This window comes from Centroberyx affinis, unplaced genomic scaffold (assembly GCF_046629955.1).
Source record: "Centroberyx affinis isolate AG114_WGS23_722 - 3 ecotype Tasmania unplaced genomic scaffold, CSIRO-AGI_Caff_v1 ptg003742l_1, whole genome shotgun sequence".
NCBI classification, from domain to species: domain Eukaryota; kingdom Metazoa; phylum Chordata; class Actinopteri; order Beryciformes; family Berycidae; genus Centroberyx; species Centroberyx affinis.
Window position 1 is genome coordinate 60,839 of NW_027281620.1, and position 71,152 is coordinate 131,990.

The 71,152-nt window shown below is 41.3% G+C and overlaps 7 protein-coding genes across 7 annotated transcripts; all 7 read right to left on the minus strand.

Moving 5' to 3' along the window:
- Nucleotides 1–834: 834 nt before the first annotated feature.
- On the minus strand, nt 835–4,240 carry LOC139662240 (odorant receptor 131-2-like). The gene is made up of 4 exons (XM_071540881.1): nt 4,095–4,240; nt 3,101–3,241; nt 1,615–1,879; nt 835–1,242 (listed from the first exon to the last, which is right to left on the minus strand). The coding sequence occupies exons 1-4, from the start codon at nt 4,238–4,240 to the stop codon at nt 835–837; spliced, it is 960 nt and encodes a 319-aa protein (XP_071396982.1).
- Nucleotides 4,241–9,947: 5,707 nt separating this feature from the next.
- On the minus strand, nt 9,948–14,231 carry LOC139662241 (odorant receptor 131-2-like). Its single transcript, XM_071540882.1, has 4 exons — nt 14,131–14,231; nt 13,092–13,230; nt 11,511–11,936; nt 9,948–10,205 (listed from the first exon to the last, which is right to left on the minus strand). The coding sequence occupies exons 1-4, from the start codon at nt 14,193–14,195 to the stop codon at nt 9,948–9,950; spliced, it is 888 nt and encodes a 295-aa protein (XP_071396983.1). The 5' UTR covers nt 14,196–14,231.
- Nucleotides 14,232–18,543: 4,312 nt separating this feature from the next.
- Nucleotides 18,544–20,365, minus strand: LOC139662242 (odorant receptor 131-2-like). The gene is made up of 2 exons (XM_071540883.1): nt 20,249–20,365; nt 18,544–19,386 (listed from the first exon to the last, which is right to left on the minus strand). Exons 1-2 carry the CDS (start codon nt 20,363–20,365, stop codon nt 18,544–18,546), a joined length of 960 nt encoding a protein of 319 aa, XP_071396984.1.
- A 6,777-nt stretch (nt 20,366–27,142) lies between these two features.
- On the minus strand, nt 27,143–28,723 carry LOC139662243 (odorant receptor 131-2-like). Its single transcript, XM_071540884.1, has 2 exons — nt 28,568–28,723; nt 27,143–27,964 (listed from the first exon to the last, which is right to left on the minus strand). Exons 1-2 carry the CDS (start codon nt 28,721–28,723, stop codon nt 27,143–27,145), a joined length of 978 nt encoding a protein of 325 aa, XP_071396985.1.
- A 15,448-nt stretch (nt 28,724–44,171) lies between these two features.
- Nucleotides 44,172–46,025, minus strand: LOC139662244 (odorant receptor 131-2-like). The gene is made up of 2 exons (XM_071540885.1): nt 45,870–46,025; nt 44,172–44,993 (listed from the first exon to the last, which is right to left on the minus strand). The coding sequence occupies exons 1-2, from the start codon at nt 46,023–46,025 to the stop codon at nt 44,172–44,174; spliced, it is 978 nt and encodes a 325-aa protein (XP_071396986.1).
- An 8,705-nt stretch (nt 46,026–54,730) lies between these two features.
- LOC139662246 (odorant receptor 131-2-like) lies at nt 54,731–56,569 on the minus strand. The gene is made up of 2 exons (XM_071540886.1): nt 56,414–56,569; nt 54,731–55,537 (listed from the first exon to the last, which is right to left on the minus strand). Exons 1-2 carry the CDS (start codon nt 56,567–56,569, stop codon nt 54,731–54,733), a joined length of 963 nt encoding a protein of 320 aa, XP_071396987.1.
- An 8,698-nt stretch (nt 56,570–65,267) lies between these two features.
- On the minus strand, nt 65,268–66,988 carry LOC139662247 (odorant receptor 131-2-like). The gene is made up of 2 exons (XM_071540887.1): nt 66,833–66,988; nt 65,268–66,074 (listed from the first exon to the last, which is right to left on the minus strand). Exons 1-2 carry the CDS (start codon nt 66,986–66,988, stop codon nt 65,268–65,270), a joined length of 963 nt encoding a protein of 320 aa, XP_071396988.1.
- Nucleotides 66,989–71,152: the final 4,164 nt, after the last annotated feature.

Genomic DNA, 71,152 nt, shown 5'->3' on the forward strand with positions numbered 1-71,152 from the left:
GATACACAGGATGCTCGCTCGCGCCTACGGAGTGCGGGCACACGCACGAGCACGAGCAACAGGATGCTGACTGTAGTTACCTTAACGGCCACAGGTGTCACTAATAACAAGCATTTTCTGAATCTTACAAACAGTACCTTTAAAGACTTGACCTGTAGTTGGCACTACAGGCATCAGAGCAGCAGGTCTTTAAAGGATACGTTCAGCAACTTTGGACCTATATATAATTTGTCTCTTACACTCTTACACACTAGTAGGCTACTTGGACCCACAGAGAATATTGACTCTTGCTGCTAACAATGAGTCCAAACAGTGTTTGTCAAATATTTCCAAAAAAGCCATGTGTAGGCTCCACAGGGGAGTTTAGAGCAAACGGAAAAGTACATGAGTTAAAATTGGCTCTGATTTCATGTCACAATTCTGCATACACACATTTTCACTAATCTGGAAATCACAGAACTATTTTTCTCTGCCGCAGTACAGACTGCTGTGGGGTGAAAGGTCATTACTGGCGGAGTGATCTAGTTTTGGACGGTCCGGTCAGATTGTTGTGTGGTAGAAAATGATCCACTGAGTGGAAATGGTGCGGTGCTGCTGCTTTCCAGGCTGCGGGTAAAAATACATCTGTTGGTCTCTGTATCGTTTTCACAGACTGGCTTTTTTGGAGATATTTTGACAAACCCTGTTTTGACTCATTGTTGGCAGCAAGAGGCAACAGAGCTCGCTGTTTCAACTGACAGCTGACTCTGGAGCCAATATTCTCTGTGGGTCCAAGTCCTACAGGGATGGAAGAGACAAATATAGACTAGGTCCTAACTTATCCTTTAAGGCCGTTCACACTAAAGCCTTCTGCTTGGACCTCTTCTGAGCCCCTGACATCGGTTCCACCTTCTTAGCTACAGAGCCACAGCATCTGCAGGAGAAGTAGAGCCTCATGTGGCTGCTAAACGCCTTGTCTCTGACACCGTAGATGAGCGGACTGAGGAGGCGTGGAAACACATTGGTGAACAGGAAGGTGGAGAAGATGATCTTGGTGCGCTCAGAAGGTAAAGCGGTGATTAAAATGAGGTTGATGAGAGGGGTGAGGAAGGACAGCATGCAGATGAGGAGCTGGACTCCGTGGAGCAGGATGGTGTTGCGGGCCTTTCTGGCCTGGTTGGCAGAGGAAGCCACCCTGGCAGCGAAGAAGACCTTCAGGTAGGTGACGATCACAGTCAGGAACACAAAGGACAGGAGAAGGGCCTGGAGGAGTTGTCACCGAGAGAGTAGACAAAATATGGCTCACTTTTTGAAGAAATATTGTATATGCAGTGTGTGGATGGTTAGCGAGCTAGCTGCGCTTGCTAGATCATTTGCGGAGCTACAGAAGTAGGCTACAGCTAGCTAGTTAGACGATGATCCTAGATAATTATCACATTTTCATTATGAGTAATGAAATATACAATGCCATCAAATCAGTGAATGAAAGAAGGTAATGTAATAAAACATACAATGAAATAAAAAAATATATAAAAAAAACAAAATGGTCAATGACACTGAATGAAAACAATTGAAATCAGCAAAAAACAAAAACAAGAAAAAAAGAAAAATCTGTAATAATGTTGAGTATTCCACCTGGACCACCACGCTCTGGGCCCTGTGGTGCGGTGTGGTGTACACGTAGCTGGTGTAACAGATGACACTCCTAGCGGAGACGGTCAGAGGCTGGGCGATGAGGGTGATGAAGATGTCTACGAGGGCGGGGATGACGGAGACGCCCCAGATCAGTCCAATCAGAGCGTAGGCTCGCTGCACGGTGCAGATCTGGGCGTGGTGAAGAGGCCAGCACACAGCGATGTACCGCTCCACCGCCATGCCAGCCAGGTTCAGAGGGCTGTTCCTGGATAAAGAGGGACATACGGTGACAACGACAACAATAATAATTTGTGTAGAACTTTTTAATCCAGAGTTACTGTGCTTCACAGACAATAAAACAATAATACAGGCCTCTTATAGAAATAAAAATGACAAACATGAATCATGAATATGTTTCCAGAAGACTGAGAAGAGACAAACGGGTAAAAACAAATTATATGAAAGCCTTTATAAAAATGTAATATCAATAAGTCATTACCACATTCATTTTGATAGTATAATTACTGAAAACGAGACCATCATCGAGTAGATTGATCAGCTTCGGCCTCTACACTGCATTTTTTACATTGTTTCTCCACCTGGTCGGTGGAGAAACCGCTGGTGCGGTAAACCTGCTGGATTGCTTTATGGCACAAAACAAGAAGAGGGCGCTGTTCTGTTCTTCCAGAGCAAACAGAGCTAAAGCTTTCAGAGTTTCTGGCAACGGCAGATTTTGTCAAAGTCTGACAAAAGACAGCTAAAGCTGACTCAGCTCCATCTAAATCTGACAATCCATGAATGACAGAGGCAGCTGAGGATGTCCTAAAATGGCCACCGTACATACGTGCATTGCCAGACATTTGAGGGCATTCCATTGACGTACATAACCTTTGACCTCCGTGCTCGCCCCTACATCAGACTGTGAGTGTTGACTGTTGACAGCAGTACTGCTCCTCCAACATGCAGGATAGACCAGGGATTTTTTAACAGTACCTTTGGCTGCCTGCACACTTAAATACGAAGAAATATAGCCAAGAAATGCATCTTGAGAAGAGTGCATCTTAGTTCTATAATAATACTATTTCAGTCTGAACACTCTCGTCATGAGATGAATCATTTATTGCAACAAATGGGAATACAGTTGAATTTGGCGGTGTACTATAAAATACAGTAGCCTACTTTAAAAATAGTTTCCACCATTTTTTCCTCTTTGAGAGTTCATTTTACTGCATTGCATTTTGACAACCTCCCATCTTTAATCTACCAGATGGAGATTTAGATTAGAGACACACACACATACTGTACACACATGCATGAACAAATGCATGCATTGCACACACATGTACTGTACCCATATAGTGTAGAGTCAAAAAAACAAGTGTAAACGTGACAGGACCACACATGCAGAATTAATGTGCTAACACTTTCTCGCACCCACCTACCCAGCCACCCACCCACACACACACACACACACACACACACCTACTTGTTGGTGGTGACTGAGATGAGCAGCATGAGGCAACAGGGAGCAAAGCCCAGGGGGACGGTGTAGGTCATGATTTGCAGCACTGTAGAAACTGTGAGCATGATCATATCGTTGATCACCAGATGGATGTACAGCACATACCTGGAGGAGAGGAGAGGAGAGGAGAGGAGAGGAGAGGAGAGAGGAGGAGAAGAGGAGAGGAGACAATAAGAAATTATATAGGATAAGAGAGGAGGAGAGGAGGGGGAAGGAGAGGAGAGGAGGGGAGGAGAGGAGAGGAGATGAGAGGAGAATAAAGAAGTTGAGGGGAGAGGAGTCAAGGAGAGAAGAAAGGACATGAGGAGAGAAAGAGCAAGATGAGGATAGGATATTTTTATTTATTTATTTTACCTTTATTTTACCAGGAAGTCCCATTGAGATCAAAAATCTCTTTCACAAGAGAGACCTGGCCGAGGTAGCAGCCGTACAGAATCACAACATATTAAAATGCAGCATATACAAGATGATATACAAAAATCCACAATAAAATAGAAGAACAGCTATTCAAACACAGTGGCCTTTCCAGAAAAACAACTACATGTCTCCATCACCACATTCTTTATGATGCCCTATAGATAAAGAGGGGAGGAGGAGAGAAGAGAGAATACTTCATTATCATATTTACTTGAAATTACTCTCATGCACTCTATACTCATTTTTTAGTCATTTTTAAGTCAGCTCCATTTTAAGTCAAGAGGGAATCACAATGTGCAACAAGACAGTTACAAAATGTATGAACTTTGCAGATGTTCATCATATGTTCTTTAAAGTTGTACTTTCCCAGCTGCCCATTCAGCGGGTAGAAGAGAAGAGGAAAAGAATGAAGAATGGAAAGAGTAATAAAAAAATCATCTGAACATCCCATGCTTCTCATGCGTCCCAGACTTGTTTGATACGAAACGCGTGGAGAGTCGAGGAAATGTACACAATCACACCCAGTCTTACCCTTTCTTACCGGGGGTCTCGCTGGAAGACCTGGCTCTTAAAGAAGGTGTAGACGAAGGATCCGTTGATGGAGTTGATGATGACGCTGAGGGCAAAGGTGATGAAGTTCTTGGTGAAAGCGTCATTGAAGCGGTCCAGACGTCTGGTCGAGTTCATATCGTACCTCAGCCTGCTTACTGCTGGGAAAACAAACTCAGTTCAGTCAGTTCTGGAGCCGAAATCCATAGATCAAATGAAAACAAAAAGGCCTTGATAGTCAAAGGAATTCAACTTGAATGTTCTTCAGTCTATTTAAAAGATTTGAAAAGTGGGATTCGAATCAACAAAGAACCTGAAAAGCCTCCTATCACCCTTTTTTTCTGCGCTAAAAATGGGCTCAGTTTACAAAAAGTGTCTTCACTAAGATTATATTTGATTATATATAAATAGGATCTGATGGCGAAGATGTTTTTAGGAACCAGATAAGGTAAAGTAATAAACTGGAGGTTTATTTATAAAACATTCAAACAACATTTTTGCTTATGACCAAATCATCAAAGCCTAAGTTATTTATGAATAATTTATGAAAAAAGACAGATTTATGATACCCAAATCACTGGCTCGAAGGTCCAAACACCGCCCAGGCAGCAAAGTTGGTGTAAAAACTAACCAAACCAGTTGTTTAAGCCACCAAATTTTGACTGCTCTGTAATCCGGCCCAGGTCATTTTCCATATTAAACCTATATTAGTGTTGGTAAGAAAAAAGACAATCATAAAAGAATAATTTGCAAATGTTTCAAATTTATTTAAAATCGTTTCACATATTAAAGAAATAATCTGTTGAAGTATAGTGAATAGTTAGGAGCAGAGAAGTTAGGAGCAGCAAAGGCATATGGCTAGAGATACTACAGATATTTAAACAGATAGCGAGCAGATAACTTAAATGACGAGCACACGGTCTAGCCTACCTTGAAGTGCAGGTCTGGCCGACCAGCTGACTGTCGCTCTAACTAGTGAGAGGAACAGGAAGAGATGCTGGATTATATAGAATTTAGTAGTGAGATGAGATTATCTGGAGGTGGGAACAGAGAGGTGGGGTGGAGGAAACAGGATCTCTAAAGACACAATCTGGAATTTATTTCAATGTTTACATTTTTGGTTTGTTCTCATTATGTGTTTAGAGAAATAAGCTTTCTTTCCCGTCATGGCTCAAAATACTAAAAAAATATATACTGTTTTACTCTAGTTTTCACTCACAAAATACATGTAAAATTCGCTAGCAATCACACTGAGAATCAATCAAAATCCAAGGAAACAGGTGTTCCTCGGTACTTTAAAAAGAAATGATAACACTTGAGCTGTCTCTTCTATCAGTCCGCTGGTCATCTTGCTGCTATTTGGGAACCCCATGCAGAAGTCTGTAGGAATCTCTGTAGATTGCTGTACAATCAAGTAAAATCTCCTGACTCCCTGGTTCCTGTTTGAAAAATGTCAACTTTTTTCACCCAGTGTTTCACTCTGTTCGCAAAAGTACAGGTAATTCTACATTGTATCCCATCAATTGTCCTTCACAAAGCACCACTCCATGTGAGATCAGCCCTGATCGTGTGATATCGAAAAATTCCGGTCATGATTAGAGATAGAGGTAACAGGGTGTATCCAACTCAGTTTGCACAATTATCAAACCTAATTGGTATTCCTCGCCAACAGACAATAATCTCTGAACCTGACCCTGACACAATACATTTGGCTTTGCTGAATGTAAGATCCCTGGCAGGCAAATCCTTTTTGATTAATGATTTCATTACAGATCATAAACTTGACGTTATGTTTTTAACCGAAACATGGTTGGATGAAAACAACAGGGCAGCAGCTCTTATTGAGTCAGCGCCCCCCAACTTTAACTTTCTGGATGTAGTTAGAGCAGGAAGAAGAGGTGGTGGTGTAGCTGTTACATTCAAGGATGTGTTCTTTTGCAAACAATTATCATTTGGTACATACAACTCCTTTGAATATCTCGCAGTTATACTAAATAGGAGTGCTAAAACTATCCTGTTAAATATCTATAGGCCACCAAAATATTCAGCTACATTTTTCGATGAGTTTGCAGAACTGATGTCCATTATTGTAACTGACTTTGACCGTGTAATTATTACTGGTGATTTTAATATTCATGCTGACAATCCAAATGATAGGAATGCCCAAGAACTTTCCTTTATCCTTGAAAACTTTGAACTCTCTCAGCATGTAAAAGAGCCTACTCACAACAAAGGCCATATACTGGACCTGGTTATCTCCAAAGGTCTTGATATCTCCAATGTCATGGTCCTTGACGCTGCCTTATCGGATCATTTCTGTGTTTTGTTTGATATGACTGTCATAGTGGACACTCGCACTAGGTCTAAAACAGTCAAAAAAACGTTATATCAGTGAATACAGTAGCATAGCATTTTCTCAGGCAATCTCCACGATACCCCCCTCTCTGTCAACGTCAGTCGAGGATCTTCTGGACAATTTTAATTCAAAAATCTTAAACGTCATTGATGAAATTGCGCCAGTTAGAGTCAAAGTCTCTTCTGGTAAGCAAAAGGCACCATGGAGGAACGCCCCTCAGGCCAAAATCCAAAAAAGAATATGTCGAAAAACTGAGCGTAAATGGCGGAAAACTAAACTCCAAATTCATTATGATCTCTACAAAGAGAGTCTCCACAAATACTATTTAGCACTGAAAAATGCAAGACAATCATTCCTGTCTCAGATCATTAACTCAGAGACTAATAATGCACGCACACTGTTTGCCACTGTGGATAAACTCACCAACCCATGAGTACCAATGCCTCCTGAATTCAACTCTACAAAGTCATGTAATGACTTTGCTTATTTTTTCACAGAAAAAATTAAAAAGATTAGGCAAACTATCAGTGCTTCCTCACTTACGCTATATAACACGCCTCAGCAATCTACTAGAACTAATCTGGTAAAGATGACTCATTTTGATGTCATAAACCTCACGTCTCTTGAAGAAATTGTTTTACATCTCAAACCCTCCACGTGCTGCCTTGATCCGCTGCCTTCAGTGTTTTTTAAAAAAGTTTTTAGATGCCTGGCAACAGATGTATTACAGATAGTTAACAGTTCACTGCTTTCAGGGGTCTTCCCCAAAGCCCTGAAAACTGCAGTAATCAAGCCACATTTAAAAAAAGCTAATCTGGATGCATCTGTACTTAACTACTACAGGCCCATATCAAACCTGCCATTTATCAGTAAAATCATTGAGAAAGTTGTCTTTAGACAACTCAGCAACTTTCTGGCAGTAAATAACTACCTTGACATTTTCCAGTCTGGCTTTAGGCCCCACCACAGTACCGAGACTGCTCTTATCAAGGTTCTGAATGACATTAATATCAACATAGATTCTGGTAAAGTCTCTGTCCTCGTGTTACTGGACCTTACTGCTGCATTTGATACGGTTGATCACAATATATTAATAGACAGACTTGAACACTGGTTTGGTCTATCTAACATGGTCCTAAATTGGTTCAAGTCCTACCTTCAGGACCGAGACTATTTTGTATCAATCGGTAGCTGTACGTCAGAGAGTCTCCCAACAATGTGTGGAGTTCCACAAGGGTCAATTCTCGGACCTCTGTTATTCAATCTTTACATACTCCCATTAGCTGATATTATTCAAAATTGTATGGTTTCATATCACATGTATGCAGATGATACGCAAATATATATAGCCGTGTCACCTAACAAGTACAGTTCAATAGACTCCCTGGGACAATGCATTAAACAAATTAGTAGCTGGATGTTCCAAAAGTTTCTCCAGTTAAATGAAGACAAAACTGAAGTCATTGTTTTTGGGGCCAAAGAAGAAAGACTTAGAGTCTCTGCTCACCTAAATAGTCTGTCCTTGAAGAGCAAAAATCAAGCTAGAAACCTCGGTGTTATCCTGGATTCAGACTTAAATTTCAGTAGTCACATTAAATCAATAACTAAATCAGCCTTTTATCACCTTAAAAACATTGTAAGGATCAGAGACTTGATGTCAAAACCTGACCTAGAGAAACTTGTGCATGCTTTTATCTCTGGCAGGCTGAACTACTGCAACGGACTGTTTACAGGTCTGTCTAAGACAGCAGTCAGACAGCTTCAGCTCATCCAAAATGCGGCTGCCAGGGTTGTATCAAGGACCAAAAAAGACCAGCATATAACTCAGAGTTCTCAGAGCACTACATTGGCTACCTGTTTCTCACAGAATCAATTTCAAAATTCTATTACTTGTCCATAAATCATTGAACGGTTTAGGTCCAAGATACTTATCAGATCTCCTGACCCAATACGAACCTTGCAGACCTCTTAGGTCGGCTGGTTCTGGATTACTGACTGTTCCCAGAATAAAAACAAAACATGGTAAAGCTGCCTTTAGCTTCCATGCTGCTCAAATGTGGAACAAATTGCCAGTGGAGCTGAGACTTGAGCCAATGCTGCCTACTTTTAAATCTAAGCTAAAGACCTACCTGTTTACCATTGCTTTTAAGTAATTTTCTTTTATACTAACTTTTTTTTTTTTTTTTTAATCTGTGTGCATTTGCCTGTTTGCTTTTATTGTCTTTATTCTATGTCCTTTGCTTGCTCGCTTTTAATGTTTTTTTTATCATTTTTGCCTGTGTACTCTGTAAAGCACCTTGGGTTGCCTTTGGGTATGAAATGTGCTATATAAATAAATTTGCCTTGCCTTGCCTTGCCTTGCCTAGAAAAACTTAGAATAAATGTTCACGATTACATTTTTTGACAGTATTTCATTAGTTTATTATTTGAAGTGGGCCTTTATACATTTTATTAGTCTGTCTTGGTCATTCAAAGTAGTAATCCACAACATTTTTATATAAATGAATGTCCATTTTGCTATTTCTGTGGCAGATTGATAATAGTGATTCAACTTATATCCAGTTAATGAAACCTTTTAAATTGTCTGTTCTAAACAGCTGGTGTCTGGTAGCTCTTTCCTGGAAAAATCCTCTGACGCCCAGGAAGTGATGCGTTTTACATTTCCTGGTTTGTTTGGAATAAACAGAAGAAGAAGAAGAACTGGGTAGTTAGCATGAGCAGCGATAGCCACCATGTCTGAACAGACAAAGAAAAGAGAAACTCAAACTGCATCAACAGAGAATCCAAGCCCCGCCCACACTGTGTGATTGACAGGTGATCTGTGGGCAGCGCAGTGCATATACACTGTCACCAAAATAAAAAAATGGGGAACTCGCAGCACTACTTTAAACTTCAGTTTGATGATCATGCTCAGCAGATTGTTCTTAATTGTTTTGTTCCCAGGTGCTGAATGAGAAAGTCAGTCTCTTAGCTGCATGATTAAAACATCATGGTTCTTCTTTAAAGACAGCAGGATCTACGCTGTATTCAGTCCAAACAGCATGTGCTCTGTAAAGCTTTGTGTTATTAACTTGCTTTATTAAAAGTGTCCAAAAAATAACCCTAACCCTAACACTGGACTTAAAATAGAAGAGTTGAAGACGTTTCACTGCTCATCTGAGAGGCTTCATCAGTTCTGAACAGTTTGTTAAAAGTGCTTCATAAACAAATTTGACCCGACTTGACTTGACCAAACAGTATTTGAATTAGGAGAGGGAAATTTAGCATCAAGTCCATCATGAGCCAAAAAATCATAATTTTCACTTGTATTTCGACGCTCCATCTATGTGTCTCTCTTTTGACGTTGAGGAGTTTCCCTAAATATCAGAATAAAAGTAAACATTGTCAAAAGCTTCATTTCAACAGCTGGTGGTCTTTTATTCTGAAAAACTGTTCTTGAACTGGATTGCCTTGAACTGAACCAGTCAGGTGAGCTGTGACCTGATGAGGTCATTTCCCTCTGAGGTTCACTTTCAGCAGCACCGGCCTCACCCTGCCGGTCCTGTCGGTCCGACAGGCCAGGTGCCGAGCCCAGTACTTCCTGAACCTCTCGTCCCGAAACCCGTAGATCATGGGGCTGAGGAAGCGAGGGATGATGTAGACGAGCAGGAAGAAGATGTAGCGGATCTCCAGGCTGAGGCGGGGGAACAGGGAGATGAGAGCCGCCTGGAGGGAGGGAACCACGAAGGCAAGCATGCAGAGCAGCAGCTGCAGCACAAGACAGGGGGGAACAGGAACAGAGTTTTACTGGTTTTGATGAAACCATATGCACAGAGCAGCCACTGAACTCCGAGGTAAAGGGATTGTAAGTTACTAGGTACTAGGGTTCAACCGATATTGCTGATATTCAGTGTCTTTAAATTTGACAATTTTGATGTCAAAATATTGTTCAATGTTTCCCCCAGAATTGTATTCTTGTCATGGTGGAAAAGCCTCTGAAAAAGCATCTAGACCACTGTGGGACACAAAACTCTCCACTGAAACACAGACTAATGAATGTTTTTCTCAGTGTGTTATCAGCTCATTGAGGCAGAGTGAGGCAGGTTTTACAGACTGACACTCCTGATGCTGTTGAGTAAAATCAGATCTTCACCTCCATCATATCGGTAGTGAACAACTATGACTTGTCAATATCCGATTTCTATTAAAAGGCCAATATCGGCAAACTGATATTGGTCTAACACTAGCAGGTATAATAATGTTTTTTGTTGAAATGATTTTAAACATTTTAATGAAGTTTACAGATATTATGGGCCTCATTTTCAAATACATATGTATCAGGAATGTAAAAAAAAACCTGTTGAATCTATCAAGAAACTTGGCCAAAATCTACTCAATAGATATGATGTATTGAATATGTATATACCGTATTTCCTCTAATAGTGGCCGGTAGTCAATTAAAAGCCGGGTCTCCGATAATGGCCGGGGCTGTGGTCGACACAAACAAATAAAGGCCGGCTCCAAATACAGGCCGGGGAAAAAAACAAAGGAAACAAGCGTGCATTCGCCATAGCTGTGACCATGTACTGTTCGGCTATAGGCCGCCAAAGGGTGGGGAAATTTTTGTGGACCAACCAACCAACCAACCGACCGACCGACAGAGCGAGCTCTAGAGCTGCTGGTCGCAGCTAAAAACAATGGTGGATACCGGTAAACTCCTGGCAGAAGTCTCTGGAGCATGCCGCCGTCGATTACCGTAATTATCATAATGCATTGCAGTAACAAAAAAACGGCTACCTAACGAACCCAAACAGAAGCAGATCAGAAAACAAGGAGGCTTCATACTAAAATATGAGCAAATATACTTATCAAACAGAGGGAATTAGAAATAAAGGCCTGTCTCTAATATAAGCCTGCTTCCAATAAAGGTCTGGTCCCCTTTGCAGTTGAGGTAAATAAAGGCCCGGGCCAATATTAGAGGAAATACGGTATGTATTTTACTTTTTCTTTCGTGACCTTTTGGAGGGAGAAGCTTTATGCTGCGTATTTGATTCCATCTCAGTAAATACCCACCTGCACTCCATGCAGCAGCACGGTGTTCCTCGCCTTCTTCACCGAGGCCAGGCCCATGGAGGCGGCGCGCGCCGTCAGCATGATCTTGCAGTAGGTGTACAGCAGCGTCAGCGCCACGAAGGAGAAGTAGGTCCCGTCGAACACGCAGTTCTTGTAGTAGATGGAGCGGTCGCGGAACAGGAGCGAGTGGTCGCAGAAGATGGAGGAGTGGAAGAAGCGCGGAGGCTCCTTGACCACGGTGATGAGGAGATCGGTGGCGGGCGGGGCGGCGGTGAGCAGGAGGATGACCCCGATCAGCAGCAGGGTGCGAGGGACGGTGCACATCTGGCCGTAGTGCAGCGGGAAGCAGATGGAGATGTAGCGCTCCACCGCCATGCCGGCCAGGATGAGAGGGGTGGAGCGGGTGGTCAGCACCGCCGTCATGATCTGAGGGAGAGGAGAGGAGTGGAGGCTTAGGCCTGCGCTGATATGAAGATTTTATAGTAGGCTACGATTATCTTGGCCAAAATTATCTCAATACATGATATTACTGTAACAGGATAATTATTAATATGGTGAAAACCTTATTCATCTCCATTTCATGCACAACAAAATTGCTAAATTGAACTATAAAGCCAGTGATTGAATGACTGTTGATTACTGTTCTTTTAGCTGACTGCCTGATTATTGTTTTTATCTGAATATTTGATTGGCTGTTTTTACTCTTGTGTCCCTCCACCATGGTACATGATATGGGGAACATTATGTTGTTATGGTGGCATCTGTCTGTCTGCCTGCCTGCCTGCCTGCCTGTCTGTCTGTCTGTCTGTCTGTCTGTCTGCCTGTCTGCCTGCCTGCCTGCCTGCCTGTTTGTCTGTCTGTCTGTCTGTCTGCCTGTCTGCCTGCCTGCCTGCCTGCCTGCCTGTCTGTCTGTCTGTCTGCCTGTTTGTCTGTCTGTCTGCCTGTCTGCCTGCCTGCCTGCCTGTCTGTCTGCCTGCCTGCCTGCCTGCCTGCCTGTCTGCCTGCCTGCCTGCCTGCCTGTCTGCCTGTTTGTCTGTCTGTCTGCCTGTCTGCCTGCCTGCCTGCCTGTCTGTCTGCCTGCCTGCCTGCCTGCCTGTCTGCCTGTCTGTCTGTCTGTCTGCCTGTTTGTCTGTCTGTCTGCCTGTCTGCCTGCCTGCCTGCCTGTCTGTCTGCCTGCCTGCCTGCCTGCCTGCCTGCCTGTCTGTCTGTCTGTCTGTCTGTCTGCCTGTCTGCCTGCCTGCCTGCCTGCCTGTTTGTCTGTCTGTCTGCCTGTCTGCCTGCCTGCCTGCCTGTCTGTCTGCCTGCCTGCCTGCCTGCCTGTTTGTCTGTCTGTCTGCCTGTCTGTAGACACATTTCTTGTGAACACACAGAAACATGACACAATTTTAGGACAACATAACTGCAAAAACTGAAAGCAAGGGAATAAAAATAAGTTAATAAGAGGTTTTTTTTTTAAAAATGATCAGCGAATCAGACAACCTGATATCAAGAGGAAGACTGTTCCATAGTTTCGGGGCAAAGACAGCGCATGCACAGTCCGCCTTCTGTATATGCCCAGAACATAAAATATAAATGACTCACCAGCAGGCAGCAGACCGAGGCGTGGATCTGCCTGAAGATGTAGCTGACCACATAGAGAGTGGTGACCAGGCTGAGCTGCAGAGCGTCATTAATCACCATGCAGATGAACATGATGTAGCGGGGATCCTCATAGAAGAAACTAGGGTTAGAGAGGCGTTAGTGCTGAGTGTGTGTTTATACACTACTACTATCAAGAGTTTGGATACACCTGATTGAATGTTCTATGTTTTTCATTATCTTAAAGCCATTTTTATCTAAAGGTTTTTGCTTAAATGCTTGAAATGTGTTTCTTAGACAGATATAAATAGTGAAGTTGATGCCCATGTATGAATTTCTTTCCAAAGCCTTTACCTTTTCTTTGTCTCTGGAGAAATATAGCATATCTCAATACTGTGTTAATTTAGGATCAATGATATCTGAATACTTTCTCCTAAATCCCCCCTTAGGAGCAATAAAGAGATGCACATGAGAATATAAATCTGCATGAATTGTAAGAAGTGCTCAAGACAAATAAGAAAAGTGTGATATCTCATTTGCAGATGGCTACTACACTCGCAGGTAGCTGATAGATTTCGGTGATGTTTTTCCATGCTGATCCATTAGAGACAGATTTATGAGGGCATAAGATGTGAGAAACAAAATGAAAGAGCTAAGTGAGAAGCATGATGTGCCAAAATGAGACAATCCAAGGCTTGTTTCTCAGGAGCAGAGTTTCCGAAGGATAAGAAAATGGTCAAACTGTCACACTTCTTAGTCAAACTCATTTTTGTCTATGAGAAAATGATGAGAGGAAGAGGAGTTCTTATTTAGGATATTGCTTTGATCTGGGCAGGACTAGGTTCAGGTTAGGATACGGGTTAGAGTTAAAGTTAGTTTAGTGTTAAGAGTTGGTTTTAGGATTAATGTTAGGCATGTAGTGGTGAGGGTTAGAGATTAGGGTTAGAGATTAGGGAATGCATGTAGTCAACTGAAGGTCCTCACAAGTACAGCAATTACAAATGCATGTGTGTGTGTTTGTTTTCCCTCTGTGTCTGTCTACCTGTGTCGTAGGAAGGTGTGGACCATGCTGCTGTTGATGATGCTGAGGGCCAGCCACACCAGCATGGCCACTATGTTCTTGGTGAGAGCGTTGGAGAAGCTGTCTTTGGGCATCGCCACAGCGCCCCCTGTCAGCGGAGAGCTGCTGTTACCCATCAGCAGCTCCATCGGGCCGGAGGAGGTGGAGTTCAGCATCATCGACATCTCCTCCTCACAGTCTGAGGGAACACCCAAACCAAATCTGATGGTAAACAATATATTCATGTGTTTTGTTTTCACTGGTGAAGCATTTTACAACTAGTATGTTTTTTTTTAACTCATACAAGGATATGATGAAAGGTGGTTGATAGAATATAAAGAATATATAACAGTATATAGCTGAATTGCAAAACAAATCTTCTGATATGTGTGTATGTACAAATGTATGAATGATAAGGTATATTTTTACTAAGAGACACTCATTGTTGTGTTTACACAGACAAAGGAAAAATGACAATAAAAAGGCAATACTATATAGACAAATTTTAAATATACAGACACCGATGGCACGGATCGGACTTGTTTATCACAGATTAAGAACTGAATACAGAAATTAAATCTGATTTTAGGTATGTTATATATTTAACATGTACACGTTTTGTTATTTTCATCAGTTGAAGCATTTTACAAGCAAAGTGCACATAATAATTTGACATAAGGCACCTAATATACTTTTTCAAGTCATACAAGGACAAGGTGAAAGGTGGTAAGCAGAATATAAAGAATATAGAACCATATAAAGTTGCATTTAAAGACACATCTGCTGATAGGTGTGTGTATGTATGTATTATAAGGTGCAGTATATTTTAACCAAGAGGCACTAATTGTTGTGATTATACACAATGGAGAAATTATAATAGAAAGGCAATACTATACAGACACATTTTGTAATTCTAAGCATACAGGCAAACCTACAACCACAGAAAATCCATCCTCACTTTGTCATTGTCCAAACAACCTCAGAGTTTGTCCCTAAAAATTAAGCTGTGAAAGGTGCAGTCAGACCAGAGGGGGTTCACTAAATGTCAAGTGGCACGAAAAGCTTGTGGTTAGTTTGGAGGTCGCTTTCTGAAAATATGATTCAGATACGATAATAACATTAATGTCATTTTTATCAAACAGAGAAAAAATACACCAAAAAATTCTGCATCTTCTTCACTCCGTTTTGCCAGCACCTGAAGGAGTTACAGCTAAGAAAGAACATACTCTCATTCAGACATATGCACAGGACATGGTAACAGCAACACAGTATGTGTGTGGAAGACATTATAAGTGTAAGAAACTACAAACATATTTTAATGTCTTGTGATACTATAAGAAATTATAGTGATTTCTACGTAATTACAAAACTGATTTATAATGTTTATAAGTATTTGCTTAGAATAATACAGTATGTTCATAATGTTGTACAGCACTCCCTTTTAGAAAACTTATATCTGTGTCTTATAACACACCTAGAATTGATATGGTGTTATGATTCCATGATGGCAGTGTATTATAGAGGCTTAGGGTTAGCAAATATTTATAAACATTGTAAATGAGCTTTATAACCACTTGTAAATCACTATAGGTGTTTCATAAGTCATTGTACACATGTTTTTAGTTAATTATAATGTCCTATTAAAGCATACTTCATATAAAGTGTTACACAACTCACAGAAACATGGTTGGATTACAGTACTCATATGCAAATACTTACTTAGTTCAGCATGAAATGAATGACGCCCAGGCTTATAGATCAAATAGTTTTTCTTTCTGCTGGTATTAGTCAGATTTATCAACAGCCTGTCATTGTAAACACACACTGGAGAAATACATCAGACAAGAGAAAAATGAATATTCTGATATTACATGACTAATGGAAATAATCATCTATATACTAAAAACGAACCCTTTCTAAGCTTTTTTTCTGTTTTGACAATAAAAACACTGTCAGCTCTATGCAAAAGTTTTGGAAAACAATCTAATCTGAAAGTGTATTCACAGAAAATAAAACAAGGACGCACCATGGAGCCTTAACTCACCTGTTCAGTCACTGACTCCGCGTCAGTGACCGCCTGTAGCAGGCTGTTGTCTCATATATAAGGATTTGTGGATGCGTGTGTATGTGTATGTGTGTGTGTGTGTGTGTGTGTGTGTGTGTGTATTGATCAGGATGCCATGACGATGTCACCGCTTATGTTGTAGGTCCCTGTAATGAGTATCAGGGCTCTTCTGGCCCCTAAGCCAATAAGGAAGCAGAAAAGGAGAATATTAGAATAATAGATGGGGGTACAACTATTATTACAACTAAAATCTAAATTATTATTATTATTACAACTTAAATCTAGCATTGATGTTCTACCACCATTTCTACTAGAAAATGTCAAATTTGGAATGTTTTTAGAAGATAGAAATATAGAATGTTTAATGAATCATTTAATTATTTTGTCAAAATATTTTATACACAAATCTAAATATTGCAAAACACAACCGTGTTTAACAGCCTTTAAAAACAAATTAGTAACATTTTCCAAATCTCTAAAATGTATGAAAAGCATAAATGCCCAAACATTACACTTTGTATTTGAGCAGTATAAAGTCATTTAACCCCTGGAATGTATATATTGTTCTTTGTTTGTTTTTTCCTTTAATTTACTATTTATTTTCTCTTTGTTTTGTTTTTGTTTTCTCTATATCCTTTTGATTATTGTCTTTGACACATATGTACTGTACTCAGCTTACTCTAGACAGTAGACAGAACTGTCATTGCCAATTTGTTGTATATTTGAAGACTCTAAAAAAAAAAACTATGATTACAACTATTATTTCCTTTACTTCCTGATGTATATGCTGGTTTGTACAGAAAGTGAGTTTGGAAAAAAGTCATAAAAGGACATTTTGAAAGCTAAAGGTATTTCAGTTTTAATATTCAAAACAACCATCAGCTTGGCCTTGCCAGTGTTAACCAATGGGAAAGCTAAGTGGCCTGTGTATTTAGCCAATGGTAAACGAGAATGAGTGTGTGGTCAAGCAGAAGATCTCAGACTGTTTCACTCTAACACCAACAGTGACCTTCTGTCAATATTGTACTAACACTAATACTTCTGCTATTACTTTACTAATACTAGTACATGACATAATAGTGAATGTAAACTATTCATCCTTTTCCTAGGGACCCTACTTTGAAAACCACTGCAGTAAAGCAGAATGCAGTTTGTATATTTAGCAAATGTAAAACAGAATGGAGAGCAGCATATAGTTTTCTATTATGAAAGTAGAATGGCCTGCTGTAGGGTGAGGGCGACATTAGCATTAGCTTTGGCTAAACTTTGTTGATGTTTGCTTGATGATTACCAGAGAGTCAAACCCTGCATTCCAATTTTACCTGTTGTTTTTATGTACTTCCAAGTCAAAGAGCTATCTGAATATCACATTACATTTTCATACACACACGTTTGAAAGAAATTCTCAAAAAAATCAATCAAATGTTTGGGTTTTTTTAAGCTTTTACTTTTATTTATTTTTTTACAATTGGTAAAAATGTATTACCTTTGTCAAGATATACTGCTTATATACAATGCACTATCACAAAAGAGATTTGTTAAAACATATTGATATTGCTATCAGAGTTCAGTGCACAGTTTCCAATACAAATAGGCAACTACACACATTGGCCCTCCAAATGGTAGTGAGAACTAACTGTTTGAAAAATTTGAACTTCAATACCCAAAAATTATACCCAAAAAATACCCAGTGAGGTCAGTAAACGTCACACAGCTCGCTCATGTTTACCAACCGGCCGGTCTGTGATGCTTTATACCAAAGATACCAAAGAGACGAGAGAGGAGAAGATCTAACGTTGGTGAGTCCAGCTTTCTCCGCTGCTGTTTAGGAGACAGTTTGGATTTCACTCTCAAGTTTCGATTCCTCACCTCCATCCCTGGCCAAGAATATTTTCTTCCGGTGACCATACTGTACCCGTCTCCAGTATTTAATTTGGGCAAATCTACAGTGTCTCAATTAATCGGGATGGACGCTCTTCTCTGTTGCAGCACCACTTTGTGACTTTACAGGTGAATTCAAACATAAAAATCTTAGCTAGTGCAGCTTTAACTGAATAAAGCAAACCAAAAAAGGTTGTTATTTACTTACTATCAGAAATTTACACAAACTGAAGCTTATAGACAGGCTTATTCTTTATAGCTCATAAAAACTCCACAAATCTTCTCTTTTTTATATGTCTTTTCTCCTTGCCTCTTTCCACTTGACAGGCCGTCACTGTAAAGACCTTTGTTGTGACTATAGTTAAATAATTCTAATTTCTTTCTAATAACAAAAATCAAAGGGTCTGGTTAATATTAAAATAATTAATTAAAATAAAGGCTGAATACATTTAATTAGAATCTCTTTCTATAATGTCTCTCACGTCGCCTTTGACCTGGTTGGCCACTTTCTGCGATCTGACCCGGCACCTGCTGCTCACAAAATACCTCCTGAGGTACTGCCTGAATTTTCTATCCCGGACACCGTAGATGATCGGGCTGAGGAACCGCGGCAGGATGTAGACGATCAGGTAGTTAGCGAATCGGATTTCCAGGATTCGGCCGGGGAAGATCAGACGGAGGACGATCTCGACGCTAGGGGAGACGTAGGAGAGCATGCACATGGCCAGCTGGGCGCCGTGCAGCAGGATGGTGTTCCTGGCTCTCTGGGCCGACACCTTCTCTGTGGAGAGCGCTCTGGCCGCAAACAGGATCCTCAGGTAGGTGTAGACCAGAGTCAGAAACACGCAGGAGAAGTAGATGGCATCGAAGGCTTGTCTTTTGTGTTTCAGGATGGGGTCTTTGAACACGTTCTGGCGCAAGCAGAACACCGACTCGTGGAAGAAGCTCAGGGACTCGGTCGCCAGCGTCACAAATAGATCCGTAATGTCTGGCGCCACGGATATAAACCAAATCAACCCGATGAGCATGTACGTCCTCCTCACTGTGCAGATTTGGGCGTGGCGTAAGGGGTTGCAGATGGCGATGTAGCGCTCGATGGCCATGCTGGCTAAGTTGACGGGGGTGTTTCTGGTGGTGAAGACCGCCACCAGGATGAAGAAGCAGCAGAAGGAGACGTTGAGCTTGTAGAAGATGTAGCTGAGGATGAAGAGCGTGATGGTGACGGTCAGCTGGATGGCGTCGTTGATCACCATGTGGATGAAGAGGATATAGCGAGGGTCTTCGTAAAAGGCCTGGAAAAAGGAAAGGGGTGAAAATGTGAGCTAGCTGAATGGTAGTGTCTGTCATTTTAATCCTAGAGAAAGGAAACCATGGAAGAAAAAGCTGTTTACCCGGGTACAGGACAGGGTTTTCCTTCAGTGACCAAGGCACGCTTGAGTGGAGGTGTTGGGTTAAGATGGGTCAGAAATAAGGCATTAAGTCAGGTCAAGTCAGGTCAATAAAGTCCACCTGCACCAACACCTCCACTCAAGAGTGCCTTGGTCCCCAAAGTAAATCCCTGTCCCACACCCAGGTAAACAGAACTGTGTCCTCCACAGTTCTTAGCTAATTCTCTTACCTGGCCATGCAAAAAAACAACTTGTTTACTTTTTTTTCCACTATTTTATATGCACATAGTGGTACGTTTTTTCTTTCTTTTTTCTATGGAGAAAATATTTGGATGCCATCATTGACTGTGAAGGAAGATGTGATACTTTATAGATCCTCGAAGGGAAATTCTCTTTTCACTTGCTTCTGGTAGAGTTGAGATTGAATGCAAGTGTAGCCACTGAGATGAATGAGCACTTTTTGTGATTAGGAAGACTGTCCTTCAACTGAAAAACCCTGGTTAAAGCCCCCATGACAGCAAATATCAAAATTATGAATTTCTCCCTCGGGTATCAACAGAGTATCTTGCATGTGTGTTTCCTACTTTATAAGCCCTTTGGGTTTTTTAATCTCACCTGCACAAATTTGACTTTTTTCTCTGCTGTTTTTACTGCATCTGTGTGTCGGACCACCTGCCTGTGTTTAAATGTATGGCCGTGAGTGTGTGTGTGTGTGTGTGTGTGTGTGTGTGTGTGTGTGTGCGTGTGTGTGTGCGTGTGTGCGTACCTGGTGTCTAAAGAAGGTGGCCACCACAGTCCCATTGATGTAGCTGAGGATGAGCCAGACCAGAACCACAATCAGGTTCTTAACAAATGCCATGGTGAAAGTATCTCTGACCAGCATGAACTGATGGAGACAGAGAGGAAGAAATAAAAATGGCAAAAATACCATGAAGCCACATTTATCGTATTTCTTTCTATTTCCATGTCAGAACACAAAATCAGTTCTCTTGCCTTTTAAGTTCAACAAAAAAGTCAAAGAGACAAGTCTAGTGGTTTAAACTGATCTACATTACAGTACTAAACAAGGCAGAATGATTGTTTCCAGCTGAGATGTGAGTGAAAATGTGGATGAAAGAAAGTACAATGACAAAATATTGTTCAAAATACATATTTACCTCACCTAAAATGTTTTCTCTTTAAACTTTTGAGAAATATAGAGCGTTTATAATCATACGGAAGTTTTGAAAACCTAGCAGCACAATTAAGTTTGTACTGATTTAATGATCTAGAAACATTGGGCTTTTATGAATCAATAGTTGCATTTTCACATGAAAGTTAGCTATACTATAATCAGCAAACCAATAAGATGCATACTAATTTAACTAATGAAAACTCATTTACAGAGACAAGAAGACAATGTTAAAAGCTATGGGAGACTAGCGCTTTATGAGACCTGAGGAGGAAAAGCCATGTTGCCTTCTGGACCGATTGATGAGTTCATACTTCACTAAGACCCTCCTGAGAGAGAGAGAGAGAGAGAGAGAGAGCGAGAGAGAGAGAGAGAGAGAGAGAGAGAGAGAGAGAGAGAGAGAGAGAGAGAGACAGACAGACAGACAGAAGAAACACTAAGAAGAGCAGAAAGTTAATTGGTAGAAGGGATGTAAAAAGAGGAATGAATGGGAATGGCTCACTGTGTTACAACACCAATTTTATAATAGATGTAGTTGAAGCAAGTATTTGAGAAAAAAAGATTAAATCAGTGGAAGCCATAAGTAGCAGAATATTGCAGTGAGTTCTTTGCAGTGAGTAAAGAATTCCAGTCTGGCATATTTTTTTTGCACATTTATTTTTTCATCTGAAAAAACAAACTTAATGATCATGATTAATAATAATGAAAATCATATGTGAAACAATGTGATGTAGAGAAATGTGACATGCAATAAAAGAGGAGCCTGTATTGAAAGCTGTAGTCAGCATAATGGCAGTTCACGTTTTCTATTACATATAAGCCGGCATGTAATTCCGTTTTAACACAGAATCCTGCACAGCTGGTCTTTCTGCAGCTGTGTATGCAGTGTTTTATAGAATCACATACTTTAGCAAATTTAATGGTATTAAATTCCACACAAGAAAAGGCTTTAACAGTTATTAAATTCTACCACCTCTTCAGTGTTAATCTTACATTTCATTCCTCACACACGCCTTTTCATAATAATATAACATGACATGAGAATCCATTAGACTCTCACATCTGTACATACAGCAGAGGATCGCTGAAACTGCAGACACAAGGAAAATAAGAGCATGTTTGCATTTCATATGGTTTCTCCACTTTGGAAGTTTTTTTTTAAATAATTCAAACATTTCTTACATATTTTGTTCAGATGTGCTAAACCACAAAAATTCAATTTCCTGCTGAATCAAACTTCAGGCCATGCAGCGTTTTCCCTTCTCACCTTCTCCCTGCTTTTCTTTCTGCCTCACCAGCTTTCTGAGGTGAGAATCAGCCTGTACAATGTTCAGCCAAGTACCTGTATTATCCCTCGACTCACGCTCATAAGGCCTGATGCATGAGGGCCTCCAAAAGTTTAGCTTATCCTCGCTTTATCATTCATCGATTCATCCCTTTATCGCTAGCTGGTACATCACAAAACCCATCTCACACTTGTAAATCTCAATCAACTACTGTTACTGTGTGCTCTGCAGTACAAAACACAAGTAAATGAATCATAATCAGTCACAAATGTCCAAACTATATGTGTTTTTTTTTTTTTTTTTTAAACAAACCCGGTCCCAGATACAGCGGTCTTACCAGCTCCAGTGTGCCTTGGAGTGAGCTCAGGTTCTGAGCTGAAAAATCAAATCAAAATCATGCAGAAACATGACATTATATTCCTATCATGCAGAAACATGACATTATATTCCTTCAAATGCAATAAAATCTGCTGATATATAACGAGTTTCAATCCAAAATGAAATATTTGCCATTTAAAACACACTGACACTTGCATGAAAGTAAAACAGCTGAACATTCGATTCAATGAACAGTCAATACTTGGCTTGTGAAAGAGTTACATATTAAGAGAAGCAACTGACCATATTTTTGACCATATTAAATATTAAAAATGTTAAAAAACCACTGCCCAAGCTCTTATACTCATAACAATGTTTCCCTGAACACCCTGCCTCTGCCCCACCTACCTGAGTCCAGGTCAGAGACACAGAAGGCAGACAGCTTGGCGGACGAGCCTTTATAAACACTTTGAAACAAGACCTAATTGATTTCTGTGTCATCATCCTCCTCAATGTTAGCAGAGAGACTTCTAAATGTCAGTGATTTCTCTGAGTTGTAAACACGGATCATGCCAATTTATGAGAACGTCATGATGATGAGGAAGATGAGGTCAAAGAAAAGTTTGTGTGACAGTATTTCATTTAGCCTAACTGAAGTTGAAGGATGTATGCCGCGTTTTGAATTTATTATTTGAATAATAGTCTACCTCTCATATATTTATTTAAATTGTATTTTTTTTTAATCAAATGGTAATATGAATACATAGCCTAATTTGACTCAAATCCGAAGGTGCCAGATATATTGCAGGTGCGGGGTGTGCTGCAGCTGCCCCAGGTGTCGTTGATGGCCGTGAAGATGTAGCTAGGTTAATGTGCGTATTTATGAAGTAACATTATATCAGCATAAGTATATGTCTTAATACAGCTATTATGTTCAAACAAAATACTCAATAGTAATATAACAACTTACTTTTGTTATTGTTGTTGTTGTTCAGTTGACTTTAGATTCAGATTCAGACGAAGAAGAAGATACGGAGCCCGGGAGTGGCCATCGGGAGAAAAATAATTTATGTCCGATCTACTGTAACGTGCGCACGAGATACAATTCATTCCCTCGGTTTCCTCTGTATATGCGCACAAATTGCCAAAACGTGCCCTCGAAATAGCGATATCGTGCTCTCGATACATGCGCTCTTCACGAGCTTATAAAGAGTCAGTGCAAGTATTGGTGATTATGTTTAAATGTGGCCTGTCCTGGGTGTGTTGCAGCCACCTGATTGTGTTTACATGGCCTGAAGGTTAAGTGGCAAAATGTGTTGCAATATTTGGGGGATTTGCCTGTTCAGTGTAAACAAACAATGGATATTAACATACCAAATCCTTACTAGGCCTATCTACAATACCTACAAGGTTCCTTTGAAGTTGCATTTTTTCCTAAACTGCACAGTTTAATGAAATCGGCGCACGAATGGAAATCGTGGACTCGATATAACTATTTTTCTCTCCCGATGGCCACTCCCGGGCTCCAGAAGAAGAAGAAGAAGAAGACTAGTAGCGGTGGTGGTCATTGTCACACACCCACATATTTCAAATGTTTTTCCAATTCAGTCAGTGGCGTTTTCCTCACAGCGTGTTTGTTTCTCGGTAAGTTACAGTATTTCTCAGCTTTTACTGTTATTGTTGCAGGTGAAAGCAGCAGCATTTCAACAGCCAGCTGGCTGATGCTAGATGGACATTATTCAGTGGAAAAAAGTTGTTAACGTTAAGTTGACAAGCTAACGCTAGCTAACTTACTGTAACCCCTGCGTGTTAAAGATTTTGTGCATAGCTAGGTAGGTTGGCGAAAAATAGCTTGCTTTTAAGCTAACGGATAACTTAGCTTCTCTTTGTAATGTCAATTTCACATGGCTAACGCTGAGGTTTCTGGATGGAAGCTGGATGTAGTTGGCATGAACCATTAACATTTGTTTGCCAAGCTGGTAAGCAAGAAAACACAAACGTTAGCTACACAATGTAACGTTAGGGCTGATTAATCCCAAGAGTTAGAACAAAACACGGTGAAGCAGCGTTTTGTTATCATGCAACACAGACCTGGAATAACCTCCCAGATGATATTAGACAAGCCCCGACTCTGACCGCTTTTAAGTCAAAGCCAGACACTTTCTTATTTTACACTGCCTACTCTACCCTGTAATGGCTAAAAACGTATCTTTTCAGCTGAGCTTTTAAATAACCTTAATTTTAACTCTTTCTGTTCAGGATCCCAACAGAGCTGACACGGGCAAGTACGAACTTTCATTCGTCTTGTCCAGGTAATGCTTACTTGCACATGAGTGAACACTATATGTGGGGGGACAGAGCTTTACCCTGTATGATTCTCATCCATCTGTGGATGGTGAGGTTTTTGACCAAGAGGAGAATCTGTGATTCTCGTCTGCCTTAGGCAGTGAGATCTGACGTAAATATCAGATCAAGAGTAGAATCAGGAAGGACAGGGGAAAATGAAATTACAGAAAAACATATGGGTTCACTCACAATGTGCATCTAAAAGTGGGAGTATTTGTTGTGTTCTTTCATCTTTCTATCTCATTTGATTTGAACTGCACTAGTTTACTTTTAAGTCTTTTATCTTTTGTATCTCTTGTCTGTACTTTTGCACTTTTTAATTGTAAATCTTTTACATTTACTGTATTTTTATCACCCTGTAAAGCACTTTGAATTGCCCCAGTGTATGAAATGTGCTATACAAATAAAGCTGCCTTGCCTTGCCTTGCCTAATGTTAATTCTGTGTAGCTAACTATAATAGCTAACATGACTTTCTCCAAAGAAAGTTTGTTTCCATTCGTGTGTTTGTGTGTGTGTGTGTGAGAGAGAGAGAGAGAGAGAGAGAGACTTTTGATGTTCCTTTAATAAACTATTATCTTAAAATTGAGAGAGATGGGGGGTTTTGGGGTTGGTGAGATGCAAGACAAGTCTAATGTAATTCACAATCAATAACACATATAATTAATCATTTACTGTCTTCATTTAAGTTTCTCATAAATTAATCATGCTCTGTGTGTCTTTTTTTAAAGCTGAACATTACTTTTACCTTGTTTTGCAATTCTTTCTCTTACAGTCCCTGTAAATGGATGACACACAGTTTTGAGATGCAAAAGGCTTGTCCAGTTTCAGATACTTCACATCAGGTTTGATATTAACCCTTGCTATAATTTCACAATGTTGCAGAAAGCTGAATTGTAGACTGTAATGTACTCAAGGCTCTTATTACTCCATTCATCAGCCAATATCCCCACCTACTGGACATTGTTTTTAATGCTCTTCTTCTTCTTCTTCTTCTTCTTCTTCTTCTTCTTCTTCTTCTTCTTGTCAACTATGGGTAGTGTCCGGAATTGGATACAGTTCTGTTTTTTATTTCTGCTTTTGTCCCATCTCAGGACAGAAGTGCAGATGGCCAACATAAATGCCAAAGTGGAGATGGACAAACCACAAGGAGAGACAGTGGTCACAGTCGCCAAAGACCCAAGATGATTCCAGGTAAGACAAGTACAAATTAACTTTAATATGTGTGACAGTGTAGGTACTATTGGTTATCATACTAATAAACAGTATTTTGCAAGTGCTAAAATCACCTAATTTCAAAATTAGGTGAAGAGAGCTAAATTTTAGATGAGGCAAAATGGGTGTCTGGGCAAATCAATTCAGTAAGCCAGACTCTGCAGAAATCTGTGCAAGTTACTTGTCAAAATTGCAATACTACACATTTATGATGGCTATGCTAGGGTTTCTGCCAGTGTTTCCAACATGACTCCTTAACAGATGGTTTCTCAGTTTGAAGAGCTTTTCAGTAGAAACACGTGTTGGTTACAATATGGTAAGATAAGATAAGATAGCACTTTATTGATCCCCTTGGGGAAATTTAGGCGCCACAGCAGCAGTCCCAAGGAAATCAAGTACAGGATGATAATAAAGAAAAGAGGTAATAAAATAAAATAAGGTAATATATATAATATAAAACTATTGAGACAGTGCAAATGATAAATGCAGATTTGGGTAAGTCCATGGAAATATTCCAGAGGTACGTAATATCCGTGTGCAACATAGTCAAGAGTTTAAGTTATTAGTGCCAGTTAGGGAAAGGGGGTCTAATGGGGGTCTAAGGGGCGGGGGGGGGTCATGGCTGACTGGCACAGGGGTCGCTGATGGTGTTGGAACAGTTGCTTCAGGTGTAACAACAGCTCGCCGCAAGAAGCAAAGGACAGTTTATTTTAAGGGAAGGTGTAAGGTTTTGATCAAGTATATGTACATATAGCCTATCATAAAATGGTGAGCTTCAACTGTTTCTGCTCTTGTGAGCTTCTACTGTAATGTGATGATCAAGGCAACCCCAACTAAGCATCTTCCTGTGGCTGTCTTGAGGCTTTGACAACATAGAAAACATTGCTACATATATATTTATGCTTCATATATATATATTTTTAAACAATATTTTGTGACATACTGGTAGACAAAGGAACAAGGTATTTTAAGGTTTTTCAAAAACAACAACCCAAACCCACATTCCCTCAACTCAGTGCTTCATAACTTTATGGTCCAACCCTTTTCTGGTTATTGTGGATATAATGACCACAGATATGAAAAATTGGAGAAAAACAATTGCTCTTGAAAACTGGGGTAGTAGTTTTTTGTAGTAATATTTGTTGTTAGTACCATCATGTTTTAAATATAACCATCGTGGCATCTTGAATGAAAAGTGAACAAAACCACAACAATTCCATTTCATGTTACATACTGTTCTACAGATAAGAAATTATTTCTTATTTTTTTGTCTGAATATGCATAACAAACAACAATCCTGGCATGAGGTTGGAAACTGAGGCCTTTTTATTGCCCTTTAACAGCATGCCCAGTGCTTGACATGGTGACATTTACTGCATGGTTTCTTATGCTCACTTTACACAACAGGTACCCTTTCAGATATCGCCTGAAAGTCTGGTCTCGTAGTCCGTAGACAATGGGACTAACAAACCGTGGCAGGATATGAACAATAATATAGCAGGTGAAGCGTGTGGCCAGGTGCTGCCTGGGGAATAAGTACAGCAGGCATTTTTCTAACATGGGTTGCACGTAAGTGAGCATACATAAGAGCAGCTGGAAACCATGGAGGAGGATAGTGTTCCTGGCTTTTCTAACGTCTGTGTTAGCCTCCTTAGCAGCAAACAGAATCCTGAAGTAAGTGTAGAAGAGGGTTAGCCAAACCAGGACCAGAAAAACTATGTGGGATGCTTCCCTCTTCTCGAGGCTGTATGTGCTTCTGAATACATAATCACTGTCACACAACACTCTGGAATGGAAGAACTGCAGAGGTTCAGTGGCCAGGAGGATGACGACATCTGGCAGGATACAGACCGCACTCGTCACCCAGATCAAACCGATCAGAACATAGGTTCTCTTGACAGTACAGATCTGGCCATGACGGAGGGGGATGCAGATGGCGATGTAACATTCGACTGCCATACCAGCCAAATTTAGTGGGGTGTTGAGGGTAGTGAGGATGGCAATAATCAGCAGGATAATGCAGAAGGGCACATTGATGATGTACAGGACATAGCTGATGACGTGGAGAAAGCTTGAGAGGGTCAGCTGCATTATGTCATTTATCACCAGATGGATGAACAGAATGTAACGAGGGTTCACATTGAAGATCTGGAGGATAAGGTTGGTTAAGACAAGGGAATATAAAGGAATATAACTTAATGAACCATTAAAGTAGATGTTAAGCATGTTAAGCTTTTTGATACTTTTGGGACCCAACTAAAGTAGGTGAGGAGTACAATGGATCCTAATGGTTTACTCCTAACCTCTGACAGAATTTGCAGTCCCTTCTTTATTGTAGATGGGGCTATGTGGAGCACAAATCTTTAACATGTATCATTTGCTTCAGTTTCTTAGAAGCCTTATGTCCTTTACAACTCCTGCTTATCTTATATACTTAAATGGGGAACAGAGTTTCCAGAACCCCAGTGTAGAAATCATGAGACTATAAACAATTACATGTATTTCATGCCATCATTTGAAATCTGAATTGATCTGTTGAAGTTGTTTTGCACAAAGCAGATCAAAAGAATGTAAAGAGATTTCAAACTTGACACCTATTTGCCTAGAATAGAGTGAATGGAAAAGAGGATTTTAGGAGAAAGGCAAGAAGAGTTGACTTGTTAGAATTCCCTCTGTAGTATTATTTCATTGTCCACTTTAAATCTCCCTTTTTTTTTTCAAGTACATGAACAGAAATAGCAGATTTCAGACCTGATGTTTACTGAAGGTGTGGACCAAGGTACCATTGATGTAGTTAATGGAGATACAGAGGGCAACAACAACCACATTTTTGGCCACAGCTGTGCTGAACGTGTCCCGGTAATTTCCAACTGAAGTCACATTACCACCAACAGATGATAAATTCATGTCTCAAGTTGGAGGATCCTCCAAATCTGTTAGAGAAATGACAGAAACAATCATATTTTTTAGATTGTGGTGTGCCCTCCAAATATCAAAATAAAAAAAATAATATATACCTGAAAATATACAGCTATACAAGATCGTTAAAATTGTGCAGTTTTCTATGCTCAGAAAATGTTAGTGTAACAAACATGTAACTAAAGATACACGAAAGCATGCACATCCAAACTGATACTAGGTGCTGGACAGAAAGACAGTTGCAAAATTATTGCAAAAGTAGAGTCCACACACTAGAAATTGGTCCAATGGTGTAACTGTAACAAATATACCATGATACTCATTACTTCTAGATTTTGTATATCTGCCTCATGTAAATCTAATTTTACAGTAAAACATACTTTGCAGTTTAAAACATTCAAAACTACTACCACTACAATACTTTGCAGTAACAAGTTTTATAACCATCTCACCACACAGGCATGTCAAACAGCTATTTATCTACTTTTTTATAGCTTTAAATTGTGAAATACATGCATGTTTGTTTTTGTCCATTTGTTTATGTATGTTTTTTTATGCATGGTAAGGTTTGTGTTCTGTATCTTCACATCATCTGAATGCAATGCTACGGAGCCCAGGAGTGGCCATCGGGAGAAAAATAATTTATGTCGTGGCCACGATTTACTGTAACGTGCGCACGATATGCAATTCGAGCTCTCGTTTTCTTTTTTCGTGCGCACGTAAAGAGGAAATTGAGGGAACGAATTGTATCTCGTGCGCACAAAAAAGAAAACGAGAGCTCGAATTGCATATTGCACAAATTGCCAAAACGTGCCCTCGAAATAGTGATATCGTGCTCTTGATATATATAATACATGCGCTCTTCACAAGCTTATAAAGAGTCAGTGCACATATTGGTGATTATGTTTAAATGTGGGCTGTCCTGGGTGTGTTGCAGCACCTGATTGTGTTTACATGGCCTGAAGGTTAAGTGGCAAAATATGTTGCAATATTTGGGGGATATGCCTATTCAGTGTAAACAGACAATGGATATTAACATACCAAATCCTTACTAGGCCTATCTACAATACCTAAAAGGTACCTTTTAAGTTGCATTTTTTCCTAAATTGTACAGTTTAACGAAATCAAGGGAACGCATTGTATCTCGTGTGCACGAATGGACTAAAACCTGCGCACATTACAGTAAATCCTTGACTCGATATAACTTTTTTCCTCTACCATTGGCCACTCCCGGGCTCTGTCTTTTCTTTTGTTTTATGTCTTGTGACAAAAAGTCAATAAACACACTTTAAAAAAAAAAAACATACTTTGCAGCACTTTGTACAGTTTTGCAGTAAAGCGTGGTAATGGTATTGATTCACTATGATTTGTATTTATGTGTATGGGATAAATCATTTAATCAAGAACCAGCAATATTGGCCATTACTGGGTCAAGTTAAATGAAAGCCACTTATCACTGAGCAAACAATTAGGCCTACCTGACATATTTGCAAGTACCCAATTGGCCCTCAAATTACTAAATACTACAATAATACTATACTACATGGAAATATTTGAAACTATGATGATAATACCTGCATAAATGGGGCTACATTATAATCGAAGATAACTGGTAATTATACCAATAAACAATAAACAATAAAGCACACACACCACCCCATCTGTGCCCAATATGACTGACACAAATCAGCAAATTCTGTTGATAGTACATTGAAATAAAAAAAAGAAGTACAAGAATAAACCCAGTATTTCACATAATTTAGTCATTTACCATTTACCATATACCATTAACATTTCCATGCCAAATGCAATCCAATGCAATAACAACATCAAGCATATAATAGATTGTACTTTCCCAAGACAGGTCAGGTAACACCAACCTGATATTAGTGTGATATCCATGTGAGGAGTTTATATAGGTTGATGATGACACCTGGGATTAGTAGAGACCATGTTGGTGTGTGTTTGTGTCTATGTATATGCATGTTTGCATGTGTGTATCTTGAACCTGTGATCAACTGTCACGTGAATGAGTGGTGAGTCCAGTATTCACTGTTATGCTAGACTGAATAGATCAATGGTTCTTATTCTGCTCTACTTTTTACTTAGTAAATGTTTCAGTTGTGAGCAACTATGTGTGATGGTGTGTTGTGCGGAGAGAAGGAGCACCGGACACAGGAGTTCTGGATTGTGGTTGAGACCTGGTAGCACTTTATTGGCTCACAACACAAGTTTCATCTCTGCTGTTGGTCCACTACACTGGCTGCTGGCTCCTTCACCTTACGAAGTAGTAAAAGTAAACTCTGTTTAGAAAATATGTTCTAGTACAAAAATACATCGTGCAAAATAATAATCTAACACTGAAAATAACAAATTACTGCACATTTAAATTAAATAAGGCACTCAACATATGACTTAGTGTGAAAATAAATTAAATGACATAAACAGACAGATAGCCGACAATTACTAAAAAGCCAATTCTTCACCCTGCACTATTTCCAATGGGTGCTCTACTCGTACACAGCAAGCTAGCCAACATCACGGCAAATATTCACATACAAAACACGAGCGCTCACCTCTCAAACCCACACCAAAGTGTAAGTCAACATCTTAATTAACACATTAGTTGAACGGATTGACTAGATAAGTGTTTTTAGTTCAGATATTTTAGGATGATGTAGGCCGCCATTAACACTGCTTACCTTACGAAGTAGTAAAAGTAAACTCTGAACAACATGGCGTCCCACACGGAACGTACTGAAGAACTACGGTGTCCTATAAAGGACAAACAGCGATAATTGCTCATTTCTCAGGGGAATAGACAGCGCAACAGTGACACCTAGCGGCTCGTTTAGGCTACTGCCTTACATATACAAATTATTTATTGTAATAAAGAAAATAAACTGCAGGGTAACTTTGGACATGAGGTGTATTAGTCAATGACATCAGTAGTGATCATGTGGATGTGTGTGGATAGTGTAGTGTAGGGTGTTGTGGAGTAAAAGAAATGCTAAGCAAAACAAAAGGGTGCAGGCGCTGGCAGGGAAGAGAGCAAGCCCCGCTGGAAGCTGGGACTTTTATATCCTATAAAGCACTGACACAGTAACTGACACAACACACACAAGCAGACAGGGGCCGTCCCATGGTGCAGCTGAGGGCATTCAGTTCAGGCAGTCAGTCATCTGATGCTTCGTGAGATGGCCTCTAGAGGGTGTCTTTGACTGATAGATGCAGTGTTTCCCATACAGAGGCGCAAAATCAAAAGTTGGTCAGTGTATAGAAATTGATCTAAATAGATGCAGCAGGCCGGAGAGACGTCGGGTTCACTAGGCCGGTGCCATGGCAGCTACCGGAGAGTCAACCCCATGATCCCCTGGAATGGCCCAAGTGGGGTCTGGGGAATCTTAGGCCCCAGCTTGAATCCTTTGGCAGGCAGAGGGCTCAGCAGCAGGGCAAGAAAAGGGGAGGCAGTCAGGGCCAAGGAGGCTCAAGCCCAGCACTTCGCTCCTGACAGGCCACTGTTGCTCTCTCTCAGCACGAGTTGCTTCATGGGCGGCGCTGGAGGTGTGCCCCTGGGTCCTTTCTACCATGACCCAGGGGTACTGTTTGCAATTCCTCCGCAGCCCTCCTGTGGCAAGATCAGCCCCTCCATCTACGATGGTGGACCTGCAGCACAGAGACGTGCTGCGTGCGGAGGTGACCTCATTCCTGTTCAAAAGTGCCATCATAGAGGTGGGGCGGGGTGACAAAAAAGGTTTAAAGGTTTAAACTTTTTTCCACACTCTGATGACGCAGTGAAGCGTGAACAAATCAAGGTAGTGTAGGGTCATTATATTTATTATTGTTTACGAGTTGATACAGACATTCTTCTAAGTACACTAAGCACACTAAGTACACTTTTCTAGCCTTATATCAGTATAAAGCTAGAAAAGTCAATCATGACATAATATACTAATTTGAACTACATCTTTTAAACCATTAAAATACATTTTAATTGAGTGCAAGTTGATCTTAACACAATGGAAAATAGTTTTAAAAGGGTCCATGCTGTGAACACAGGGTTGTGGTGTGCTGTGCGGATTGATGTTTTGATTTTTTAATTACAACTACTACAAGTATAAGGCCTTACCTTAAAGCTGTGGTAGATCTGTCGCTGGGCCTATGTTGGGCCTCCCTTGTAGGTAGGTACCAGCAGGCCTAAAAGCCAAATTATACTTCTGTAGCTAAGGCGTAGGTGTCTACGGTGGTGTGAGCATTTATGGTTCTGCGTTGGTGATTATGCACGTAGAACACCAAAACGCTAGACAACAGTGTTGTGCTTTAACACAAAAGTAATAACAGAAGAAGTAATTGTGTTTACATTCTCTGAAGCTCATGTTCTGGGATATTTCTGACCACAAATTCAGTGACATCTGGTAGTCTTTATAATTCGGAAATTAGGTGTCCTACAAATGAATGTATTTGCAGCCCTCCTCCTCTGTAGTCTCTCTTCAATCTGCTCCATGTTGTCTTCGCTATCAGCGACATCAACCTGATACAGGTAGGAGGAAATAGGAAGCGGGCCAATTACAGTTCTTGCGTCGCCCTACACACAGTTAAATTTTTGGGATATCCTTGTATCCCGGTAGCCAGTCGCCATGGTGGTGGGCTAGCATTTTTCCCACGGTGCAGACGAGGGCATCACAAGGCAAATTCAGGTCAGTCAGTCAGTCAATCAGGTATTGCTTAGTGAGATGATGCGCTTCGTCAGATGGCCTCTAGAGGGTGTCTTGACTGTGACATGCAGTGTTTCCCATACAGAGGCACAAAATCCAAAGTTGGTCAGTGTATAGAAATGGATCTAAATCGACCTCTAATGTGCCTCATGTGCGCATCACGTCATGTCTGTAATTTGGAGATGCAAAGGCAGCAGACCAGCAGCACTGAAGTTGCCCGGCCTTAAAACAAAAGTGAAACTTAGCATTCCACAGTAACGGGGATTTGTAGACAGTAACTCGTCTTCACTGCCCTACAAACTTTAACGGTAGGTGACGTCATCTTGTGGTATTTAAGTAACGTTAGTGGATTTTGGTAATTTAACCGTGTCGCAGTGCTTCAGTGCATAGAATTGAACACAGGCGCCGTGGGTCTGTACAGGATCTCTGCTTTTTCTGCTACGCCACCCGAGTGCCTCCAGCTTAGCCGGGGTTATTTTTATAAATTTGCAGATGACACGACCCTCATTGGCTTTATCACCAATGGTGACGAGTCTGCATACAGATGGGAGGTTGATCAGTTGGCATCATGGTGCAGCCAAAACAACCTGAAGCTCAATGCTTTAAAACCAGTAGAGATAGTAGTGGACTTCAGGAAGAGCCTAGCCCCAATCACCCCCCCCCATCCTGGTCGACTCCCCAGTCAACACAGCGGAGTCATTCAGATTCCTGCGCACCATCATTTCGCAGGACCTCAGGTGGGAGCAGAACATCAGCTCCATCATGAATAAAGCCCAGCAGAGGATGTACTTTCTACGGCAACTGAAGAAATTCAAGCTGCCGCAGAAAAAGATGGTGCAGTTCTACACAGCCATCATCGAGTCCATCCTCACATCCTCCATCACCATCTGGTTTGCTGCTTCTACTGCCCAAGGACAAGTCCAGGCTGCAACGGATCATCCGCTCTGCAGAGAAGGTGATCGGCTGCAACCTGCCTTCTCTCCAAGAACTGTACACCTCCAGGACCAGGAAGCAGGCAGAGATGATCATGGCTGACCCTTCTCACCCTGGTCATCTCATCTCTGAGAGACTCCCCTCTGGCAAGAGACTGCGGTCTATCAAGACCAGAACCTCACGGCACCACAACACAGTTTCTTCCCCATGGCAGTGGGGCTTACAAACAATCCCCGTCTTTCACTGACTCTATGAGCACAATTCCACACAAATTGTACTTCTGTATACATAGTCGTATCTATCGTATTTGTATTCTCTGTACAGTAACACTATTTATTCATTTTTGGTACTTGATCAAATGCAACTTGCCACTGAGCCCTTGTAAAAAGCCCCTCGCTGACCCACTTAGTCACCACACTTATTGTATATACTGTATATATATATTTTTCAGGAAACTCGTCTGTCTTTGTTCTTTGTATCTGATATTTGATATTTAAATTCTGTAGGAGCCATTAATTATGTCTGCTTATAATTTGTAGCTTACATTAAGTTTACCACTGGGTGGCGGTGTAGATTGGTGTGGTAGGCGAAGTCTATATAGGCACAGGTGCAACAGGGCTAATCAGGGCATGGGTGACGGGGAGGTCTCACAGTTTTTACCGTTTGCACGCTATGGCCGCAGCCACACCAGAAAGCCAAGTCAGCCATCATATCACAGTACAGGTTTCGTTTGCAATATAAATCTTTTTTTTTCTGCTGTAAACCTACACCTTCATTAAATGGGAACCTCACCCAACAGTGAAGACTGCCTGGACATCATTCATTGAAGCGCGTCAAAAACAAGGTCTTCTCCCGCACCCAGCCGAGTGGCTAATTGCTGGTCAGGATAGTCGCTATACAAGTAAAAACTTTGATCTCACCGGACAGTTGGAATCATTTGGAACACACACCGTGGGTCGCAGCACCGCAAAGGCAATGCTGGTCGTCTTCTGGATAATGGCGAATCCATCATCATCCCGAAAGGAAAGAAAAGTTCTGGGCACCGACTAATACAAGGCAAAGGAAGTCCGGTTAGTGCATACACCTGCATCTATGTTTGAATTGCTTGTTTGGAACGGCATTGAGCTGTATACGCGGCGGTGGACTGCTTTGAGGATTATGGTGTGTTGCATTCAAGTCCGTATTGATTGTGTTGACTTTCTGTGAATTCATGCAAGTTGAAAGAAAGAGATTGTCGTTCAACTCGTCATGGGATTACGATTGTGTTGTTTGGACAAAATGAAAGTGCACGGGCCGTGCGCGTAGCCCTCAACATAGCGCAACATTCGTGTTGTAGCGCCTTCTCTTAAAGCAACAGTACGCATTTGTTGAAAATGAATGATATGCAATGTGTTACCGTTGAAAATGAGTCCACAGAAGTGCAATGTGAAGCCACAGGAAAAAGAACAAGAAAGCCTACTCTTAAAGGAATCTTAATGATAATTGAAAATCTTCAAAAGGAAAGGAATGTAAATTTCAAACAGGCAAGTAAATTAAAGACAAAGATCACCACTCTCTTGGCTTCCAAGGAAAATGTCTCTGTTGTTCAACAAAATCTAAAAAGGTTCAAAAACCTATGTCAAAATGCCTCTGAACTCCATAACGCATTGCTCACTAAGTTTCCTCCACCTGAGGAGGAGCAGAGAAAGCAGGAAGCATGGTTTCATTCAAAAAAGGCTGGCAATGATATATTTATTGAAGAAATATCAACATGGTTGAAGGGAAATGGAATTTCACATGATGATGATGATGATGAAAATGCAAAATCTGAGTGCCAAGATGACATTAATCCTGGAGACAGTGTGTCTAATGTGTCTAGCAAAAGGTCAAGCAGAAGAAGCCATTCTAGTAGGTCATCTGTTTCTAGTACTTCTTCTGCACGCTTAAAGGCAAAAGCAGAGAAAGCGGCTTTAATGGAGCAGGCCGCTGCTCTGCAAAGGAAACATGAACTAGAGGCACAAGAGGAGAAACTCAGACAGGAAAGAGACAAACTGAGGAAAAAAAAGGAGCAATTGGAGCTTGATACACAAATAGCTGCTGCTGCTGCAAGACTTTCTGTGCTGGAAGGCAGTGATGTTGGAGGAAAGGCCCATTCAAATGGAATGGATTCCTACATGAGCAAAGGACTTAAAGAGCAAAGACTTGAATTCAACCCAAAGGCAAATGAATTTGTGCCGAAAGGGAACACCCTGACTTTGGATCAAGGCTCAAGAGCGCCACCTGTTTCATCTACACATGATGTGCGACCAAAAGCAAATATACAAACACACTTACAGGATCAAGTACAACATCATGGAACCTCACAAGCAAAGGATACCACTCTCAGGCCACAGTCGCAACCAAATACTGGAATGTCTCACACAACTACTCTAAAGCATCAGTCTCAAAATATTTTCACAGCCTCTACGGCTGCATCTCTCAGGTCGGTTGCTACACAGGAACAACATATACGCAGGCTTCAATCTGCACAGAACATTTCACCAGTACAAAATACAGTTGACCAGGATGCCATTTGTGGAATCATGCAAAGGCAGAATGAAATCACCACAATGCTTGTTCAACAGCAAATGTCAGCTACTTTACCACAAAGAGACATAACCGTATTTGATGGTGATCCATTGCAGTGTATTTCCTTTTTTAGGACTTTTGAACACTGTGTTGAAGAGAGAACCAGCAGTTATCAAGACTGTTTGTATTTTCTGGAGCAATATACCAGGGGGCAGCCCAGAGAGCTGGTGCGAAGCTGCCTACATATGGCACCACAACAAGGATATCAAAGAGCAAAGGGTCTTTTGAAAGAACACTTTGGCAATGACCACAGAATAGCAACAGCCTATATGGACAAAGCATTTGGATGGCCTGTTGTTAAAGCAGAGGATGTTCAGGCGCTGCAGGAATTTGCACTGTTCCTAAGAGGGTGCTGCAACGCTATGACAGAGATACAATACATGGAGGAGATGAACATTCCATCAAACATGAGGCATGTCGTAATGAAGTGGCCATACAAGCTGCGGGAAAGATGGAGGTCTACAGCTTGTGAGATACAAGAACGACGAGGCTACAGGGCCACATTCCCAGATATGGTGAACTTTCTGGAGAACCAAGTCAAGATCTTGTCTCACCCAGTTTTTGGTGATATTTCAGATGCACGACCAAGCACCATAATAAAGGCTGTAAATAGGAGCAAACCGCTACCCAGGAGTAACATCAAAGGAAGCAGTTTTGCAACAACCATTGCAGCTACCAGCCATGCTGTAACTCCCAAGTCCACAATGCACAAGATGCCAAAACAGCCCATAACATCTAAGGAGTTGTCCTCAGAATCCTGCCTTTACTGTGAAGAGTCACATCCATTATTCAAGTGTTCAAAGCTGAATATAATTTCTCAAAGGGAGAAAATTGAATTCCTGAAAGGAAAAGGAATCTGTTTTGGATGCTTGAAGGCTGGCCACATGAGCAAGGAATGCAGAAGTCGTCTGACCTGTGACGAATGCAATCTAAAACACCCGACTATTCTGCATGTCCACAACAAAGACAAAGTGAACAAACCACAGGAAGCACCAGTCAGTAGTGCACTTGTCTCTCTTCAGGCATGTGGTTGTACTGGGGCCGGAGACCAAGACTGTACACTTTCCATTGTTCCAGTACAGTTGAAATCTAAGAAAGGAGATAAAGTGCTGCAGACCTATGCCTTCTTAGACCCTGGAAGTACAGCAACCTTTTGTACCAACCGTTTCATGAAGAAGCTTAATCTACAGGGTACAAAGACCAACATTCTGTTGCGCACTATGGGCCAAGAGAAGGTTGTTGAAAGCCAAATCCTTACAGGACTGGAGGTGTCCAAATTGGACGGTAACCAATTTGTGGAGCTCCCAGAGACGTTTATACAGGAAACAATCCCTGTCTCAAAGAGTAACATCCCCACTCAGCGAGATATTGAAAAATGGGAATATCTGAAAGATATCAAGATCCCAGAATTGGACGCTGATGTCGAAATTTTGATTGGGGCTAATGCGCCAAAACTTATGGAACCCTGGGAAATAATCAACAGCCAAGGTGATGGACCTTACGCCGTGAGGACCCTATTGGGGTGGGTCGTCAACGGCCCTTTGAGGGGTAATAGTGGTTGTTGCCAGAGAAGCTGCTCGACCATATATGCCAATAGGATATCCATCGTCAGGCTGGAGGAGCTGTTGATCTCTCAGTATAACCAAGATTTCAATGAGAAGTCACTGGAGGAGAAGCAGGAAATGTCAAGGGAGGACCTGAGGTTCATGGAGATCTTGGAGAAGTCTACTTGCAGGCAGGAAGGTCATTATTGCATGGACTTACCTTTTAAAGTGGATGACATCACCATGCCAAACAACCGGTGCATAGTTGAACAGCGCATTCAAAGTCTCAAAAGAAAGTTTGAAAGGAATAAGACCTACCAGGAGGAGTACACAGCATTTCTTACTGAGATGATTGACAGTGGATACGCAGAAGTGGTGCCTCAAGACCAGTTGGACTGCAAAGATGGCAGTGTGTGGTATCTCCCTCATCACGGGGTGTACCATCCAAAGAAGAAAACCCTGAGAGTGGTTTTCGACTGTGGAGCAGGGTTTAAAGGAACCTCCTTGAACTGTCAACTGTTGCAAGGTCCTGACCTCACCAACTCTCTCTTTGGTGTTTTAACAAGATTTAGACAGGAGAACGTTGCTCTGATGACTGACGTCCAGGCTATGTTCCACCAAGTAAAGGTGTCAGAAAAGCATGTGGATTTCCTTCGCTTTCTGTGGTGGCATATGGGAGACATGTCTCAGAGTCCAGTGGAACACAGAATGAGGGTGCACATCTTTGGAGCAGTTTCATCACCAAGCTGTGCCAACTACGCTTTGAGAAGGACTGCAGTGGACAATAAGGATGACTTCAAAGTGGAAGTGACTGACACCATCTACAACAACTTTTACGTGGACGATTGTCTGAAATCTTTGCCCACAGAGGAAGAAGCCATGCAGTTGGTAGTGGACCTTACTGACATATGCTCAAAGGGGGGATTTAAGTTGTTAAAGTGGACAAGCAACAGTCGGGCTGTATTGTCATCTATTCCTGAGGCAAAGCGGTCCAAAACAGCCAGGCAGCTGCACTTGGAACAAGACAACCTGCCTGTGGAGATGGCACTTGGATTGAATTGGTGCGCTGAAAGTGACACTTTCACATTCAAGCCTGCAGTGGAGAAGCAACCACACACCAGACGTGGGATTCTTTCAATTGTCAGTTCCATCTACGACCCATTAGGATTCTTGTCACCATTCACCTTGCTACCAAAACTGCTGTTGCAAGAAATGTGTCGAAAAAACATGTCCTGGGATGACCCTATACCCCAGACATTCTCCCAACAATGGACGGGATGGCTGCTGGACCTGGAGAAGGTGGCGGAACTTAAGGTGGACCGCTGCATCAAGCCGAAGGACTTCAGAGGACCCATACATGTACAGCTGCATCATTTTGCAGATGCCAGCGACCATGGTTATGGCACAGTGTCCTACCTGAGGCTGGAGAACCAGGATAAGAAGGTACATCTTGCATTCATGTTGGGCAAAGCCAGAGTCGCGCCATTAAAACAGACAACAATTCCTCGCCTTGAACTTACCGCTGCTGTGCTGGCTGTCAAAGTCGACAAAATGCTGAGGAAGGAACTACCACTTCAGTTGGAGAAGTCGTGCTTCTGGACTGACAGTCAGACCGTGCTGAAGTATATCAATAACGAGACCAAACGATTTCACACCTTCGTGGCAAATAGAGTCGCTTCTATAAGGGAAGCAACAAATGTTGTTCAGTGGAGGTACGTCAGCTCAAAGAACAATCCTGCTGACGAAGCCTCCAGAGGTCTGACTGCGGATAACTTCCTAGCATGTAGGAGGTGGATTGAGGGCCCAGACTTTCTTCAAAGGCCAGAGGTGGATTGGCCAAGACCCTTCGGTCCACAGCCCATTTCCTCAGAAGATCCAGAGGTCAAAAGGGACCTAATGGCGAATGTCATCATACATTCCGAAGGCGCAACCACCAAACTCATGAACTACTTTTCTGAGTGGACTAAACTCAAGACGGCAGTCGCTTGGTTCCTTAGGCTCAAAACTATTCTTCTGGAGCTAAGGAGAAAGAGGAAGGAAGTTGTTGCTTCTTTAACTGTTGCTGGCTCATCCACACACCCAGAAAAGGTAGAAGAGGAGATGAGAAAGACCAGAGATGCAGTTGGTAGTCAATCATTATCTGTAAGTGACCTCTCCAGAGCAGAATTTGCCATTATCCGCTTCAATCAGCAAGCAACATTCAGGGAAGAAATCTCTTCGTTGGAAAGTGGAGCATCTGGTGTAAGGAAAACCAGTGATATCTACAGATTGGATCCTGTGTTGAAGGATGATTTGTTGAGAGTGGGTGGAAGACTCAGTCGGGCAGCCTTACCTGAGGAGCTGAAACCTCCTGTAATACTCTCCAAGGGTCAACATGTATCCAATCTCATTTTGCAATACATTCACCGACAGCTTGGACATGCTGGGAGAAATCATATGCTCTCAACTTTGCGACGGAAATACTGGATCACAAATGCCAACTCTGCCTGCCGAAAGATAATATCTGACTGTGTAGTCTGTCGACGGTATCGAGGACAGCCAAGTGAACAGAAAATGGCCGACATGCCAAAAGAGAGAATTAGTCCAGACTTGCCTCCTTTTACCAACGTGGGAGTGGACTACTTCGGGCCCATTGAGGTCAAGAGAGGGCGTGCTATGGTCAAAAGGTATGGAGTAATTTTTACCTGCATGGCTAGCAGAGCCGTACATTTGGAGATTGCCTACTCTCTGAATACCGACTCCTGTATTAATGCCATAAGAAGGTTCATGTGTCGCAGAGGCCAAGTGTGTCGTTTGAGGTCAGACAATGGCACAAACTTCGTTGGAGCAGAGCGAGAGTTAAGAGAAGCCTTAGCTGCCATAGACCACAGCAAGATTCAAGGTGCTCTCCTGCGAAAGGGCATTGATTGGACTTTCAACCCCCCTGCTGCATCCCATCATGGCGGTGTCTGGGAGCGACTCATCAGAATGGTCAGAAAGGTCTTGTTTTCTGTTCTACAACAACAATCTTTAGATGATGAAAGCCTTCATACCATCCTGTGTGAAGTAGAGGCCATTCTCAATGACCGCCCCATAACCAAGGTCTCTGATGATGTCAATGACTTGGAAGCTCTCACTCCAAATCATATCCTTTTGCTCAAAGGGAAACCTATTCTTGCCCCTGGACTCTTTCAAGAAAATGATCTTTACATCAGGAGACGATGGAGACAGGTTCAGTACCTTTCGGATCTGTTCTGGAAGAGGTGGACAAGGGAGTACTTGCCGCTATTGCAGGAACTACAAAGGTGGACAAAGCATCGAAGAAGTTTCGTGACAGGGGACATTGTCGTTGTCATGGATCAAACTGCTCCTCGTGGATCATGGATCATGGGAAGAGTGACAAAAACTTACCCGGACAAGAAAGGACTTGTACGTGTAGTACAGTTAAAGACGAAGACAGGGCAGTTGGAGCGGCCCATATCCAAGCTTTTTCTGCTTCAGGAAGCAGCGTAAAGGTCATGACCCAACGCTGAGTCATGTGTCGGTAACCCCTGACTCAGAGAAGAAAGAAGAAAGAAGACAGAGGAAGATCAGTTTTGATGTAATTGTTCATACCTTCACAATTAGGGGCCGGTGTGTAGGAGCCATTAATTATGTCTGCTTATAATTTGTAGCTTACATTAAGTTTACCACTGGGTGGCGGTGTAGATTGGTGTGGTAGGCGAAGTCTATATAGGCACAGGTGCAACAGGGCTAATCAGGGCATGGGTGACGGGGAGGTCTCACAGTTTTTACCGTTTGCACGCTATGGCCGCAGCCACACCAGAAAGCCAAGTCAGCCATCATATCACAGTACAGGTTTCGTTTGCAATATAAATCTTTTTTTTTCTGCTGTAAACCTACACCTTCATTAAATGGGAACCTCACCCAACAGTGAAGACTGCCTGGACATCATTCATTGAAGCGCGTCAAAAACAAGGTCTTCTCCCGCACCCAGCCGAGTGGCTAATTGCTGGTCAGGATAGTCGCTATAAATTCTATTTGTAATGCTTGATTGCTGCTTATTTGTCTAAATGCTTGTATATTGCACTGCACCAACTTCACCAAGTCAAATTCCTAGTATGTGAAAATGTACCTGGCGAAAATAAATCTGATTCTGATTATACAGTGACACAACAAGCATTTATATAGCACTTTTCAAAACAAATGTTACAAAATGCTTCACACAAATAAATCAAAACAAAAGGTGATAACAGCAAAATGAAGATAAAATGTAAAACCAAGTTGATCAGATAAAATGTCAGATAAAACGTGTTTACATTAAAATAAATAAGTAAAACATAAAATAAAATAAAACACAGGTACAAGAGAGTAGAGTGATTATAGAAAGGCCTTCCGATTAAAGTCTGTTTTCAAGAGTGTTGTAAAGGAAGGAACTGAGTCTGCCAGACGATCTCCCCAGAGCCAGGGCCCCAGTGTCTAGGGGCCCAAATAGCGAAAGCCTGGTCACGTTTAGACTAGAGCCTGGACTGAGGAACAGCCAAGAGGGCCTACCCGAGGATCTCAGGCTGCGCAACCCCGTAATGCTTTAAAAGTTATCAATAAAATCTTAAAACTGATTCTAAAACGGACAGGTAACTAGTCTAGAGAAGCTAATATGGTGGTGATATGATCTCGTCTCGTAGTCCCAGTTAAAAGCCTGGCTGCAGAATTTTGCACCATTTGAAGCCGATCCAAAACTTTTTGATTAGGACAGGAGAACAATGAGTTACAGTAATCTAGTCAAGATGAAATGAAGGCATGAATAATTTTCTCTGTGTCATTAAAATTCAGGATTGATCAGATTTTTTGCAATATTCATAAACTGGAAAAAGCAAGATTGCACTAGAGTTTTGGCATGTTACCAAAAGTCAAAAATGTCTCCTAGACTTTTGGATACAGACTTAATATTTTGATATATGTCCCTGTCATAGCAGTAAAATAACATCCAAGTATCGATATTAGGATTTTTTCAGAGGGGGATTACTACAAATCGTGGTATATTTATTTATCTATTTTTATTTTCACTTTGTCTTTCAATTCAAGCCTTACAGTTTAGATGTCAGATGTCAACAGTAACAATCAGAACCAATGAAATTTCATTATGATATAGGTTAGGTTTAAGGTTCAGTTCTCCATGTCCATCTACCTAAGTCTGTTGAGGCATATGGACATTTTTATTTCATTTCAAGGTTTTAAGTACTAAATATGCGTACAGCCTATCATACAATGGCACTTGTCATTTTCTACTGTAATGTGATGACCATGGCACCAACTTAACATCTTCCTGTGGCTGTCTTGAGGCTTTGACAACATAAAACACGTTACTATTTGTATATTTACATTTCATAATTTTACTGTCCAACCTTTATCAGGCTGTTGTGGATATGATGAGCAAAGTTCTGAAACATAAAAAAAAATAAATAAAAAAGCCCTTGAAAATTGGGGCCATAGTCATAGCATCTTTAATGAAAACTCACAAAAATAACACAATAATTCATTACATGTTACATACTGTTATATAACAAATGATTTCTTTATTTTTTTGTCTGTATATGCTGCATTATGGTATTATTATGCTGCAACAACCCTGAGACGAGCTTTAAAACTGAGGCCTTTTCATTGCCCTTTCACAGCATGCCCAGTGCCTGAATTGGTGACATTTTCTGGATGGTTTCTTATGCTCACTTTACACAACAGGTACCTTTTCAGATATCGCCTGAAAGTCTGGTCTCGTAGTCCGTAGACAATGGGACTAACAAACCGTGGCAGGATCTGAACAGTAATATAGCAGGTGAAGCGTGTGGCCAGGTACTGCTTAGGGAATAAGTACAGCAGGCCTTTTTCTAACATGGGTCGCACGTAAGTGAGCATACATAAGAGCAGCTGGAAACCATGGAGGAGGATAGTGTTCCTGGCTTTTCTAATGTCTGTGTTAGCCTGCTTAGCAGCAAACAGAATCCTGAAGTAAGTGTAGAAGAGGGTTAGCCAAACCAGGACCAGAAAAACAATGTGGGATGCATCCCTCTTCTTGAGGCTGTAGGTGCTTCTGAATACGTAATCCCTGGCACACAACACTCTGGAATGGAAGAACTGCAGAGGTTCAGTGGCCAGGAGGATGAAGAGATCTGGCAGGATACAGACCGCACTCGTCACCCAGATCAAACCGATCAGAACATAGGTTCTCTTGACAGTACAGATCTGGCCATGACGGAGGGGGATGCAGATGGCGATGTAACACTCGACTGCCATAACAGCCAAATTTAGTGGGGTGTTGAAGGTAGCGAGGATGGCAATAATCAGCAGGGTAATGCAGAAGGGCACATTGATGATGTACAGGACATAGCTGATGACGTGGAGAAAGCTTGAGAGGGTCAGCTGCATTATGTCATTTATCACCAGATGGATGAACAGAATGTAACGAGGGTTCACATTGAAGATCTGGAGGATAAGGTTGGTTAAGACAAGGGAATCATAAGGAATATAACTTAATGAACCATTACAGTAGATGTTAATGTTAAGCTTTTTGATACTGGGACTGGGAGTATTTACAAATATTTAATTCCATCATTTGAAAAAGATCGGTTTTAGGCGGTGGCCACACTGATCCATCATAAAACAGACTGAATTATCGATGGAGAGATTTCTGTCTGTTGGTTTGTTTTGGAACGTCAACATCATGGGTTAGGCAGGAGGACGGAAAGGCTTTGCTCACAATGGTGCCGCTTCACAGAAAAAAAGAGAAGAAACAGACTATACAGTATAAATTAAACTGATCTGTAAAACCTACAGCCATCCCAACGTTATACCCAGCTTCCTCCGGTTTATCTTTGTTTTGGTTGTACTGTTGTCCCTGTGTTTGCCGATTTTTTCCCCCAAAATAAACGTAGGAACGCCTCTGATTGGCTAATCGGATGGTGACAAATCTGTCCGTCCAGAAGAAGTTTAACTTGGTCTGTTTGTCACAACGGATGGAAAATTGATGGAGACAGACACGTCATCAGACCTGTCTGGACAGCGCAGACAGGGCTCACATTGAAAATAAATTTAAATGAACGGAGATGGACAGACACAATGGATCAGTGTTGCCACGGCCTAAGTTGTTCAGCACAAAGCAGATCAAAAGAATGCAAAGAGATTTTAAATGTGACACCTATTTGGCAAGAACCGAGTGAATTGAAAAGATGATTTGAGGAGAAAGGAAAGGAGATTTGACATGTTAGAATTCCCCTGTAGTCTTATTTTGTGGTCCACTTTAACTCGAAAAGAAAATTCATTCTTTTGCCCATACATAAAGAGAAATAGCAGATTTCAGACCTGATGTTTCCTGAAGGTGTGGACCAAGGTACCATTGATGTAGTTAATGGAGATACAGAGGGCCACAACAATCACATTCTTGGCCACAGCTGTGCTGAACGTGTCCCGGTAATTTCCAACTGAAGTCACATTACCACCAACAGATGATAAATTCATGTCTCAAGTTGGAGAATCCTCCAAATCTGTTACAGAAATGACAGAAACAATCATATTTTTTAGATTATGGTGTGCCCTCCAAATATCAAAATAAAAAAAATAATATATACCTGAAAATATACAGCTATACAAGATCGTTAAAATTGTGCAATTTTCTATGCTCAGAAAATGTTAGTGTAACAAACATGTAACTAAAGATACACGAAAGCATGCACATCCAAACTGATACTAGGTGCTGGACAGAAAGACAGTTGCAAAATTATTGCAAAATAGAGTCCGCGCACTAGAAATTGCTCCAATGGTGTAACTGTAACAAACATACCATGATACTCATTACTTCTAGATTTTGTATATCTGCCTCATGTAAATCTAATTTTACAGTAAAACATACTTTGTAGTTTAAAACATTCAAACATAACAAGTTTTATAACCATCTCACCACACAGACATGTCAAACAGCTATTTATCTACTTTTGACCAACAGATGATAAATTCATGAAATTGCAGGATCCTCCAAATCTGTTACACAAATGACAGAAACAATCATATTTACTTTTTATATTAGGGTGTGCCCTCCAAAATATCAAAATTAAAAAAAAAAAAAGTACCTGAAAAGGCTATACAAGATAATTAAAATGAGGTAAATTCGGGGCTCAGAAAATATGACTGTAACAAACAGACTCATGACTTCTAGATTTTGTATATCGCCTCATGTAAATCTAATTTTACATTAACTGGTAAATACCTAAACAATAAAGCACACACACCACACTCCTCCATTATGCTAGCCCCATCTGTGCCCAATATGACCGAGGCAAATCAACATTTTCTGTAGATAATATATCTAAATAAAAAAAAACAAGCACAAGAAAAAGCTCAGTATTGCACCTAATGTAGTCATTTACCATATACCATTAACATTTCCATGCCATATGCGGTCCAATGCAATAAAAACATCAAGCATACAGTAGATTGTACCTACCCAAGATGTCAGGTAACACCAACCTGATATGGGTGTGATATCCATGTGAGGAGTTTATATAGGCTGATGATGACATCTGGGATTAGTAGAGACCATGTTAGTGTATGTTTGTGTCTATGTATATGCATGTTTGCATGTGTGTATTTGAACCCGTGATCAATTGTCACATGAATGAGTGGTGAGTCCAGTATTCACTGTTATGCTAGATTGAATAGATCAATGGTTCTTATTCTGCTCCAGTGGCGGACTCAGACTGTTTGAAGGGCAGGGGCGAAAAAATAAAAAGGGCACCTACTGCACGACATGGGGCCCCACCAGTGCGCAAAAAGCTATGATGCGTCAATCATGATGAAATAGTCTTCATCCTTGATTAAGATTAACACTTTGTTATTAGGCGATCCAGATTAATAAACATCGAACAAAAAGTTCGGAAATTTGTGTTTGGTAGATTATTTCTCTGTTGTAACAATGCTTCTTGGCAATACATTTTATACCGTTGGAAAGCCTGTTTATTTCCCTTTTAAATGGTGCCCCATTTGTAAGGAACATGCATTTGTGGGATGAGCAGCACAGCTGAGTATGTGGGTTGCGCTCATGAAAAATTTGCCAAATCTTCTCTGCCAATGCCAAACAGCTTATTCTGATGTTGCTATTGACTCTTGTTTTGAGCTTCCGGTACCCCCAGGTGCTGACAATCAGGTACCTGATTGGCACCTGCACTGGAACCTGAACATGTGGAGGAACGTTATGTTCAGCGATGAGTCCAGATTCTGCCTACGGAAGTTGGATCGTAGGGTCAAAGTGTGGAGAAGATGGGGAGAACGCTATGCTGATTGCTGCACCGATAGAGTAACACCTTTTGGTGGAGGCGGTGTGATGGTGTGGGGCGGCATCTCCATCACTGGAAAAACGAGGCTTGTCATCATTGGAGGCAATCTCAATGCAGAGAGATATCGAGATGAGATTCTGCAACCAGTGGCAATCCCATATCTCCACAGTCTGGGACCGAACTCCATCCTCCAAGATGACAACGTTCGCCCCCACAGAGCGGGGTTTATCAGAGACTACCTCCAGAATTTGTGAGTAGAGAGAACGGAATGGCCTGCCAACAGTCCTGACCTCAACCCAATTGAACACTTATGGGATCCCGCTTGGGCGTGCTGTTCGTGCTAGAGTGACCAACACAACCACGTTGGCTGACTTGCGACAAATCCTGGTTGAGGAGTGGAATGCCATCCCACAGCAGTGTGTGACCAGGCTGGTGACCAGCATGAGGAGGAGGTGCCAGGCTGTTGTGGCTGTGTATGGTTCTTCCACACGCTACTGAGGCTCCTGACTGTTTGTTAAATGAATAAATTGTAAAATTGCCAATATGTGTTGTTTCTTCCTTGTTACTGATAGACTTCAATCATCCAATCCACAACACCAAACAAGAGTCAATAGCAACAGCAGAATAAGCTGTTTGGCATTGGCAGAGAAGATTTGGCAAATTTTACATGAGCGCAACCCACATACTCAGCTGTGCTGCTCATCCCACAAATGCATGTTCCTTACAAATGAGGCACCATTTAAAAGGGAAATAAACAGGCTTTCCAACGGTATAAAATGTATTGCCAAGAAGCATTGTTACAACAGAGAAATAATCTACCAAACACAAATTTCCGAACTTTTTGTTCGATGTTTAGTATAATCACACCTCAAAGATAAAAACACACAGGGAACTATAAACCTTTAAAATGTTTATTTCACAAACACCTCTGAAGAAAAACACAGTAACTACATCTTAGAAGGTTACTTTACAACTTGAATATAGTCTATTATCGTGCAAAAAAATATCATGCCACAGAAAAGCATTAAGTAATAGCCCACTGTAAGAGATTATAGGCTGCGCCACAAGGTCACTCTAAACTCTAAAAAGTAGGCTATCACAAACACACTGTAGGTGCCAAAAAGAATGTAGTGATTTTTCATTTGGGATGCAAAATGAAATGGTGAATAAAAAGAATATATGAAAATTGCACTCACATAGGCTATAGTCTATTACCACTAACCATTATCACCTGCAAAATAACAAAAAAGCTATCAACTCCATAATCCCAAAATGTAAACAGTTAGATTTATAGGCCTACTGTAGTTTAGGGGCTTTGTTTTACTGTATATAGCCTAGAGATAATGCTTTGCCTTAATGCGTTTTATCACCCGTCAGTTAGCCTAGTGAATCAAGCCTTTCCTTGAAAATCACAGTTACAGCTCAGACTGTATTAAGCCCCCTCTGACATCTGAACATTCTAGAGGGGGTGTGGCTAAAACTGAAAACTTAAATGGATGGAATAGATGTAAGTTTTTAACAATGGGAATGAGTATTTTAAACTTTATTGTGTCATCGTTGGCAACAATTTACTTTTACTATCAAATACAGTTAACCTAACATAATCTAACCTAACCTAAAAGGTACATTGAAAAATAGAAAACAGGGACAGTGCAGATGAGATTACATCAAAATGCTAGCTAGATATTAGCCTAACTTATTGGCCCCTTGCAAAAATGCAGAAAAGATTTGTTAGCGGCCATACAATGTGTTTTGAATGTAAGCACGGTTTGAGAGGTAAGGTCAAAATCTTATCAAGTATTTGGCGACACTCCTAGACTGTCGTCATGGCACCCACTTTGGGAAAGCCTGTCCCTGCCCTAGAGAGGTCACGTTGTATGGGAGACTGTAGGGCACTACATCTCATTTTCTTCACTGGGATTTTTCTCTCCATTGCAAGGGCACTTCATCGTGTTTTCTCACTTGGAAGGGCATCTAAGAGGGCACTTCATGAGTTTTTCATCAGAAAGGCACCTGTAGGGAACCTCAAGTTTATCCCATTGTAAGGGCACCTATATGGCACCACATCACATTTTCTCCACTGGAGGGGCATCCATTAGGAAACTTCCCCACATTCTCACGCATGTAGGGACACCCTTTACAGCACTGCATCACATGTTGTCCCCTGGAGGGGCACTTCTCCATTAGAGGAGCACCTAATTGGGCACTTCATCATGTTTTCTCACCTGTAGGAGTATCCTATACAGCACTGCATCCCATTTTCTCTACTGGAAAGGGCAGCCTTTGGGACACTGTCATGTAGGGGCGGCATAAAGGGCACTCCATAACGGCACCCGTTTCCATTGGAAGGGCACCCATAGGGAACGTCAAGTTTAGACCATTGTAAGGGCACCTTATAGGGCACCGCATCACATTTTATCCTCTAGAAGGACAGTCATTAAGACACGTTATCAAATTTTCTTGCTCTAGAGGGCACATCATCATAATTTATTGCATGAAGCAGCACCCTAAAGGGCACCCAATCATTTTTTTCCCATATGAAGGGCAGCCAATAGGGCACTTCCTCTCGTTTTCGCCACTCAAGAGGGCACTTTAGCGACACTTTTTCAACCTCCCCCACCCCCCCCGGAGTCCGCCAGTGTTCTGCTCTACTTTTTACTTAGTAAATGTTGTGAGCCACTATGTTATCTATATTAAACTATATTGAAATGCCATGTTATCAAGTTGCAGATAAAATCACATTTAATTTTATCTTTGTTGGTAAGTTATTTTTCCCAAGGTGCAGCTGAGGGCATTCAGTTCAGGCAGTCATCTGACGCTTCGTGAGATGGCCTCTAGAGGGCGTCTTTGACTGATAGATGCAGTGTTTCCCATACAGAGGCACAAAATCAAAAGTTGGTCAGTGTATAGAAATTGATCTAAATAGATGCAGCAGGCCCGAGAGGCGTTGGGTTCACTAGGCCGGTGTCGTGGCAGCTACCGGCAGAGAGTCAACCCCATGATCCCCTGGAACGGCCCAAGTGGGGTCCGTGGAATCTTAGGCCCCAGCTTGAATCCTTTGGCAAGCAGAGGGCTCAGCAGCAGGGCAAGAAAAGGGGAGGCGGTCAGGGCCAAGGAGGCTCAAGCCCAGCACTTTGCTCCTGACAGGCCACTGTTGCTCTCTCTCAGCACGAGTTGCTTCATGGGCGGCGCTGGAGGTGTGCCCCTGGGTCCTTTCTACCATGACCCAGGGGTACTGTTTGCAATTCCTCTGCAGCCCTCCTGTGGCAAGGTCAGCCCCTCCATCTACGATGGTGGACCTGCAGCACAGGGACATGCTGTGTGCGGAGGTGACCTCACTCCTGTTCAAATGTGCCATCATAGAGGTGGGGCGGGGTGACAAAAAAGGTTCTACTCCCATTACTTCCTTGTCCCCAAACAGGACGGGGATCTACACCCCATCCTGGATCTCAGGGGGCTCAACAAATATCTCTGCCCTCTGAAATGTAGGATGACTCAGACTCTGAGCCTGGCCCCTGAGAGGACAGAGTTCCTGGCTATGGGGGCTGCCAGAGCAGGTTGTCACGACCCTACAAGGGACTTGGGCACCGTCCACAAGGGCAGGCTACTCCAATGGGGGGTGTTTCTGTCCTAGTGCGAGAAGCATTTGGTGGACTCTCTTGAATCTCCAGATATTCTACAATTCTTGGCCATTGGCCTTTGCGTATGGCGGGGCCTTAGGCTGTTCATTTGTTGTGGGCCTACATGGCGTTCTCGTGTGAGTTGCTCTGTGTAGGGACTGCACCGTGTCCTTGCGGTGTGTCGGGTGTGTGCGGGTACAGATTCCCCTATACATATAGAATTTGTAACAGAGTGGAGAGATAGACTTGATATGATAGCGATTGTTCCGTTATGATGTAACCTTTGTTTTCTGAGTGACGAGACTATCTCTCCACCTCAAGGCTGCTCGGTGACATGTTCCAATCAATGTTAACCAGTGATTCCATGCTGGTGTGTGCGCTTTATAGTGCGGTGTATAGGCGTGGCTGGCAGGGCTGGTGTGTCTTAAATAAGTATCCACGTCACCAGACAAAGGGGGTTAATTACCCCTACACATAAATAATGGTGCGTTCAGACTACGGGCTACAAAGCATCAGGAAGACATTTGTTTTCAGTGGAGGCTGAATGGAAAATAGTTTTAAAAGGGTCCATGCTGTGAACACAGGGTTGTGCTGTGCTGAGCGGATTGATGTTTTGATTTTTTAATTACAACTACTACAAGTATAAGGCCTTACCTTAAAGCTGTGGTAGATCTGTCGCTGGGCCTATGTTGGGCCTCCCTTGTAGGTAGGTACCAGCAGGCCTAAAAGCCAAATTATACTTCTGTAGCTAAGGCGTAGGTGTCTACGGTGGTGTGAGCATTTATGGTTCTGCGTTGGTGATTATGCGCGTAGAACACCAAAACGCTAGACAACAGTGTTGTGCTTTAACACAGAAGTAATAACAGAAGAAGTAATTGTGTTTACATTCTCTGAAGCTCATGTTCTGGGATATTTCTGACCACAAATTCGCTTCCCATCCTGGTCGACTCCCCAGTCAACACAGCGGAGTCATTCAGATTCCTGCGCACCATCATTTCGCAGGACCTCAGGTGGGAGCAGAACATCAGCTCCATCATGAATAAAGCCCAGCAGAGGATGTACTTTCTACGGCAACTGAAGAAATTCAAGCTGCCGCAGAAAATGATGGTGCAGTTCTACACAGCCATCATCGAGTCCATCCTCACATCCTCCATCACCATCTGGTTTGCTGCTTCTACTGCCCAAGGACAAGTCCAGGCTGCAACGGATCATCCGCTCTGCAGAGAAGGTGATCGGCTGCAACCTGCCTTCTCTCCAAGAACTGTACACCTCCAGGACCAGGAAGCAGGCAGAGATGATCATGGCTGACCCTTCTCACCCTGGTCATCTCATCTCTGAGAGACTCCCCTCTGGCAAGAGACTGCGGTCTATCAAGACCAGAACCTCACGGCACCACAACACAGTTTCTTCCCCATGGCAGTGGGGCTTACAAACAATCCCCGTCTTTCACTGACTCTATGAGCACAATTCCACACAAATTGTACTTCTGTATACATAGTCGTATCTATCGTATTTGTATTCTCTGTACAGTAACACTATTTATTCATTTTTGGTACTTGATCAAATGCAACTTGCCACTGAGCCCTTGTAAAAAGCCCCTCGCTGACCCACTTAGTCACCACACTTATTGTATATACTGTATATATATATTTTTCAGGAAACTCGTCTGTCTTTGTTCTTTGTATCTGATATTTGATATTTAAATTCTATTTGTAATGCTTGATTGCTGCTTATTTGTCTAAATGCTTGTATATTGCACTGCACCAACTTCACCAAGTCAAATTCCTAGTATGTGAAAATGTACCTGGCAAAAATAAATCTGATTCTGATTATACAGTGACAAGCATTTATATAGCACTTTTCAAAACAAATGTTACAAAATGCTTCACACAAATAAATCAAAACAAAAGGTGATAACAGCAAAATGAAGATAAAATGTAAAACCAAGTTGATCAGATAAAATGTCAGATAAAACGTGTTTACATTAAAATAAATAAGTAAAACATAAAATAAAATAAAACACAGGTACAAGAGAGTAGAGTGATTATAGAAAGGCCTTCCGATTAAAGTCTGTTTTCAAGAGTGTTGTAAAGGAAGGAACTGAGTCTGCCAGACGATCTCCCCAGAGCCAGGGCCCCAGTGTCTAGGGGCCCAAATAGCGAAAGCCTGGTCACGTTTAGACTAGAGCCTGGACTGAGGAACAGCCAAGAGGGCCTACCCGAGGATCTCAGGCTGCGCAACCCCGAAATGCTTTAAAAGTTATCAATAAAATCTTAAAACTGATTCTAAAACGGACAGGTAACTAGTCTAGAGAAGCTAATATGGTGGTGATATGATCTCGTCTCGTAGTCCCAGTTAAAAGCCTGGCTGCAGAATTTTGCACCATTTGAAGCCGATCCAAAACTTTTTGATTAAGACAGGAGAACAATGAGTTACAGTAATCCAGTCAAGATGAAATGAAGGCATGAATAATTTTCTCTGTGTCATTAAAATTCAGGATTGATCAGATTTTTTGCAATATTCATAAACTGGAAAAAGCAAGATTGCACTAGAGTTTTGGCATGTTACCAAAAGTCAAAAATGTCTCCTAGACTTTTGGATACAGACTTAATATTTTGATATATGTCCCTGTCATAGCAGTAAAATAACATCCAAGTATCGATATTAGGATTTTTTCAGAGGGGGATTACTACAAATCGTGGTATATTTATTTATCTATTTTTATTTTCACTTTGTCTTTCAATTCAAGCCTTACAGTTTAGATGTCAGATGTCAACAGTAACAATCAGAACCAATGAAATTTCATTATGATATAGGTTAGGTTTAAGGTTCAGTTCTCCATGTCCATCTACCTAAGTCTGTTGAGGCATATGGACATTTTTATTTCATTTTAAGGTTTTAAGTACAAAATATGCATATAGCCTATCATACAATGGCACTTGTCAGTTTCTACTGTAATGTGATGATCATGGCACCAACTTAACATCTTCCTGTGGCTGTCTTGAGGCTATGACAACATAAAACACATTATTATTTTTATATTTACATTTCATAATTTTACTGTCCAACCTTGATCAGGCTGTTGTGGATATGATGAGCAAAGTTCTGAAACATTTAAAAAAAAAAAAAAAAAAGGCCTTGAAAATTGGGGCCATAGTAGGTGTTTGTAGTTAGTACCATTATGTTTTAAATACAACCATCATGGCATCTTTAATGAAAACTGAACAAAAACACAATAATTCATTACATGTTACGAGGCCTTTTCATTGCCCTTTCATTGCCCAGTGCTTGAATTGGTGACATTTTCTGGATGGTTTCTTATGCTCACTTTACACAACAGGTACCTTTTCAGATATCGCCTGAAAGTCTGGTCTCGTAGTCCGTAGACAATGGGACTAACAAACCGTGGCAGGATCTGAACAGTAATATAGCAGGTGAAGCGTGTGGCCAGGTACTGCTTAGGGAATAAGTACAGCAGGCCTTTTTCTAACATGGGTTGCACGTAAGTGAGCATACATAAAAGCAGCTGGAAACCATGGAGGAGGATAGTGTTCCTGGCTTTTCTAACGTCTGCGTTAGCCTGCTTAGCAGCAAACAGAATCCTGAAGTAAGTGTAGAAGAGGGTTAGCCAAACCAGGACCAGAAAAACAATGTGGGATGCATCCCTCTTCTTGAGGCTGTAGGTGCTTCTGAATACGTAATCCCTGGTGCACAACAATCTGGAATGGAAGAACTGCAGAGGTTCAGTGGCCAGGAGGATGACGACATCTGGCAGGATACAGACCACGCTCGTCACCCAGATCAAGCCGATCAGAACATAGATTCTCTTGACAGTACAGATCTGGCCATGACGGAGGGGGATGCAGATGGCGATGTAACACTCGACTGCCATAACAGCCAAATTTAGTGGGGTGTTGAGGGTAGCGAGGATGGCAATAATCAGCAGGATAATGCAGAAGGGCACATTGATGATGTACAGGACATAGCTGATGACGTGGAGAAAGCTTGAGAGGGTCAGCTGCATTATGTCATTTATCACCAGATGGATGAACAGAATGTAACGAGGGTTCACATTGAAGATCTGGAGGATAAGGTTGGTTAAGACAAGGGAATCATAAGGAATATAACTTAATGAACCATTAAAGTAGATGTTAATGTTAAGCTTTTTGATACTGGGACTGGGAGTATTTACAAATATTTAATTCCATCATTTGAAAAAGATCGGTTTTAGGCGGTGGCCACACTGATCCATCATAAAACAGACTGAATTATCGATGGAGAGATTTCTGTCTGTTGGTTTGTTTTGGAACGTCAACATCATGGGTTAGGCAGAAGGACGGAAAGGCTTTGCTCACAATGGTGCCGCTTCACAGAAAAAAAGAGAAGAAACAGACTATACAGTATAAATTAAACTGATCTGTAAAACCTACAGCCATCCCAACGTTATACCCAGCTTCCTCCGGTTTATCTTTGTTTTGGTTGTACTGTTGTCCCTGTGTTTGCCGATTTTTTTCCCCAAAATAAACGTAGGAACGCCTCTGATTGGCTAATCGGATGGTGACAAATCTGTCCGTCCAGAACAAGTTTAACTTGGTCTGTTTGTCACAACGGATGGAAAATTGATGGAGACAGACACGTCATCAGACCTGTCTGGACAGCGCAGACAGGGCTCACATTGAAAATAAATTTAAATGAACGGAGATGGACAGACACAATGGATCAGTGTTGCCACGGCCTAAGTTGTTCAGCACAAAGCAGATCAAAAGAATGCAAAGAGATTTTAAATGTGACACCTATTTGGCAAGAACCGAGTGAATTGAAAAGATGATTTGAGGAGAAAGGAAAGGAGATTTGACATGTTAGAATTCCCCTGTAGTCTTATTTTGTGGTCCACTTTAACTCGAAAAGAAAATTCATTCTTTTGCCCATACATAAAGAGAAATAGCAGATTTCAGACCTGATGTTTCCTGAAGGTGTGGACCAAGGTACCATTGATGTAGTTAATGGAGATACAGAGGGCCACAACAATCACATTCTTGGCCATAGCTGTGCTGAACGTGTTCCGGTAATTTCCAGCTGAAGTCACATTACCACCAACAGATGATAAATTCATGTCTCAAGTTGGAGGATCCTCCAAATCTGTTACAGAAATGACAGAAACAATCATATTTTTTAGATTATGGTGTGCCCTCCAAATATCAAAATGAAAAAAATAATATATACCTGAAAATATACAGCTATACAAGATCGTTAAAATTGTGCAATTTTCTATGCTCAGAAAATGTTAGTGTAACAAACATGTAACTAAAGATACACAAAAGCATGCACATCCAAACTGATACTAGGTGCTGGACAGAAAGACAGTTGCAAAATTATTGCAAAATAGAGTCCGCGCACTAGAAATTGCTCCAATGGTGTAACTGTAACAAACATACCATGATACTCATTACTTCTAGATTTTGTATATCTGCCTCATGTAAATCTAATTTTACAGTAAAACATACTTTGTAGTTTAAAACATTCAAACATAACAAGTTTTATAACCATCTCACCACACAGACATGTCAAACAGCTATTTATCTACTTTTGACCAACAGATGATAAATTCATGAAATTGCAGGATCCTCCAAATCTGTTACACAAATGACAGAAACAATCATATTTACTTTTTATATTAGGGTGTGCCCTCCAAAATATCAAAATTAAAAAAAAAAAAGTACCTGAAAAGGCTATACAAGATAATTAAAATGAGGTAAATTCGGGGCTCAGAAAATATGACTGTAACAAACAGACTCATGACTTCTAGATTTTGTATATCGCCTCATGTAAATCTAATTTTACATTAACTGGTAAATACCTAAACAATAAAGCACACACACCACACTCCTCCATTATGCTAGCCCCATCTGTGCCCAATATGACCGAGGCAAATCAACATTTTCTGTAGACAATATATCTAAATAAAAAAAAATAAGCACAAGAAAAAGCTCAGTATTGCACCTAATGTAGTCATTTACCATATACCATTAACATTTCCATGCCATATGCGGTCCAATGCAATAAAAACATCAAGCATACAGTAGATTGTACCTACCCAAGATGTCAGGTAACACCAACCTGATATGGGTGTGATATCCATGTGAGGAGTTTATATAGGCTGATGATGACATCTGGGATTAGTAGAGACCATGTTAGTGTATGTTTGTGTCTATGTATATGCATGTTTGCATGTGTGTATTTGAACCCGTGATCAATTGTCACATGAATGAGTGGTGAGTCCAGTATTCACTGTTATGCTAGATTGAATAGATCAATGGTTCTTATTCTGCTCCAGTGGCGGACTCAGACTGTTTGAAGGGCAGGGGCGAAAAAATAAAAAGGGCACCTACTGCACGACATGGGGCCCCACCAGTGCGCAAAAAGCTATGATGCGTCAATCATGATGAAATAGTCTTCATCCTTGATTAAGATTAACACTTTGTTATTAGGCGATCCAGATTAATAAACATCGAACAAAAAGTTCGGAAATTTGTGTTTGGTAGATTATTTCTCTGTTGTAACAATGCTTCTTGGCAATACATTTTATACCGTTGGAAAGCCTGTTTATTTCCCTTTTAAATGGTGCCCCATTTGTAAGGAACATGCATTTGTGGGATGAGCAGCACAGCTGAGTATGTGGGTTGCGCTCATGAAAAATTTGCCAAATCTTCTCTGCCAATGCCAAACAGCTTATTCTGATGTTGCTATTGACTCTTGTTTTGAGCTTCCGGTACCCCCAGGTGCTGACAATCAGGTACCTGATTGGCACCTGCACTGGAACCTGAACATGTGGAGGAACGTTATGTTCAGCGATGAGTCCAGATTCTGCCTACGGAAGTTGGATCGTAGGGTCAAAGTGTGGAGAAGATGGGGAGAACGCTATGCTGATTGCTGCACCGATAGAGTAACACCTTTTGGTGGAGGCGGTGTGATGGTGTGGGGCGGCATCTCCATCACTGGAAAAACGAGGCTTGTCATCATTGGAGGCAATCTCAATGCAGAGAGATATCGAGATGAGATTCTGCAACCAGTGGCAATCCCATATCTCCACAGTCTGGGACCGAACTCCATCCTCCAAGATGACAACGTTCGCCCCCACAGAGCGGGGTTTATCAGAGACTACCTCCAGAATTTGTGAGTAGAGAGAACGGAATGGCCTGCCAACAGTCCTGACCTCAACCCAATTGAACACTTATGGGATCCCGCTTGGGCGTGCTGTTCGTGCTAGAGTGACCAACACAACCACGTTGGCTGACTTGCGACAAACCCTGGTTGAGGAGTGGAATGCCATCCCACAGCAGTGTGTGACCAGGCTGGTGACCAGCATGAGGAGGAGGTGCCAGGCTGTTGTGGCTGTGTATGGTTCTTCCACACGCTACTGAGGCTCCTGACTGTTTGTTAAATGAATAAATTGTAAAATTGCCAATATGTGTTGTTTCTTCCTTGTTACTGATAGACTTCAATCATCCAATCCACAACACCAAACAAGAGTCAATAGCAACAGCAGAATAAGCTGTTTGGCATTGGCAGAGAAGATTTGGCAAATTTTACATGAGCGCAACCCACATACTCAGCTGTGCTGCTCATCCCACAAATGCATGTTCCTTACAAATGAGGCACCATTTAAAAGGGAAATAAACAGGCTTTCCAACGGTATAAAATGTATTGCCAAGAAGCATTGTTACAACAGAGAAATAATCTACCAAACACAAATTTCCGAACTTTTTGTTCGATGTTTAGTATAATCACACCTCAAAGATAAAAACACACAGGGAACTATAAACCTTTAAAATGTTTATTTCACAAACACCTCTGAAGTAAAACACAGTAACTACATCTTAGAAGGTTACTTTACAACTTGAATATAGTCTATTATCGTGCAAAAAAATATCATGCCACAGAAAAGCATTAAGTAATAGCCCACTGTAAGAGATTATAGGCTGCGCCACAAGGTCACTCTAAACTCTAAAAAGTAGGCTATCACAAACACACTGTAGGTGCCAAAAAGAATGTAGTGATTTTTCATTTGGGATGCAAAATGAAATGGTGAATAAAAAGAATATATGAAAATTGCACTCACATAGGCTATAGTCTATTACCACTAACCATTATCACCTGCAAAATAACAAAAAAGCTATCAACTCCATAATCCCAAAATGTAAACAGTTAGATTTATAGGCCTACTGTAGTTTAGGGGCTTTGTTTTACTGTATATAGCCTAGAGATAATGCTTTGCCTTAATGCGTTTTATCACCCGTCAGTTAGCCTAGTGAATCAAGCCTTTCCTTGAAAATCACAGTTACAGCTCAGACTGTATTAAGCCCCCTCTGACATCTGAACATTCTAGAGGGGGTGTGGCTAAAACTGAAAACTTAAATGGATGGAATAGATGTAAGTTTTTAACAATGGGAATGAGTATTTTAAACTTTATTGTGTCATCGTTGGCAACAATTTACTTTTACTATCAAATACAGTTAACCTAACATAATCTAACCTAACCTAAAGGGTACATTGAAAAATAGAAAACAGGGACAGTGCAGATGAGATTACATCAAAATGCTAGCTAGATATTAGCCTAACTTATTGGCCCCTTGCAAAAATGCAGAAAAGATTTGTTAGCGGCCATACAATGTGTTTTGAATGTAAGCACGGTTTGAGAGGTAAGGTCAAAATCTTATCAAGTATTTGGCGACACTCCTAGACTGTCGTCATGGCACCCACTTTGGGAAAGCCTGTCCCTGCCCTAGAGAGGTCACGTTGTATGGGAGACTGTAGGGCACTACATCTCATTTTCTTCACTGGGATTTTTCTCTCCATTGCAAGGGCACTTCATCGTGTTTTCTCACTTGGAAGGGCATCTAAGAGGGCACTTCATGAGTTTTTCATCAGAAAGGCACCTGTAGGGAACCTCAAGTTTATCCCATTGTAAGGGCACCTATATGGCACCACATCACATTTTCTCCACTGGAGGGGCATCCATTAGGAAACTTCCCCACATTCTCACGCATGTAGGGACACCCTTTACAGCACTGCATCACATGTTGTCCCCTGGAGGGGCACTTCTCCATTAGAGGAGCACCTAATTGGGCACTTCATCATGTTTTCTCACCTGTAGGAGTATCCTATACAGCACTGCATCCCATTTTCTCTACTGGAAAGGGCAGCCTTTGGGACACTGTCATGTAGGGGCGGCATAAAGGGCACTCCATAACGGCACCCGTTTCCATTGGAAGGGCACCCATAGGGAACGTCAAGTTTAGACCATTGTAAGGGCACCTTATAGGGCACCGCATCACATTTTATCCTCTAGAAGGACAGTCATTAAGACACGTTATCAAATTTTCTTGCTCTAGAGGGCACATCATCATAATTTATTGCATGAAGCAGCACCCTAAAGGGCACCCAATCATTTTTTTCCCATATGAAGGGCAGCCAATAGGGCACTTCCTCTCGTTTTCGCCACTCAAGAGGGCACTTTAGCGACACTTTTTCAACCTCCCCCACCCCCCCCGGAGTCCGCCAGTGTTCTGCTCTACTTTTTACTTAGTAAATGTTGTGAGCCACTATGTTATCTATATTAAACTATATTGAAATGCCATGTTATCAAGTTGCAGATAAAATCACATTTAATTTTATCTTTGTTGGTAAGTTATTTTTCCCAAGGTGCAGCTGAGGGCATTCAGTTCAGGCAGTCATCTGACGCTTCGTGAGATGGCCTCTAGAGGGCGTCTTTGACTGATAGATGCAGTGTTTCCCATAAAGAGGCACAAAATCAAAAGTTGGTCAGTGTATAGAAATTGATCTAAATAGATGCAGCAGGCCCGAGAGGCGTTGGGTTCACTAGGCCGGTGTCGTGGCAGCTACCGGCAGAGAGTCAACCCCATGATCCCCTGGAACGGCCCAAGTGGGGTCCGTGGAATCTTAGGCCCCAGCTTGAATCCTTTGGCAAGCAGAGGGCTCAGCAGCAGGGCAAGAAAAGGGGAGGCGGTCAGGGCCAAGGAGGCTCAAGCCCAGGACTTCGCTCCTGACAGGCCACTGTTGCTCTCTCTCAGCACGAGTTGCTTCATGGGCGGCGCTGGAGGTGTGCCCCTGGGTCCTTTCTACCATGACCCAGGGGTACTGTTTGCAATTCCTCTGCAGCCCTCCTGTGGCAAGGTCAGCCCCTCCATCTACGATGGTGGACCTGCAGCACAGGGACATGCTGCGTGCGGAGGTGACCTCACTCCTGTTCAAATGTGCCATCATAGAGGTGGGGCGGGGTGACAAAAAAGGTTCTACTCCCATTACTTCCTTGTCCCCAAACAGGACGGGGATCTACACCCCATCCTGGATCTCAGGGGGCTCAACAAATATCTCTGCCCTCTGAAATGTAGGATGACTCAGACTCTGAGCCTGGCCCCTGAGAGGACAGAGTTCCTGGCTATGGGGGCTGCCAGAGCAGGTTGTCACGACCCTACAAGGGACTTGGGCACCGTCCACAAGGGCAGGCTACTCCAATGGGGGGTGTTTCTGTCCTAGTGCGAGAAGCATTTGGTGGACTCTCTTGAATCTCCAGATATTCTACAATTCTTGGCCATTGGCCTTTGCGTATGGCGGGGCCTTAGGCTGTTCATTTGTTGTGGGCCTACATGGCGTTCTCGTGTGAGTTGCTCTGTGTAGGGACTGCACCGTGTCCTTGCGGTGTGTCGGGTGTGTGCGGGTACAGATTCCCCTATACATATAGAATTTGTAACAGAGTGGAGAGATAGACTTGATATGATAGCGATTGTTCCGTTATGATGTAACCTTTGTTTTCTGAGTGACGAGACTATCTCTCCACCTCAAGGCTGCTCGGTGACATGTTCCAATCAATGTTAACCAGTGATTCCATGCTGGTGTGTGCGCTTTATAGTGCGGTGTATAGGCGTGGCTGGCAGGGCTGGTGTGTCTTAAATAAGTATCCACGTCACCAGACAAAGGGGGTTAATTACCCCTACACATAAATAATGGTGCGTTCAGACTACGGGCTACAAAGCATCAGGAAGACATTTGTTTTCAGTGGAGGCTGAATGGAAAATAATTTTAAAAGGGTCCATGCTGTGAACACAGGGTTGTGCTGTGCTGAGCGGATTGATGTTTTGATTTTTTAATTACAACTACTACAAGTATAAGGCCTTACCTTAAAGCTGTGGTAGATCTGTCGCTGGGCCTATGTTGGGCCTCCCTTGTAGGTAGGTACCAGCAGGCCTAAAAGCCAAATTATACTTCTGTAGCTAAGGCGTAGGTGTCTACGGTGGTGTGAGCATTTATGGTTCTGCGTTGGTGATTATGCGTGTAGAACACCAAAACGCTAGACAACAGTGTTGTGCTTTAACACAGAAGTAATAACAGAAGAAGTAATTGTGTTTACATTCTCTGAAGCTCATGGTCTGGGATATTTCTGACCACAAATTCCCTTCCCATCCTGGTCGACTCCCCAGTCAACACAGCGGAGTCATTCAGATTCCTGCGCACCATCATTTCGCAGGACCTCAGGTGGGAGCAGAACATCAGCTCCATCATGAATAAAGCCCAGCAGAGGATGTACTTTCTACGGCAACTGAAGAAATTCAAGCTGCCGCAGAAAATGATGGTGCAGTTCTACACAGCCATCATCGAGTCCATCCTCACATCCTCCATCACCATCTGGTTTGCTGCTTCTACTGCCCAAGGACAAGTCCAGGCTGCAACGGATCATCCGCTCTGCAGAGAAGGTGATCGGCTGCAACCTGCCTTCTCTCCGAGAACTGTACACCTCCAGGACCAGGAAGCAGGCAGAGATGATCATGGCTGACCCTTCTCACCCTGGTCATCTCATCTCTGAGAGACTCCCCTCTGGCAAGAGACTGCGGTCTATCAAGACCAGAACCTCACGGCACCACAACACAGTTTCTTCCCCATGGCAGTGGGGCTTACAAACAATCCCCGTCTTTCACTGACTCTATGAGCACAATTCCACACAAATAGTACTTCTGTATACATACTCATATCTATCGTATTTGTATTCTCTGTACAGTAACACTATTTATTCATTTTTGGTACTTGGTCAAATGCAACTTGCCACTGAGCCCTTGTAAAAAGCCCCTCGCTGACCCACTTAGTCACCACACTTATTGTATATACTGTATATATATATTTTTCAGGAAACTCGTCTGTCTTTGTTCTTTGTATCTGATATTTGATATTTAAATTCTATTTGTAATGCTTGATTGCTGCTTATTTGTCTAAATGCTTGTATATTGCACTGCACCAACTTCACCAAGTCAAATTCCTAGTATGTGAAAATGTACCTGGCAAAAATAAATCTGATTCTGATTATACAGTGACAAGCATTTATATAGCACTTTTCAAAACAAATGTTACAAAATGCTTCACACAAATAAATCAAAACAAAAGGTGATAACAGCAAAATGAAGATAAAATGTAAAACCAAGTTGATCAGATAAAATGTCAGATAAAACGTGTTTACATTAAAATAAATAAGTAAAACATAAAATAAAATAAAACACAGGTACAAGAGAGTAGAGTGATTATAGAAAGGCCTTCAGATTAAAGTCTGTTTTCAAGAGTGTTGTAAAGGAAGGAACTGAGTCTGCCAGACGATCTCCCCAGAGCCAGGGCCCCAGTGTCTAGGGGCCCAAATAGCGAAAGCCTGGTCACGTTTAGACTAGAGCCTGGACTGAGGAACAGCCAAGAGGGCCTACCCGAGGATCTCAGGCTGCGCAACCCCGTAATGCTTTAAAAGTTATCAATAAAATCTTAAAACTGATTCTAAAACGGACAGGTAACTAGTCTAGAGAAGCTAATATGGTGGTGATATGATCTCGTCTCGTAGTCCCAGTTAAAAGCCTGGCTGCAGAATTTTGCACCATTTGAAGCCGATCCAAAACTTTTTGATTAGGACAGGAGAACAATGAGTTACAGTAATCCAGTCAAGATGAAATGAAGGCATGAATAATTTTCTCTGTGTCATTAAAATTCAGGATTGATCAGAGTTTTTGCAATATTCATAAACTGGAAAAAGCAAGATTGCACTAGAGTTTTGGCATGTTGCCAAAAGTCAAAAATGTCTCCTAGACTTTTGGATACAGACTTAATATTTTGATATATGTCCCTGTCATAGCAGTAAAATAACATCCAAGTATCGATATTAGGATTTTTTCAGAGGGGGATTACTACAACTCGTGGTATATTTATTTATCTATTTTTATTTTCACTTTGTCTTTCAATTCAAGCCTTACAGTTTAGATGTCAGATGTCAACAGTAACAATCAGAACCAATGAAATTTCATTATGATATAGGTTAGGTTTAAGGTTCAGTTCTCCATGTCCATCTACCTAAGTCTGTTGAGGCATATGGACATTTTTATTTCAAGGTTTTAAGTACAAAATATGCGTATAGCCTATCATACAATGGCACTTGTCAGTTTCTACTGTAATGTGATGATCATGGCACCAACTTAACATCTTCCTGTGGCTGTCTTGAGGCTATGACAACATAAAACACATTATTATTTGTATATTTACATTTCATAATTTTACTGTCCAACCTTGATCAGGCTGTTGTGGATATGATGAGCAAAGTTCTGAAACATTTAAAAAAAAAAAAAAAAAGGCCTTGAAAATTGTGGCCATAGTAGGTGTTTGTAGTTAGTACCATTATGTTTTAAGTACAACCATCATGGCATCTTTAATGAAAACTGAACAAAAACACAATAATTCATTACATGTTACGAGGCCTTTTCATTGCCCTTTCATTGCCCAGTGCTTGAATTGGTGACATTTTCTGGACGGTTTCTTATGCTCACTTTACACAACAGGTACCTTTTCAGATATCGCCTGAAAGTCTGGTCTCGTAGTCCGTAGACAATGGGACTAACAAACCGTGGCAGGATCTGAACAGAAATATAGCAGGTGAAGCGTGTGGCCAGGTACTGCTTAGGGAATAAGTACAGCAGGCCTTTTTCTAACATGGGTTGCATGTAAGTGAGCATACATAAAAGCAGCTGGAAACCATGGAGGAGGATAGTGTTCCTGGCTTTTCTAACGTCTGTGTTAGCCTGCTTAGCAGCAAACAGAATCCTGAAGTAAGTGTAGAAGAGGGTTAGCCAAACCAGGACCAGAAAAACAATGTGGGATGCATCCCTCTTCTTGAGGCTGTAGGTGCTTCTGAATACGTAATCCCTGGAGCACAACACTCTGGAATGGAAGAACTGCAGAGGTTCAGTGGCCAGGAGGATGACGACATCTGGCAGGATACAGACCACGCTTGTCACCCAGATCAAACCGATCAGAACATAGGTTCTCTTGACAGTACAGATCCGGCCATGACGGAGGGGGATGCAGATGGCGATGTAACACTCGACTGCCATAACAGCCAAATTTAGTGGGGTGTTGAGGGTAGTGAGGATGGCAATAATCAGCAGGATAATGCAGAAGGGCACATTGATGATGTACAGGACATAGCTGATGACGTGGAGAAAGCTTGAGAGGGTCAGCTGCATTATGTCATTTATCACCAGATGGATGAACAGAATGTAACGAGGGTTCACATTGAAGATCTGGAGGATAAGGTTGGTTAAGACAAGGGAATCATAAGGAATATAACTTAATGAACCATTAAAGTAGATGTTAATATTAAGCTTTTTGATACTGGGACTGGGAATATTTACAAATATTTAAATCCGTCATTTGAAAAAGATCGGTTTAAGCCGGTGGCCACACTGATCCATCATAAAACAGACTGAATTATTGATGGAGAGATTTCTGTCCGTTGGTTTGTTTTGGAACGTCAACATCGTGGGTTAAGCAGAAGGACGGAAAGGCTTTGCTCACAATGGTGCCACTTCACAGAAAAAAGAGAAGAAACAGACTATACAGTATAAATTAAACTGATCTGTAAAACCTACAGTCATCCCAACGTTATACCCAGCTTCCTCTTGTCCAGAACAAGTTTAACTGGGTCTGTTCGGATGGAAAATTGATGAAGACAGACGCGTCATCAGACCTGTCTGGACAACGCAGACAGGGCTCACATTGAAAATAAATTGAAATGAACAGAGATGGACAGACACAATGCATCAGTGTTGCCAAGGCCTAAGTTGTTCAGCACAAAGCAGATCAAAAGAATGCAAACAGATTTTAAATGTGACACCTATTTGGCGAGAACAGAGTGAATTGAAAAGATGATTTGAGGAGAAAGGCAAGGAGATTTGACGTGTTAGAATTCCCCTTTAGTCTTATTTTGTGGTCCACTTTAAAAAAAAAAAGAAAATTCATTCTTTTGCCCATACATAAACAGAAATAGCAGATTTCAGACCTGATGTTTCCTGAAGGTGTGGACCAAGGTACCATTGATGTAGTTAATGGAGAGACAGAGGGCCACAACAATCACATTCTTGGCCACAGCTGTGCTGAACGTGTCCCGGTAATTTCCAACTGAAGTCACATTACCACCAACAGATGATAAATTCATGTCTGAAATTGCAGGATCCTCCAAATCTGTTACACAAATGACATAAACAATCATATTTACTTTTTATATTATGGTGTGCCCTCCAAAATATCAAAATTAAAAAAAACGATGTACCTGAAAAGGCTATACAAGATCGTTAAAATGAGGTAAATTCTGCGCTCAGAAAATATGACTGTAACAAACATACCATGACACTCATGACTTCTAGATTTTGTATATCTGCCTCATGTAAATCTAATTTTACATTAACTTGTAAATACCTAAACAATAAAGCACACACACCACATTATGATAGTCCCCTTGTGCCCAATATGAATTCAGCATTTTCTGTAGATAGTATATCTAAATAAAAAAAAGAAGCACATGAAAAAGCTCAGTATTGCACATAATGTAGTCATTTACCATATACCATTAACATTTCCATACCAAATGCGGTCCAATGCAATAACAACATCAAGCATACAGTAGATTGTACTTACTCAAGACGTCAGGTAACACCAACCTGATACTGGTGTGACATCCATGTGAGGAGTTTATTTGGGCTGACAGATGATACCTGGGATTGGTAGAGACCATGTTGGTGTGTGTCTGTGTTTATGTATATGCATGTTTGCATGTGTGTATCTTGAACTTGTGATCAGCTGTCACGTGAATGAGTGGTGCGTCAGGTATTCACTGTTAGATTGAATAGATCAATACGGAGCCCCCCAAGGGTCACGGCGAGAAATTTTTTTGCGTTCCCTCGCAATATGTTTTGCGTTACCTCGCAATATTTTGCATTACCTTGCAATATGTTTTGTGTTACCTCGCAATAAATTTTGCGTTCTCTCGCAATAGTTTTGCGTTACCTCGCAATACTTTTGCGTTCCCTTGCAATAGTTTTGCGTTCCCATGCAACATCGTCATTTCATCTTAGGTGCCCTGGCATGAAATTTAGCTGGTGCATGGCTGTCCTAATGCAGAAAAGGTGAGATTTGCTTGGATTTTACAAACAATTTGGGGGAGAATTATATGTATTTAACCTCTGTGGGTTCTATTTAATGGGAAATAAATATGTGTGAAAATAGACGTTACTAGATATTTACGACTTGTGGTAGCTCTACCTCTATCTAAGGCAGCTTGCTGCTGAAACGTTTTTTCTTTTGGTTCTCATATTCAATAAAACTAAATTTGTATTGGAGCCAAGCGTGTGTCTGGCTGTATTTTTCTTTACCGACCAGACCTGCACCTCAACAACGTGTTCATTAAACTTCATTATCACAATTGATAGCTTCTTATGTAACGTTATGTCTCTGACACACACATACACACACTCATATACACGACATTTTCACATAAGTGAGGTTTATTAAGTAATGACGTTTGATAACTTCTAATAACGTTTGCATCGGACATCAATGTAACTTCAGGGCCAGCTAGGCGTTTAGTCTGACATTTGCCCTGGACCATCAGTGTTAGTCCAGGCCCACCATCAAGTAACATTAACCCAGGACCGTCATTAATGTGTTAGTCCAGGCCCACCATCAAGTGACATTCGCCCAGGACCGTTATTAATGTTCGTATCTAGAGTAAAGTAAATGCAAATAAAACCATACTCTCTTTTTTTTTTCAGAAATGGAGGACATTATTAAAACAGCTGTCATCAAAGAAGAACAAAGAAAATCTGGAGTGAAAAAAGCTAAACTAGATGTTTTTGTCATAAAACGTCAGGAAGATGTGCTTAGTGTTCTTCTTGGAAAACTGCAAAGTTTAAGCCTTGATGGCCAATACAGCACTTTCAGTTCCAGTTCCAGTTAAGACAAGGAAAGCGGCTACTACAAATTTAATTGCATCCGTTTTGGAAAACAAAAGCCTAAAAGCTACAGAGCAGTGGGTTTCAACTGCAAGGCTTGTGTCATTTAAGGTTGGTAATGACTGGGAAAATTACACGGTCATCGTCCAGCTTGTGTATGATAAACATAATAACCATGATCCTATTGACCCTATGGATGCACACTCACACTGTATCTGCCCTGACCTGAGAGGGAAGATAGAAGAACTCCTTGCCCTTAGAACTAAACCAGACATCATACTGAGTGTCATAAGTGGGCCAGAAGCCAAGGACACAGTGATAGTAATTTCGTCACACCACGTGGTATTGATAATGTGAGAACCAGCATCATGAGAATTAATATATAATATTTTATATAATATATAATATAATATTTTCCATATAATTGTTACAGTATGTACAGAAACGAGGACGTTTTCATGATTTTTGCAATTTTGATGTAGTAGTTTGTAACTAAATGAAATTCAAAAGCATTGCATTGCATTGTGTATGAGAGCAATTCCTCTTAACATTAAAAAAGTACAGACATTTGATTTTGGTGTTCACTTTTTCATCATTTTCTGAGATTTGCTTGTAGTGCTGTGCAGTCTATTTTTTTAGTTATACTTATAAATGTCTGCCTGATTGTTTTAGCCACCTTTCAGAGGTTATCAAAACAAGACTTTGTTTCCCAAAGTTTTAAAGGGTACTACATTAGGTCAACATTTTGGTTTCAGTGTACAACCCCTTTCCAGTGTATCCAAAGAACTTCCAATTTCAAAATGAAGCAATACATTTCAATAAAAACACAGCTGATCAACCCATTTCCTGTAATGTTTTCCAAATAACAAGTAATCAATAATCTAATGAGTCTTTAGATGTGCAAGAATTGTTTTTCTTAATTAGCTTTCTTTTGGTTAGAAGTTATATTTTATAACTAATAATTAGACAATGTATGCCCAGGACCATAAACCAGCATCAACCACAATGCCAGCCATGGGATAGATCTGTTGTTCCTGGAACCACAAAATGAATTTGGATTCCTGGAACTACATGGATAGGATTGTTGTTCCTGGAATGTCCAAATAATGGTTCTGGTTAGTTTGAATAATTCAGTCATACATTGCCTACAATAATCATTCTGTAGGCTACTACTGTTAGCCCAGTGTTACAATTATAGACTGTATTGTCAAAACCATGGTGTCAATTATGTCCTACATCACAGATGTGCTTGATAAGGATCATGAAAAGCAATGATGGTCCGGGGCCATTAAAATAAGGTTTGCCTGGGACCATCTCAGTACTGTTGGTCTTGGAATATATAATCTAAGCAATTCATGGAAATTAACCTGTGTGTTAGTCCAGGACAATCCTAGGTGTGTTTAAGCCAGGATCATCATCAACCAATATTAGGCCAATGCTATTTTCAAGGATTTCTAATTGGAAATTACCCTGGTTTACCATGTGAGGAGCAGATCACAGATAAGAGTTTTGCTCATTGAAATGTTCTCAGGGCAGCAACTTGTGTGTTGGACGAGGATCATCATAAGCAATGTTAATCCACTGCTATTATTAGAAAAAGAAGGACTTACTCAATATGGATAGCTCAGGAATATAATCATTGACAGTGTTAGTACAGGACCATGATAATAGTTTGCAAGTCCAGGGCAATTGTAGTTTTGTTTTTGACCAAAATCATAATCAGGGGCCACTGCAATAATCATCATTACAAGGACTGATCCTGAGCTATCATCAAAGACAATGTAAGTTCAAGACCATCATAATTGTTTGGGCAGGCCAGTATAACGAGCTTTGTTAAAAACTGACACACAGATTAAAGTATATCTTAGATATTTTTTCCCCTTTTTAACCCTAACCCTGTATAAAAAAAGGAGCTCCGAGCTATGCTGTTTACTCGTGGCACCTTGTATGAGCGCACACTAGCCCTGGTGTTATGTCCATGCTGTGTATGGACCATGACTATCTGTGAGCCCAGGTAGTCAGGGGCAGCACCACTGATGATGTTATATGTTATATGTTCAGCTGTTTCACCCTGAGCTGCACTGGCAACAGGCCCACCTTCTTGAATTCGTAACCTCCAACAACATGAGTTCTGGGAGGTACATTTAGTAAATAACAAATTATGTTATTTTGCATAACCTGCATCTTGTTCATTAGTTTCGTTGTCAAGCCACTGTACCATGCAGAACAGGTGTAATCGAAATGGCACTGTATCAGTGTTGTTACAAGGAGTTTTTTTCATTTTAATGTCAAACTGCCTCCTTCTGCGGTACAGGAACTTGAGTTTACAGGCACTTTTGTATAGTATTTTCTCAGCAATAAATTCACCTGAG

Excerpts from the sequence above, each read along its gene's own strand:
- LOC139662240 (XM_071540881.1), bottom strand. The coding sequence starts at position 4,240 with ATGAACTCGACCAGACGTCTGGACCGCTTCAATGACGCTTTCACCAAG. Across the intron at positions 3,242-4,094 it reads GTCTTCCAGCGAGACCCCCG|GTATGTGCTGTACATCCATC; the intron begins GTAAGAAAGGGT and ends CCTCTCCTCCAG. Across the intron at positions 1,880-3,100 it reads ATCTCAGTCACCACCAACAA|GAACAGCCCTCTGAACCTGG; the intron begins GTAGGTGTGTGT and ends CTCTTTATCCAG.
- LOC139662241 (XM_071540882.1), bottom strand. The coding sequence starts at position 14,195 with ATGCTGGTGTGGCTGGCCCTCAGCATCATCAACAGCAGCATGGTCCAC. Across the intron at positions 13,231-14,130 it reads CACACCTTCCTACGACACAG|TTTCTTCTATGAGGATCCCC; the intron begins GTAGACAGACAC and ends CTCTAACCCTAG. Across the intron at positions 10,206-11,510 it reads TGCTGCTGCATGGAGTGCAG|CTGCTGCTCTGCATGCTTGC; the intron begins GTGGGTATTTAC and ends CTTGTGCTGCAG.
- LOC139662242 (XM_071540883.1), bottom strand. The coding sequence starts at position 20,365 with ATGCTGGTCAGAGATACTTTCACCATGGCATTTGTTAAGAACCTGATT. Across the intron at positions 19,387-20,248 it reads CCACCTTCTTTAGACACCAG|GCCTTTTACGAAGACCCTCG; the intron begins GTACGCACACAC and ends TCCTTTTTCCAG.
- LOC139662243 (XM_071540884.1), bottom strand. The coding sequence starts at position 28,723 with ATGAATTTATCATCTGTTGGTGGTAATGTGACTTCAGTTGGAAATTAC. Across the intron at positions 27,965-28,567 it reads ACACCTTCAGTAAACATCAG|ATCTTCAATGTGAACCCTCG; the intron begins GTCTGAAATCTG and ends CTTATCCTCCAG.
- LOC139662244 (XM_071540885.1), bottom strand. The coding sequence starts at position 46,025 with ATGAATTTATCATCTGTTGGTGGTAATGTGACTTCAGTTGGAAATTAC. Across the intron at positions 44,994-45,869 it reads ACACCTTCAGGAAACATCAG|ATCTTCAATGTGAACCCTCG; the intron begins GTCTGAAATCTG and ends CTTATCCTCCAG.
- LOC139662246 (XM_071540886.1), bottom strand. The coding sequence starts at position 56,569 with ATGAATTTATCATCTGTTGGTGGTAATGTGACTTCAGCTGGAAATTAC. Across the intron at positions 55,538-56,413 it reads ACACCTTCAGGAAACATCAG|ATCTTCAATGTGAACCCTCG; the intron begins GTCTGAAATCTG and ends CTTATCCTCCAG.
- LOC139662247 (XM_071540887.1), bottom strand. The coding sequence starts at position 66,988 with ATGAATTTATCATCTGTTGGTGGTAATGTGACTTCAGTTGGAAATTAC. Across the intron at positions 66,075-66,832 it reads ACACCTTCAGGAAACATCAG|ATCTTCAATGTGAACCCTCG; the intron begins GTCTGAAATCTG and ends CTTATCCTCCAG.